At 39.3% G+C, this 72089-nt stretch overlaps 1 protein-coding gene across 1 annotated transcript; it reads left to right on the top strand.

Annotated features, from left to right (window-relative positions):
• The first annotated feature begins 3939 nt into the window (after positions 1 to 3939).
• Positions 3940 to 34307, top strand: ZPLD1 (zona pellucida like domain containing 1). The gene is made up of 12 exons (XM_033517842.1): positions 3940 to 4108; positions 4233 to 4346; positions 13501 to 13614; positions 18878 to 19098; positions 21415 to 21596; positions 22232 to 22304; positions 25317 to 25414; positions 26028 to 26108; positions 26959 to 27130; positions 28420 to 28528; positions 31542 to 31571; positions 33452 to 34307. Exons 3-12 carry the CDS (start codon positions 13509 to 13511, stop codon positions 33625 to 33627), a joined length of 1248 nt encoding a protein of 415 aa, XP_033373733.1. The 5' UTR covers positions 3940 to 4108; positions 4233 to 4346; positions 13501 to 13508; the 3' UTR covers positions 33628 to 34307.
• The last annotated feature ends 37782 nt before the right edge of the window (positions 34308 to 72089 follow it).

The following is a 72089-nucleotide window of genomic DNA, read 5'->3' on the forward strand; positions in this document are numbered from 1 at the left end:
ATTTGTCTGTCCCAGTTTTGTGGTCTGTACCCAAATGAAACTGATGCCTGGGTTATGTACAGTCTGTTCAGGTCACACTTTTGCCTTTGGTAAAACTTTGCCTAAACTGGATTTGGGTTCTGTGATGTTTGAGCGCAAGTATAATTTCATTATCTTTTTTTCTCAGTTGTGCTCTCTGTTCTGCTAACAATTTGCATTAGAGAGATTTAAATTAAAGTTGTATTGGCAAGATAGAAAGTGAACTAGATGGTTTCGAGGCTGAATACTATTCAGTTAAAACTGGTGTGCATTTTCTCTGGATGTAATGTAAAAAGCTATGACAATTTTTAAGCCGTGTGTTTGTGTGAGTATATTTGATTACAACTAAGGAGGAATCTCTCATACAGTATTGATTTTTTAGTTTGTTTTTTTTTTTCCCCTTGTGGTTGCAGCACACATTGATTAGGTACAGTAAGAATTATATAAATTGTTAATCCAGTTTATCAGGGGTTCGAATTAAATCTGATCTTTTCTAAAAGAAACTTGGGTAGTAATGTGAATTGCTTATATCAAGGGGCTCAGTGTGGACCTACTACTGAGAAATGCCCAGAAAAGCAAGTGTGTGTGTGTGAGGGGGGGTTTAAGTGCAGATGATTACAGCTAAGAGAAGCACAAAGCAACTGGAGAGGGAGTGGGGGGCTGTTTGGAGGCTTCCAAAATTTCACTGTCAGAACTGAATGTGAGCGATGATGATGTCTAGGGAGGGAATCCATGAGAACACTCAAATATAAGCCTATATACGCAGACATATGTCCTAAAAATATGCCAAACTTTGACAGGTTATTTTGTCAGAAAGATTTGCTTGTTTGTGTTTTGACAGCTGAGGTTGTTCTTTTAACCATCCCTTTTTTTTCCAGCCATATTTTAAACATTTGATGTTGACATATATTCTACAGAAAGCACATGACTAGAAAAATTACATATCTAATTGTGTATTAAACTTTCTCTTTTCCTAAACAATGGAGATGTACTTTGGCTGAATTCTTCCATCAGAAGGTCATTTAAGTGGCAGAACTCATTTCATGGACACTCCAGAAATCACTGTGCACCTTCAGAGCTCATTTCCAAAAAACCCAGAATCCATCCTCACAGAGAAAAGCATTTCACTTTTAAACTGAGAATGGGAATTTCGTATGACTTATGACATTGAAGAATATTTCATTTTGAAATAACCTCTGTACTTCCAGCTAGCAATCTAGCTGAGGTTTGTAGCATTTCATATTAACAGCAAAGTTCTGATGTTGTCTGTGTTTGGTAGAAGCAAGTTTAAAATAATTCCAGAGCTATCTATAAGAAGATAATAGTGATAAACCCCAGGATTATTATTTTTTTTTCTGGCTAATAATAAAAGATTATATTATCTATCTTATTTTTATTACGATAATTGCAAATCTGGAAAAATATGTAGTTACATTGTGAGCAAAATAGCACTAGAATTTGGCTTGTGTGTGGACTGGTTAAAAATCTTTAGATGTAACCTTTTATGTAAAATTTGTTCTTTATTGTGTTTTTCTATTCTCTTTCAGTTTGTCTCCTCACAGGTATTTAGATATGAGTAGCAAGGTGTGGGGACTTTCTAAGTTCTGGACAAGAGGGAAATAGAAATGTTTTTGCTTGTGTTATAACTTTCTATATGAAAGGAGAAAGTTCCTTATAAGCTAGTTGATAAAATTAATTAAAAGTAATCAAACTGTGTCCAAATAGCCTTGAAAATGATGGTTTAGAAGAATCAGCTTGTCTGATTTCAAATTGCACATAAAATATGAGTGAGATGGGCAAAAAGATTTGTGGAATGGAGACAGACTTAGTTTTGAAATGAGCAAGATGTCTCTTACTCATAATGAGGTACATTTGGAAAGCTTATTGTGATGTATTCATAGAACTGCGGTCTTATATTTGTTCTGTCCATAATAACTGTTTGAAGTCATACAGAAAATTTTCAAAACCACTTAATATTATATAGAGTGAAAATAGTTATCCTTATGAATACACTCTTAGATTAGAGAATCAAATATTTTGGGGCACATTCTGTCAAGGGTTAATGGTGAAATATTCAGGTTATTTTTTTTTCTCCTGTCAAAGAATTTAGGGATTTCTTTTTATTTTAAATGTAAAGAATAGAGAAATAACACATTATATAACAGGGAAATTACAGTATTCTCTATAGAGAACTTGAAAAAGCTCTCTTGAAAAAGAAACTTGGATTTTTGAGGGTGTGTGGTATATCCTTCAGGTCACTTATAGGTACAGTGATATAGCAGTGGAGGGCTTGTTTTTACTAAGAACAGGGATTTGTTGATTGATAGCTTATTATAAATAAGATCAGTTAATTAATGATGAAACATGTTGGGCTGTTTTTCGCCCTGCCTGTGGGGTTTTCATAGATTGAGGGGAAAACTTCTGCCCTTCCAGGTGGCAAAAGATGCTTGGGGTTAACACCTAGGTAATCACTTTTTGCCTGAGAAGGATAAAGGTGAGAGGTGCTGTGAGCCATGACTTTCACAGGGGTGCATGCTGTGCCCTGCTGGGATGAGGGTGATGCAGCCACTGTGGCTTTTAAAACCCACTTGTGCTCACACACGTGGGCAGGTAGAAGTGTGCTCACCTCAGCCAAGCTGCTCCTACAGCTTTGGGGAGAGCTGTGTCTCCCAGGAGAGCACAGCCTTCACAGCTCTCCCATGGATAGCTGCTGGTGACCAGCTCCTTGAGTAAGCCTCATGTATTAAGGACCTGCTGTGCAGTCTTGTGCTTTGTCTCTTTTATTTGCTGAAAAACAGTCTGCAGCAAGGGAAAGGTGGGATGACACCTGTCAGGATTTCATTGTGTACGTACTCCTGCAGAGGGAGGAAACACAGATGTTGCAGAAGCGTTGACTGCTGTCAGTGGAAATAGAAATTGAGGTATGATTTATGATGATTTGATGCTTTCAATAATCTCATTTGAAGACCAAAAGGCAAGGGATTACTTTTGGTATTGGACATGTCTTAAATAATAGAACAACATAAATAGAGTTTCTCATTTTGGAAACCTACTCAAAGTTAGACTGTTCTTTAAATGCACTTGTTTGTGAAACTGATGTTACATAGAGAAATTTTAGTTTGGATTTGCGTGATGCTTCAGTGTTAAGAAGAAAATCTGCTTTTGTCTGTCACAGCCCTGGCACTGGAGGATGGTGAGGAGGAGGCGAGTCAGAGCATCATGTCAGCACTGATTCTGCCATGTCTGCTCTGCAGGGCCTGCCTGGGCTGCATCAATGTATGCAGTGTGCTCTGCAGCATTTGGATGTTTTAGAGGAGCTGGCCAAAATGAAGGCATGGCAGAGGCAGGGCTTTTCTCTTCTTAAAACTGCCCCACATTCCAACAAATCCAGGCACCTCAAAGCTGTCTCTATGATGCAAAAACCGACAAACTACTGTTTTCCCTGGCCAAAGGTGTAATAAAAGCTTCCAGGCATAGATGGTTACTATATAAAATGGAGAGAGGGGGCAGAAGAAGGAAAAAGTCTAATGCCAGAAACAGGAGTTAAACAACCCCCTCCAAATCCCAGAAAGAGAGGAGTAGATATTATGAAGTAGGCTTAGTTTCTAGCAGCTTGATCTTTGCCTTTGTGTGCACTTGGCTTTGTGTGCATTGATGTCCTGTTGGTAATTATCATTCTGTTGACACCTGTATTCACGATGACACCACTATATCACATTTTCATCACAGCGTGAAATGTCACTCTTTTTTGCTTTTGTTTTGTTTAGTACCATGAGTTTAGCCCAGAGCTGAAAAAAAAAAAAAAAAGACAGACACTTCTCACAACACACAACGGTACATTGATAACCTTGCAGTTTAGTTACTGATCCTATCTCAATGATTCCATCTCTCTTCCTCCTCCCACCCCTCTTTTTTAGCAGACAAGGTTTTCTCTCAACAAGCTGATGACAGAAGAATTTCTCCAGGTTGATTGTTTGCCCCACATGGTCCTCTGGATTTCTTCATACAAGTGGAGAGAAGCAGATCAAAAGCCTGCAAGAAAAAAAACAGGCAGAGGATTGAAAAAAGCCACCATAAAGAACCTACTCAGGTTTCATTCTGATGATGAACAGGCTTGTAAAGTATTCTGAGACCTGTCAAATTTTCCCATCTGAAATCCAGCCCTATTTTAAAAAGAATTTTCATAATGAATGTCTCTTTTCCTCCATCCACAGGCTCAGAGTATTTTCTGAAAAAGTTCTGCAGGGCAGAGGGGTTGAACAGTTGATCACATGCAGGAGCACGGGATAGATGGAGTACAGCTGACTCAACAACTACAGGGGATTTCGGTAAGTGCCCACCATGTCAGCCAACTAGAACTTACTAAAATATTGGTTAATATCACAGCATTCATTACTTTTGAAAGAAAATTCTTACTTTATCACCTGTCAGACAAATTTAACCTCACCAGGAAATCTCAGTGGTAGTTTGTTGGGGCAGAAGTATGCAGGGAGTGGCTGATGCAGACATGAAGGCGTTGGCATCCAACTATGAGTGACTTTTGCAACTTAGTTTTTACCCGAGGGTACCCAGGCCAGACTTGCACTGTTAATGCTAGAGGAGGAAGGTTGTAAGCCCTATGCAATGTGGAGGCTATCGATGTATGTCAAACCCACTCGTGTTGCTTTCAGGAGGGAAACAATCAATTGCTTGAAGGAGACGATGTTATCCAGCTTGTGGTGTCAGTCAGCCGGTTCCCACAATCATTGCATTGACGGAGGAAAATTTTGATAAGCAGGACTTCTTATCTGGCTCCACTGCAATTGAATGACAGGAGTTGGTTGACTGGAAATTGCATTGTTTCCAGTCACAAAGCTGGCTGGACATGGTAATTGCACCACCTTTGTTTATTTTTAAAGTAATAATAACAGCGATATATTTATTCTTCAATGAACATCACGGGGATTTGAAATCAAGTCCTCAGTTAAGCTGATGAACTGATACTGTCCAAATTGACACAGTTAGCATAATTGCCTTGTGTACTGTGGGGGAAAACCTTAGGAGCTGCAGAAGATAGGAATGCTGGCCCTGCTTGCACATTCTTGACCAAGGAATGGTTTTACCGGAGCATGCTGGTTTGTTTTCTTTCAGCTAGATCTTTAGCAGCACCCCTCGGGCTTGTTTTACAGGTTTGCTCAAAAAGTACTTCAGATCTTGTTTTAAGTCCCAAATGGCTACAACTTGGACTCAAAACACGATGAAAGAAATAGCCATAAGTGAATCTCTTCTATTTCACAATAGAAAGAGCTTTTCTTTTTAAATATAAATCTAGGAAGAGAATCTCTTTGATTTCACAGTTTATGAAATCTATGGTATTACATGCTTTCTTTGAGCAAGATAGCAGCAGCATTATTTACTCCAAATTTGTTTAACTTCCAAGGATTAGATAAGGTTTTACTCTATAGCAGTGCTACACTGCAGTCTTACTGCTTAATTGTTGTTTCTAAAAGTGAGGAAATTGAAGTAATCATGATGGCATAAACTCTTGGTGCTTTTTGTCAGGGAAGTCTTATTTTACTGGTAACTTTTCAAGCTGCAAACAGATGGCTGCAGTATAATTCTCTTGCTAGTGACATCAAGCATTATTTTACTGAAGATTTATATCTATATTGCTCTCTTCAAAAGCATAAAAAGAATAATTAAGTAGAGTGATACTCATTTGGATCTTTATCTGCCCATGTGCCAGGCTCTGGGGTCAGGCAATAGGATTAAGAGCATCTCATCAGTAGATCAGTGTGTTGGAGTTCAGATCATGGTTAGAGGCGACTGAAGTCCAGTAGAATGTGATGAGACTTCAGGGGCTGTATCAGATGATTTGACAGTCTCTGTAAATTTACCAGCTGATGGAACCCCCATAATGATCAGTGGTCTGAGAAGGAAATCTGTAGATTGAATGTGCATGTGTGGAGAATGTATTTAAGCTTAGGAACTAGTCTCTTAGTTCCAGGTTTTAGGGACAGCCTTTGTGCACTACCTGTGCAGGGGAGGCGATTACTTTTGTGTTTCAGTCCAAGATGACCCTGGACTTGCTTTAGTCTCAGTGATTGCCAAATTGCAGTGTCTCCACTGAAAGTGAAACACAATGTAGACCAGCTGCAATAGAGCTAAATTGTCCCATTTTTCCCCTCACTATTGGATTAATTAGACAGTATCTTAAACACTGTAGTTGTGTGCATTACAGATACTTCTATATGTGCTTGCCAATCTGTAAGTGAATGTGGCACAGCTGGTGTTTATCTGATGGCTCTTGTTTTGTAATCAGATTGTTTATAGGATTTTGTAGCTGAAGTAAGATAAGGAAAATGCAACATGATTTTTATTTTAGTTTTATGATGTGAGTCAGAAGTGCAGTGACCTCAATAGGGAATATATCAATGTTTTCAGTTGGATTATGTTCTTGGCATTTCAGCTGAATACACTGAAGATGCACTAAAGAGTTTATAAACCACAAAATTAAAGAAAAGCAGACCACAACAAGCTTCGTGGATTTTAATGATTAAAAGGAGGTGTTGATTTGTCAAGAACATCCAAATTTGAGCTAAAATGATCTTTTCAGACTAATCACTGCAATAGTCTCCAAATCTTATACCAAATTTCCTTTTTTTCTCAGATATCTTGCTGATGTCAAAGTTTTTCTGATGCAATAGACAATAGGAAGAGTGTGGAGGTAGAGGATAATCTGTTCAAAATTGTTTCATTCAGGTCCAAGGCCTTGACTATAAATTGACTTAAGACCAGTTTTCCTCTCAAATCTGCTTTGACTGGCGACATTCTGTGCTTTGTATCTGCACAAATGTCATGTGGGAAACACTGGTTAGTTCATGCAGGTTGGAAGAATAGAATAGAAATGAGTCTTTACTGTGAGGCTCAGATGTCATTTTGTGCATTTCTATATGTGGAACTTAAAGCTGATTTGTGTTTTTACAGTTTATTGAAGTATCTGTGTACCATGGATTTGAAAACATAATTTCAAACAGAGACTTACAGTTTTAAACTTACCTCTCAGATACATAATTATGTACTTTTATTTTATGATATGATTAGCATGATTTGAAAAATGCTAGCATTTTGTTAAGTTGTTAAAATAAATGTCTGGAAGAGAGATATAAATATACTGTTAAGGCTGCTTTTGTGGGACTGCAAAGAAGGTATTCTGGCAATATTTAAACTAAAATTCAACTTCTCCATCTCTAAGCAGAGCTATGGTGAAAATAATATGTAACAGCGTAGGGCGAAGATATCACATTTGAAGAATATTATTTCACTAGTGGATGTAGGAAACACTAGAATAAATCTGTTATTTAGCACAGAATAGCAGGTAAAGAGTCTACTCCATGACCTCAACATTTGCAAGTGAATAAATTTAAATAGATTTAGTAATTCAAGATCTTAGGCTTGTTCAACAAACAGTTGTTTGGATTTATTACTTTTATACCTATATTTTCACAATAGTCTGTCTCCTTGGAAGAAGATATTATGCTGCTTTGTATAAATCTGGAAATATTTCATAAAGGCATAGTATTCACTTGATCACTTTTTCTTTTCTTACATTGTAAATATGCATTTAACTTAGTTTCTTTTCAGATTAGATTAAAAAAAAACCCTCAGTGCATCCAAGGATTGGTTGTAAAAATAAAGACATAGACGTATACTAAGGTACAATGTTTAAAAGTTTATTAGGAACGTTTTGAAGTATTGGAAGGTAGGATTTTTTGTTGTTTTTTCTTAACAGCTTATTGGCAATATGGTACACCAATTAAATTTCCGTAGTCATTAGGCAGAAAAACCGTCTCAGCTGGATTTTTGCCTATCTGAGGCTCTGAGATGAAGCTCCAGATGGACCTGTACTAGTGCCTCTCTCTAAACACACCTGGTTTTTTGGATTCAAGAGCTCAGCATGGCTGTAAGGCTTCTATTATTTACCTAACATACACATTTATTTCTCAATACAGTAATAAGAGTCCCCAAAAATACTGAGCTGTGAATTCTGGAAGCAGATGTAGGTTTTCACTCTTTTGGTGTTCAGCAGGGTTTAATATTATTATTTCATTTCATAAGCACAATATGTATTGCTTCCATATAAATATTTTATGATCTTGAATAGAAGTTAAGTTGCTCATTGTAGTGCACTGGTACAATTTGAGGTCTTTCAGATTAAAGTCTAATGATTTTGATGTGGCTTCCTTTTGTGGAAACTTAACATCTCTTTCTCAGACCCTTTGGCTTTTTTGTTCTGTGAAAGAGAATACTGTAAAAAGACTTGAAAAGAACTCAAAATTCTTTTAACTTATGCTAGAATTTTTTAAACTTTTGAAGCAAAGCAAAAGCTTTGTTTTTCAAAAACTGCAAAAATTACTTCTTCAGTCTCATTTTCCTTGTAAAGTGTGGGCACCTACTTGATTTGCAAAACCTCCTGGCATTTGAGACTTCAGCTATGATTTAGTATTGGTAAGGGAAAGCTCCTGTTTGGTTCTGTTAGAACTTTGATTAAGGAGGTATTCCAAGCTTTGACCCAATATTTAATTACAAGTGTAATATATTATGGATCTAATTCAGGATTTTTTTTTATAAATCTCAAGAATTGAGGGGAAAAATATGACTGGAAAATACATGCAGGTCATTCTGGGGCCACATAATTGATGCTGAAGGCAAGTCTCTGTCCAACTAATGTGTGTTTTTAAATTGTGGTCTTTCTCATTCAGTCCAGAACTGCTGTGTTCTGAATAGCTACTAGAGAGATTAATTTACTTATTTAAAACAAAAATATTTTCACAGTTTGCATGTGTGAAAAATCAGCTGGTTTTGTGCATTTTGAGGTGAACTGATTTATGATGTTCTTAGTTGTATTATTTCCTCATATATGTAAAATCATTACATTTGCTGTGGGTCCTTAAATACTGTAATTTTGGGAACATACAGGCTGTTCATAGGTTTAGTAAGAAACTGTTGAACTTCGAGGTACATGTGTGTGACTCTGTGTTTGCATTTGTCATGTACATATATGTGTGTGAGTGTCTGTATATATTTATTTTTTCCATTTTGCAGGTTTTGCTAAGTGTCAGAAATGTGATGGCATTACAGGGTCTGAAATCACAGAACACTCTAAAGAAAGATATAAGTGTTTCAAAGTCTTAGAATCAAAGATTATCCACAAACAGAGAAATTTTTAGTTGAAATGTGACTTAAAGTTATTTGCATCTCAGTTTCCCTTTTTTCTACAAAAAATCTTCTAAAAAAAGGTAATTATCACCTTTAGATAGGCTTATCTTTAAAACAGTTGCTGTAAAGATCCAAGTCCTGTTTTATCCCCATCGTAAAACCCAAGGGTATAAAGTGGAATGTGATAGTGAAAACGATCTGGAAAATTTATTTCAATAGGATGTAGGAGTGAAAAGAGAAAGTTCCACTGAAGAACTTGAGGTAGAGAGGTGTTCTGGTTTTGTTCACTGGGCTATTTTTAAGTGGTGGCAAATGATCTTGTGTGTGTTTAGAAGCAGAGTGGCTCTGGAGGACCCAAGAGTGGCACAGTAAATGAACTTCATAACGATTCACTTCTTGGGTGCACATGCAGAAGCAGGTGTGGCAGAAAGATGAATGTAAGCCAGAAGGACAAGGAACTATTTTGTCATGACATTACTGAGAGGGACTTATTGAACTATGTAATTATAATCTGAAAATATTCTATGAGCAGAAGTAATGTTCCTATTTCATTACTTGTAGATACTTAATGTACCTTGCTAGACAACATTTAGGCAATTACTAGGTGTATTAGGCATATATGAAAACACTTATAAATGTGCCACCACCTTACTATGTTCTCATCACATCTCTAATTTTCTTTCAGAAATTTTTGTTGTTACTATCAAATATTCTTTTTGAAAGATGTATCCAGTCAGAGGGTCTAAAGATCACCATAATATTCTCCTGGCTGAATTGCCACACCCTGTGAATTTAAAATAGAGAATAAGCAGTGGATTATAGGAAGTTCTTATAAAATACAGGAAGAATATTTGAAATAATAATGTACACAAAGTCACAACTGGCTCACAAATGCATTTAAAAAAAATGTAGGGCTGAATCAGTGAACGCTGTTGACAATGGAAAATTTTTGAAGAGCTTTTTAGAGACAATGGGAAAGAAGAGAAATGAATATCAGGTCATGAAAGAGGAAAGAAGTGGGAATTTAAATCAAACTACAGCTTCTCAGTGGAATTAAATTCCTAAATTGACTGCAAAAGCTTGTCATGTTCAAATCATAAACATCTTTACTTAGGAATCCTCTGCAGGCTTTCTGACACGGTGAAGTTTATCAAAGCAGGGACGAGGGCTTTGTAAAGTGATAACTATTCAAGTGAGGACTGGATGTTGCAACTCTGACCCCTCTGTAGTGTTCAGTGGTGTGCAGCACAGAACTGTAGGGCCTGGTACATCAGTCTTGGTGCATCAGTGAAACGTGGGACGGGCTTGTTCTTTAGGGGTTTAATCAGAGAGGGTCAGATTTCCACTGCAGTATGTGTTGGCATGTTTTTAATCCTGGAAGTCTTCTTAACAGCCAAATATGTTTGTTGTAGATCACAGAAGTCCTTTTTGTTTGAAAACAAGAGCTGCGTTCCTCAAAAAAGACATTCTAAGAATCTACTTTATATATACTTATACATACTAATATATACATTTATAATACTAAATGATGAAAAAAAGGCAGATATCTTCCTCATGAATTTCACTCCTGGATTATAAATCATCTCATTCCTGACACTTATTTTACAGTTTTGTACTTGGATTTTTATTTTCATATTCATATGACAGCAATAATAATCATGTTCCCATTACTATTTTGATAAAACTTTTTTGCTTCTATAATTGCATTAAATGATCTGCCATATCAGTATGGTAGAAACCTTTAGGTTAGGATGCCTTACACATTTTGGGGGGCTGAAGTTGAGAAATTTCTCCTGAGAAATAGCTTGCTGGGGCCTTTAAGACTAGGCTGGAAAAGCAGGAATGGCTGCCTTAATTGTGTCTGGGATGGGCAGATCAGTGATGTCGGCCTCTCAGGGTGCTTTCTAGCCCTGCAGTTCTTTTGAGAAATTAAAAATAATGCATGTTCCTAGCTTATTTAACCAAAAGCAGCAGGAGTCAGCTCAATTGGTGATGTGGATCTGCATGTTGATCCATATGCAGATGAGTCAATAGCCAAAAAGCAAGTAGGACATTATTGGTTGTGTTAAAATCTGAATTGTTCTGAATACAGTTAGAGAAATAACGCTATAAATACTTAATGTCTTAATTCAGATTTGTTCCTTAGCAATCATCTGTCCTTCCTTTAAATTGCAGCAGTATGAGTTGTATTTAATAATTAAAATTTTAGAATTTATTGTGAAGTTCTGCTTTTCATCTAAAATAATAGTTACAGCTTTATCAGTGGCATCTTTCATTAAACTCTTTCCAAACTGCATTTTTTTTTTTTTTGCTAGCAGAAAACCACTATATATGTTAGAAAATTAAACTCAGATTTAGACCTTGGTAAATTGCCCTTGATATATCCCATTTCAAAGGACATCAGAAACCAGCCCATATACAAGAGAACAGTAATACCCCCTCTATCAATGTAACTGCTGTACAAGCAGAGGTAAGGCTCCAGGACACTGGAGAAATGCCAATTTTCTGAAGGAAAAGATGTTTCTTTCAAAATAACATATGAATTCCCATAGTAAACAAAGAAGCAAAACACTGCTGTGCTTCTCCATCTGAGAGTGATGGACAGGGTGAAGAGATCATGAAAATACAGAGGTTTCATAGCAACCCAGTTGGAAATTTTATTTTCTTTCTTATGTTTTCACAATTCTTCACCTACATTAGGTGCAAGTCCTGTCAACCTCTGCAGGAATCTAATGGAAAAAGCATAAAGGGTTAAAGAGTGCTTTTGTTTAGAATTTAGTATCCACCTGAAACACAAAGGAGGTTGCATTGTTGCTGTAACTCACACATGGAGAAAGTTGTGAAGAACTAGGTGAGAGAGCTGCTTTTGGATGTGATAATAGCAAAAGTTACACCTAACTTCCCAAATGTACATGCTGAGCTGGAAGCTGGTGTTTCCAATTCTGCATTTCATTCCATGTACTTCTAAGCAGAATTACACAGGAATCATTGGCTATACACTTACCTTTGACATTTTAGAAGAATTTGGGTCAGTGATTTGTTGGAGTTGATCTATTCATTGACAAAGAATGTGGAGAATGTGTCCTCTAAAGGGTTTTATTTCCACACAGAGCATTAAATGTGCATGGTTTGAAAATTAGCGAAAGCTTTTTCATTATTGAGGAGAAGTAGCTCAGACTGCTATTGCTGTGTAGCCTTGAAAGACTCAGTAAAGAATGAGGATTTGTCTCAAAAGTTCTCTCCATGTGCTGTGGCAGCTCTCCTCAGCAATGCAGGACAGTCCCTTGCCATGCCAGGTATGGCTGCATTTAGGTGTTCTGTATCTCTGGGGTTTGCACATGTTCCTTACCCACTTGGAGAGAGCTGATCTGTAATCTTAGAGGAAGTAATTTCCTAAATCTTAGAATTGCTGAGCTCCTGTCTAGGCAAATGGAGGGCATTGCCACATTTGGGGTCTACATCAGCAGCTGTATTCTCTAGAATAACAAAATCTTACATGTATAAAAAAACCAAACAAAATAAACCAAATAAAAATTAGTGCACTTGGGTTCACTGACAAAAATCTCAATATTTTGGGATGCTTTTGACGGACATGTATAAGAAGTTGGGGATTTTTTTTTTGGTTGTGGTAAACACCAAAGCTATTACACTTTGGAGCTTTCCTTGCAAAAGGAATAATTACTGAGAACACTAGAAATTCATGTGTTCTGATTGCCAGATACAATTCAAGTAGATGCAAGCGTCTGTACCAGCTCTTTGTGTAAGCTCAATTTAATTGCATTTGTGCTGCAAAGAACAAATGTTTAGCAAATAGATATAAACTGATTTTTATTCTAGGATATTGAGCCTGACAATTGCTGAACTAACCATGTATCTCTATGGTTTTCCATGACTTGGAATAATAATTTTATTTTAGCCAAGACATCTTTCTCAAGGAATTTTTACATTGAAATGTCAAAAACCAGTTTGAATTTAAACATTCAAGCAATTCTAATCTATCAATATATTTTAGAACTTTTTTTTTTACCTTTTGTATTATCCTTGAATACCTTTTACTTTGCCACAAATTATGATTCAAAGTTGTGGAAGTCAATAGAAATTACACATTACTCAGGAGCAGAGAAATGGGCCCTGCTTTCTGTGACCTCTTTCCCCACAAGCTTGTGAGCTTTATCCCCAGTTCCTTTGCTGGAGACCATCACCTCCTGAGTGATAGAATGTTTGCAGTTAGCATCTTTAGAGCAATGAACAGATGTGTGTAATAACCACTTAATGTTTTGCTAGGTTTTGCAATGGAACAGGTATGGTTGCTGCTCCTGCTGACGATTAAAGTGCTTCCAGTGATTTCTCAGTTCAATGGATACAACTGTGATGCTAACCTCCATAGCAGGTTTCCTGGTAAGTATTTAATAGACTTTTTTTCTAATGGCTTCTTTATTGTCTTGGTTCAAAGCAGTGCTTATTTTTAAATACAGAGCTTTAAATCTGTCTAAAGCCTGGGGATAGGACTCCACATTAAGTGAGTGTTAACTGTTTTTGTGACAATGAACTTGCCTAATGCTGCACTTTACTTTTTTCTTAATTGCACAATGGGTCAAATTCAGCCTGGTAGCAAGGCAAGCAATTCCCCTCACACTAGTGGGGCTTGACCCACTTTTGCCAGAGCTCTAAAACATTCACCAGAGCTCATATTGTTGTAAATGTTCTCTATAGATTTAATACTCTCACACTTCTAACTGGGTTTTCTTTTATTTCTGGGTTTCATAGTTTTCTTTTCTTGCATAAGAGAATATAATTATATCCTTTTATTAAAATAATGAAATATGTATCTATTTTAAGCAAAATTAACTTGATGACAAAATTTTAGTGCCTCACTTCAACATTAAGCCCTTGGTTAGGTACAGGTGAAGCAATGGGATATTTCTATGGATGATGTATTTTCCTTCCTCTAAGAAGATGGGAATGAAGTCATTTTGGGGACATTGGATGTTCAGAGCTGTTAATACAAAGAGAAATAGAAATGAAATGTCGATCTTAGTGGCATGGTATCAGGGTTTACTCAGGCAAAGGATCCTTTTAGTTTCTATTACATTTCTTATCCTTCCTGCTTCAGTTGTATCTTGGGCAGAATAACAATAATAAAAAGAAGGCTCTGAATACTGTCTCTCTCACATCTTGTTTTTCTGAGATAGCGATCGAATTGAGTAGTTCAGTAATGAACACTCAGTGTAGTATTACACTGTAATACCTTTCCTGTTGTTGCTTTCTGAATAATAAAAATTTTGATTTTTTTTTTTTTCTTTCAGGAAGGGTCAGCTCTTTTGTTAAATTTAAGTCAGCAGAAGGCAGAAAGTCTGTTTATTGATTCTTGTGTTACTATCATACTGTTAGGTGCTTTGTTGACATAAGGACCATCAGTGGGTTTGATTTCTTTCCACTTAATCAATATGAGCATGAAGAACAGAGAAATGAGACATTCAAAGGAGACCAAATATATTGTCTCCATTCCTGAGGAAATCACATATAATATATGTGTGTGTGTGTGATATATATCACATATATATATATCCCTTCTATTTAATAAATATATATATATTCCCCTTAGTATTAATTTTTACAGGCTTGCCTCTGAAGTGTGAGTGAATTTTGCCCCCTTCGACAGAGCTACCTTTTGAGTTTCTTATGTAATTCTGGCTTTTTTTGGTCCCTGTTTTAGGTTCATTGAGAGGTTTGCAACAGATAGAGGGAAGTTTATGTTCTTCTCTCTGTGTTTTAAAATTTTTCTCTGGTCATTTTTTGCACCTGCTCTGTGCCAAAGTTTATTTGAAATGTGATACCTGCGAATTGAATTCATGTCTTACTGAGGGTGTTTAGGGGCCTCTTGCAGTTCTGCCTCATAAAAATGAGTCATATCAGATTCTGTGTCTGCCAAATCTCATTGACTGGGGAGAAAATCCGTTTAGGTTACAAGTAAATAGATTTTTTTTAAAAGTAAATTCTAATCACCCCTCAATGTCCATAGAAGCTGAGAGCAGAGTCCTGCTTTTCCTTGCTTGTCATCTAAGGCAGCAAAGATTCAAGGGCTAGAATTTAATCAACAGTCTTACTGTTTTGATTTTGAGAGCTAGGAAAACAGAATAATTCTGTTTGTCAGTTGTACCTCTGAGATGGAGGTAAAAGCCAGGATCCCCTTTTGCCCCAGATTTGACAGGTGCTATTTTCAATATGCAGAAGGGTCTGGTACATAATGGGCTGGGGCTAGTGGGGCTGAGAGGCTGCTGAAGATGGGTGAGAGATCCTCTGTAGGGAGAAGGGGGTCACTCTTCCTGTGCTGGCTTCCCCAGCACTTGGCTCAGGCTGTGGTTTTGGGGATGCTGCCTCAGGGCCTTCGGTGCTCAAATATAAAGGGAGAGGTGAGAGAGAGGTCAAAAAGGAGAACATTTTAAAACCAGTGTCTTCCAGGCTGAGACTCACAGAACCTGGCTATGGATATGGCTATGGATAGATTTTCTTCCTGTTCCTTATTTGTTCCACACAAGGGGTCTTTATTGCTGTCAGCTGGAACTCCAACCATGGTGTGCAGATACTGGAGAATCCATTGGGTGTTGAAGTTGTCTCCTCTTTTTCTTTAAATGTTGATAAGAAACAGAAGCTGTCTTCAACAAGGAGAACAAGGGAAGCCTTCCTAGAGGAACCATGGAACTCATCCATTTTTCATTTTTTGTGCTTTTATCATCCATCACTTAGGTGACTTCTTGCATAGGAATGGTGCTGCATAAATAGGATGACAATCAGACAGAACTTTTATTTCTGCACTTTGCAGGTTAATTTTAGAGTGCAGGTATGCAGTAGTCATCAGGAATAAAGGAAAAATAGCCCCATTTTTGGTAGACAGAAAATGCAGTGATTTTTTTGTACCAGAAGCCAGATGTGTTCTAGAGATTACATAATTAGGTTAGATCTTGCCATTATTCAGAAGGCTTACATAGGGGAAAAAAACTTAATCTCTGCTTTGCAGTAAAGCATAGCTTTTAGAAGGCTACTGATACATAGAGCCACAGCAGCCTGTCTCCAGTTGGGACATGCAGTTTTGGTTCAGGGAGTTCTTGTCTTAAGAACATGTTGAGAACTTAGTAGGGACTGAGGAAATGTTGCAGCTTTTCCACATACACTATACATTTTAATTCAATATCAGAGCAGTGATTTGATCAAAGATGAGGTCCATGAGGAGAAACTGGTTTTGAACTACACAGGTCTTTTCATTCCTCTTCTGATGGAATGACATTTATTGATGGTATTTTGTGGAAAACTTTTGTCCTGTCCCCTGAAGACTTTCTTGCTGCCTGCCCTGGGATGAGTTGTCAACATGTGGAGGGAAGTGGGAGTGGAGCTCCCAGCATTTTCCCACATGAGTCTCCCCATAATTCAAGATGGTCTGTTACTGTAGGATCTGTGTACTTCTTGAGCTTTACTCTCTTGCTTGAGAGCCATCTTTGAGCACTGCTGGCTTGTATGTAGCTTGTGTGATTTGAGTCAGAAAGAAACCAAGTGGTCTGCCTGCATGGAAACTCTGTGACAGAGAGGCCATTATAGTTAAGGCTTCATCAGCTGGGTACCTTCAAATCATCGCTCCTCTGACTCAGAAAACCAGAAGCTTTTAATGCAGGAATGCAAATACATTTTTGTTGTTGTTGTTTGTTTCTTTAACTTATATAGGAATAATATTTACCTTCCCAAATTGTCAAGAAATGAGCTAGATATTTAACATCTAAGAGGGCATGAGATCTGTTTGCAACTGGCCTCAGATAAATTGCTGAACAAAAACTGTTCTATTTCCAGAATGGACTCATTTGGAAGCAATATTTCCTCATGAAGTAGTGGACGGAGAAGGTTGTCTGGAAAGGTTGTTTATCCTGCTGTATCACACAAAAGTTGGTTTTGTACAGTATGGTCTCATTTCCCATGGTGCCAAATGATAATTTTGCAAGCAGTAATGGTAACTTAATTGGTAAAGTTATTGTTCTGCTTTTTGAAAAGGCTTGAAGTGAGTTATGAAATTAACTGAGCTACTTTGTTACATCCTGCAATTCGTTACAATCTGTTTGTGCGTCAGTCCAAGAAAGTGTAAATACACCCTTTGCCATTCCCATTTTTTTACTGTCCCCTCTACCTTAGTATACTCATTAAATGGATCAAATAAATAGTCCTTCTGCTTTGGAGTTTTTGGAAAACCAAAGCATGCTGCTTCCTGATCTTTGTGTGTTACATTAGTGGGATTATGATTATGTACAAACCAGGAGAACTTAATGCCAAATCACTTCAACTCCTGTCTTGCCTCCAGTACCTTTCTGCCCAAATTTACACCCAGTGAGTAACATTTATCATGGCATTAGCTCAATACTGAGTTTGGCCTGTTATTTTCTGCACTTGATTGTTTTGGCTTGAAAGCCACCATTAAAGCTGTCTAAATTAAACTGCTTGTGCTCCTGTACCATGGGGGAAGAGCTAGTTCATTGTAATGGAAATTTCATTTCCTCTCTGCTGTGACTATGCAGTGAAACAATTCATTTTAGCAGGCTTAATGGTACATTATTGACTGAAGTTGTTCTATGGTTTTTAATAGCCCTTAATCTTTAAGCAGATGTAATAAATTAGTTCTATAAAGGAGTAATGTCTGTGTTTAAAACAATGTAGTATATATTTTTGTAAAGCACTAGGGGGAAACCCCAGAACAACCCCCCAAACATCTACAGGCAAAGAAGACCTAAAAGAAGAGCAATGTTAGAGCTTTAAAGCAAAACAATCTGTTGCTTATGCCTGTATCTGAACCTGATGCTTTTCCATTCAGTACATAAAAATCCTCAGAACTTTAGAATAAGAGGTCAAGTTGTCTGAAGACGATTCTTTTGCTGTTCAAAAATTGATCAGTTTTAACAGCTGCTGCTTTCTAGGTCTTTTGTGTTGTCATAATGCACAGAATGAAAGATTGCAAGATGCTTTGTAGTATTGATCATTGTCTTTCAAGAGCCAACTGATTTTTCATTAAAGCTCAAGTTGATAGTTCTTAAGAAAAACAACATAAAACCCCAAAACCCAGGAAAACTAACTTTAGAGAGATCATAATAAATTACTTGGATATGCTGTTGATTGTAGTTCAAAGTCTGCACAGCCTGAGACTGTGATCTCATACAAAGTGGACTCCAGACAACTCAGAAAAATGTAGCCAGTTTCCATGCCAGAGTGGGCTGGGAGGCAGAGCTTGGCCTTCTCAATTTCTCAAAATTGCTGGAAATTTCTGTTCCAAAGGGGGCTGCTTAATCAGACACCAAATATTTAACCACTTGCTGTTTTCTACTCTGTTGCAGTGTTTCATTATATAAAATGAAACTACTAAAAGATTTGCTGCAGGATTAATGTATTTCTTGCTTGATTACACTGTGTTGCCATAATAATTTTTGTTTTTTTCTATAGTGAAGTGATAGAGTCAAATCTGTTCTTCAGACTAATGCAATTCCTACCTTTAAATTCTAATATTTTGCTGCAACTGAAATCTAAAAAATTATTTGTTTGGAAGTCACAACTCTAGACTAACTGCTACAATAGTTGTATGATGGTTACTTCAAATTGTTTTACAGTGTCTTTCCCTGTATTTTTCTTGCAGCTGAGCGAGATATCAATGTTTTCTGTGGAGTACAGACAATTACTATGAAGATAAATTTTTGCACAGTTCTTTTTTCTGGCTATTCTGAGACAGATCTGGCACTGAATGGGAAACATGGGGATGCCCACTGCAGGGGCTTCATCAATAACAACACCTTTCCAGCAGTGGTCATTTTCATCATCAATCTGAGTACTTTGGAATCTTGTGGAAACACTTTAGTGGTAAGACCAAGTCAAAGTGAAATTATAGCATTGGTTGTGTATACATAGGATCAAGTGAATGCTCTTGACAGTATTCTATCTTTTATAGAAAATATTTACTTTGTCTTACCCAATTAGAAACATATTGCATCAAAAAAAATGAGCAAAAGCTGGTAACTTATAATCTTGATTACTATTGAGAAAATACGGTGGGACACACATTTTTCCTCTGATTAGAAAGCATAATTTTAATTTAAGTATTTTTTTCAGTGGAAGAATGAAATTTTTCCAAGATGTTTCTAAAATTCTTGCTGACCATGGCTTAGATTTTGCAGAAGTGGAGAGTCTCACAGTTTATGTGTATCATATTGAGTAATATCAAAGAACCTATGAATAACTTAAAAAAAAAAAAGTTTAAAAATGTATTATTTTCAAAGGTTTCATTCTCTCTAGAATTCCTATTTGTACTTGATGTCTGTCAGTTTTTATAACAAGCCCCTGTTTTGTTGCTAATAATTTTGCTGAAATGTTTGATATGCTCTGTGACCTCTTTGCCTTAGGCTGAGTTTTCTTTTTAAATTTCAACAAAAAACCAGTTCAGCCAGTTCAAGACTCCCTTTTCCAACTGTAGCATCTCCATGACTTGCAGTAGAGGAACTTTCCAGGAAGCACCTTCTTCCTATTCCTGTGTAGTTGGTAAACTTCTAAACCCCCTGAACCTGCTCTTTGATCGTGATCGTAAGAGCTTGATGTTTAAGAAACAAAACAAAACCACCCCCCAGTCTGGTAAGTCCAAATAATTGGAGCTCCCCATAGAGTCCCCCACCAGGCTGCACTGAATACAAAGACAAAGTAGCAGCTGCTAAAAATAGAACCAAAAATATTCCCCCCATCCTCTGTTTATTCATGCTGTACCCCGAATGAAGACAAAAAAGGAGCAGGGAGCATTTCTTATCGTGTTCCCCACACTGGAGTTTGACAATCCCCTGCATTTCTTGGCAGTGTTTCAAAGCATATACTTTCAAGCTAATTTTCAATAAAAGTAAAGGAAAGACAACAATTCAGGCAGAACTTGTGTAAAACCCAGGTCTTTCTGTAATGCAGCAGGCTCAGCTTTTTGCATTATGGTGGTGGGGTGGTGACGACGTTAACAAAGCTGTAGTTGACTGAACTACTTTAGCCTGTACTGTTTAGGCAAAACTCAGATCCTGGGAAATTCTATTTTCAACATTTTTGTGCCATTTAAGAAGTTACTAGGTATGCTATGGGCAAAATGCACGCCTGTTTCTGTCTTTTAGGAGTGTTTTTTGGTAGACAAAGAAGTCAAAATTCCTGCTGTGTGTCTGCTGCTAATTACTGCAAAATGTTACAACTCATGTGCACCTTAGGACAATTATTCCATAATGAAATGTTTTTTTTAAGAAATCATGTGTTTTAAAGCTACTGAGAACATCTATTTTGCTAATACAGTTCTACAAAAAATGCTGCAGTAGAAGTCCGGTGCCATGTTAATTTGCCCTGTTGTGTATGTGCCTGCTGGAAAAGGAATTTGTGCTGCTTCTCAGCTGTTTTCAAACCACCCCCTTACTCAGATCAGTAGCTATGGATGGAGAGGGGCTGGGATGATACCAGGAGGGAAGCATCCCTCAGTTTTCCTGAGGGCTGTGTGCTCTTGCAGGCTCTGAACACTCTGTGAGCTGAGCAATACAGAATAGAACATGCCCACAGAGGTTGCATTGGCATTAAGTTAGTATTGCTTTTCAGCCCTTTAATTTCTGACAGTTTAGAGTTTATAATTAAGATTTAGAAATGTATAATATAAACAAAGGCCCACATTCAAGGTTCAACCATTTGGCTTGTGTCTGTTTATAAAGTAGCTTATTTTTGATGTGTCGAAACCAAAGCTCAAGAGTGAGAGAATATTGTTTCTGTGAACGAAATTGCTCGTGTATTGACCTTTTTATTGGATAAGGAATCTCATTGTAAGGTAATATTTTTTAACTGTAACAGAAAAGCTGCTTTAGTTTTTCCCAGTAAGCTGCATGAATTCATTGGGAATGTAGAAAAAAAAAGTACCTACCGAAAAATATGTTTCCAAGACTCATAATTCTTTTCAAGTGTTGTTCTAAGAACAGAGGTATAGCTTGTGATTTTTATGCTCATGATTCCAGGGAGGTGAAAAACAACACAGGGAAGATGTTATTAAACTAAATTAACCTTTGAAGGTTTTAGTGAAGATATTTCAGAGTAAATTATGGGCTAAACTGTCAATGTCCTTAAGTTGTTTTGTCCCACAGTTAACTTTAGCTAATAGTAATTTTCTGTCTTCCTCAATAGGTATCCTCATCTCGAGGTATCAATGCTTATGGAAATACCTCAGTGGTGCAGATAGGAAATGTTTCAGGGTACATTGATACACCTGACCCACCAACAATCATCAGCTACTTGCCTGGGCTTCTGTACAAATTTAGCTGTAGCTACCCACTGGAGTACTTGGTTAACAATACCCAGCTCGCTTCGTAAGTGTGCTTTTCCATTGCTGTGTGTTTCATCCCCATGTTTGTCTAAGTGTGTAAATGCACATGCTGTAACAGCATTCTCCATGTAGCAATTTTTTGGCTGTTTAAGAGTAAAGGGAAAGGAAAAAAAGCACCAAAAGTGTTGCAAGGAAAAAGAAATACTTGTAGCATCATAATATGAAATAATATATTTTATGAAGAGACCATTAGACAATGCAAAACTTCCCTTAAAATTCAGATGTCCTTCTGAAAAATTATAGCATTAAAAAACAAAAAAAAAAAAAAACCTTCACAAAATAGTTTGTGAGCTTGTAAATACAGAATGCAAGAGAAAATATTTCCATGAGTAAATGTTGTACATTATGTAAAGTGAGTTCTTTTTTGTCACTTTGCCTCTCTGCTAATTATTCTTCTGATTTGTGTTTCCAGCAGCATCCATTATTTTCTGCATAGTTAAGATTGTCAGTATTTCCACTATAAATTCCTGTTTCTGAAGTTTATAACCCAAATGCATAAATTAACTCCTTGTGATATGACTCATTGAGTTTTTTAATGATAAAGCCCAGTGAAGTATGCAAAAACACAAATAAGGTATCTTTCTTCATGATGGTTTTTGGTTTCTGGTTCTGTTGTAGGTCATCAGCTGCTATTTCTGTAAGAGAAAACAATGGTACATTTATCAGCACTTTGAATTTGTTGCTTTATAATGTGAGTATAAACCACAGTATGACCTGGACTAAATTAATCTCTGTGCTATGTGGATACAAACTGTTTTAGCAGACCAAAGTATAGATCCCTCTTCATAATTTGCTGTTTCCTTCCCACTCCTCCCATGAGCCAAGCCTTTCTTCCAGGCATCTTTCATCTCTGAATTCCTTTTTCCTTTTTGTTTGCACATACCTGCTGTCTTGTATTTATATAGCTGGTCTTTGAGGAGAGACACAGTCTTTTTGTCCTGTATACAGTTCCTCAATTTCCAGCTTTGACTTTCAGTTGGTAGTGCCATGTGACTAATCAATTGTAGCCATAACAATCATACTGTAGAGTGCATATTTTGTTTGCATTTATTGTTTCTGTGTGTGTGTATAGATGCTTTGTGCTTTGACAGAGAGTACTCTGTAGTATTCTGCAAAATTATTCCAGATCTATTCCCATAGCAATGAACTGTAGCACTTTGGCTGGGCTATTTTTATGCTCAAGCCTCATCAGAGTGTTTTGATCATCTGTGATTGTCATGAAGGCTGTATCAGTTCCAGATCTATAGCCTGGTGCATATGTTGCTTTATATGTGGACTTCACAGATGTTAAGGGTTAATAATTATAACAGTTTTCATCCAATGAAAACTGTTCGTCCTTATGTTTTAAGTGATTTGAATATGCATTATTTTAAAAGATTTTACCGTGTAAAATGGGTTGGTGACACTAAAACATGAAAAATGCAAGGACCTTTACTTAACATTAATCCCTGAAATTATATTTTTGTGTTGATTAAAATTTTCACTCATACATTTTAAATACCTGATTTAAATATCAATTTTTCAATCTATCAAGCATCATTTTTGTAAATTATGAATCCGATTTTTTTTGCATTATTATTCATGCCATCGTGTTGCTGAGTTATAATTCATGCAACTGATTTAAAAGTCAATGCTTTATGCTTTGAACATAATGAGCTATAAATATTGCAACAGGACATTTTTCAATGGCATGCTCTAAAAAAATCATGTTTGTTTGAAAGAGCAGAGCTCCAAATAACAACCTATAATCTGTTAAAATGATTATTATAGTTCTCTCATTTTTAAATAACCCTGTAATCAGAAAGATGGGGCAGAATGAGGATAGGCAAATTTCTTAGTCAGGCCAAGCATTGACCACTGCCTGTTGACTGCCAATTCAGCAGTCAGGAATAAATGCTATTGATGCTCCTATTGAGCACATTTTTTCCTCAGATATCCCACTCCAAACTGTGCTTTCATCCTGCCCACCCCTGTAAACTTGCAAGTTGACCATGAACAGTGGTGTCTTTTCAGCCTGATAGCAGTGACATTACTCGCCCTAGTGAGTAGCACCATCATGAATAATACTGCTAAGGCTGGCAGATTCCAGTGGTGGACATGCCCTGCTTCACTTCCCAGGGCTGGATAAATACATGGACAGCTTGTGCACTGCCTGCATTTTCCCCTGCTGGGAGTGTCTCTTGTCAGTGGGCCCTCTTGATCTCTGTTAGCAGTCCTGGTTTTGGGAGGAAATGTCCAGCCTTTCTGTTAGTGAGGGGATGTGTACAGATGTGCTTCTTGACTGCAAGTGGCTGTCCTCTCCTAATTCAGCTGTAGTGTTATTTCTTAACACTGACTCTTCATCTTCTTAACTTACCTGTGTCTTCTGTCATAAAATGTTGCTTAGATTTACTTTGTGATGTTTGTACATGCCATTGTTAAGAAAGATAAGAAAAGCTGTTATGATAGACTCAGGTTATAATAGCAAAATGTTTAATGGGCTTTCACAGAGCCCAAGTAGCTATGTGCTTTTATGCCTTTTTGCAAACATCTGTCCAAATGAACAAAAACTACTCTTAAAGAATAAAAGAGCAACTATGGAGTGTAATAATGAGGGTTTTGCACTTCTTAAAAAGTTGCAAAATGTGGCAGAGCTAAGTATTATAGAAATGTATAATTAATTTGAAAGAAGGCAAACCTACCTGAAGGCCTCTGATACTGCATAGATTAGATATTGGGCAGTGCAATTTGGCATTGTTACCTTTAAAAAAAAAATCACTTGGTCTCTGGTGCACACCTTCTTGTTGCTATCACCTGCTGCCTGCCATGGTCTCGCTTGGCACAATGAACCTGGTTGAAATCCTATTTACCAGGTGTTTTTTTCATGTGTATTGAGTGTTTTGACCTTTCACAGGAGGCCTCAACATGGTGAGTCACTGTGCTATCTGCATTAGCAATGTTTTTGACACAGGAGACTTTACCAAACAGTGCATTTTGATATTCTCAATTAATATCTCTCACACAGGGCTGTTTCATGGCTTTGTTGCTGAAGTGAGCTTAATGGTTTAGATTTTGAACAAAAAAGCCCCAGTAAAACAGCTCTATTTAAGTAGTATTTTATGGGAAATTCCCAACTTTTATGTTGAATATAGCTTTCTTGAAACAGCTCTTTTGAAATACTAGAATTTAAATGAAAATGTTTGCTACTTGTAGTTTTCAACAAGGCAGCTTCCATAGAAACTACACTTTGTATAACAGAATGTCTTTGTTCTCCAAGACAATAGCTTAAAATATATAACATCTCATGGCATTGCTACCTCCACTAATTCAAATAACCTTAGCAACCTTTCCTGGGAAGGAGTGCAGTGTGACAACCCAGTGAAGCTCCTCTGTTAGAAAACCAGAGTAGCTCCTATGCTTGCCTGTAAGCTCTGGGAGACTTACTGAAGTGTCAGTGAATGGTATGATTTCTTTAATCACTGATCCAACCACCTTATTAAATCATATATTCTCCCAAATCGTTGCATGGGGCAAAGCCAGTCTTTAAAGACAACCTTGTAGGCAATTTCTCTGGCCCTGCTTTTTGCTTCTTCCCTTACACAGGACAAAGTAAGCAATTGTTCTACACAGAAGGGTCAGAAAAATTGCTGAGAGCTCAGTCTGGATGCAGATGGGTTGTTAGAGTGGAATTTCTGTTACAACTGAGGAAATGTTTGTTTTACAGGATTCAACCTACAGCCAGCAACTCCTTATTCCAAGTACAGGTTTACCTTTGAAAACCAAAATATATGCAGCTGTAAGAGCAACCAACCTTGATGGCAGGTACCATAAAGGGTGTTATTTCTTGTCTTGATTGCTTTTCAGCTCTTGTTACTTATCTGATTTAGAAGCATCTGTCTTACAGCTTTTTGTATTTCAAAATAATAGTTGGTGTTCAATAATCACTGCTCTCAGCTGGAGGGTGTCAGGCCCTTGGCAGTGAATGCATATCTTGCTGCAGTTCTCATTATGGAAGTTTTCCTGAATTATACTTTAAATCCTATATTGTTTTTATTTAGGAAAAGGTCTCTTTTGGACCAAGTGAGAAAATCCAGGGCTTTTAAAAGTGGGCTGGTTTTGATTTCTAGTCCTGTGGAGCCATGACTTCTGAGAGGAGGTGTGCAATGTGTGTTGGTGTGGTGGTTGATTTAAATGAAACCAAATGATTTGATTTATAAAACTCTGCTGCAATGTTGTACCGTTTAATTTTCTAAGTTGTTGAAGAAACAGGACAAGCTGTATGTGACCTGTTCAACACAGTAACTCACTTTCACTGGTACAGCCTGCATTACCTGTCTGTATGCTTTTTTGTACTGTCCTTTCATCTCACCTCGCTCACACCCCCCTATGCCTGCACTGCCAGTTTCACTCATCTGTGCCTTTACTCCCTGTGCAGGTGGAATGTTTTGATGGACTACTGTTACACCACACCATCTGGCAATCCTAGTGATGATCTTCGATATGATCTTTTCTTCAGGTAGGTGCTGAGCAAACCCAGTATTTTTTTTGGTCCTCCTTAAAAAAAAAAATATTACAAATCTCTTCAATAGTGGTGTCTTAAACTGCCTGGGAAGTTTAAGCATTATTAGTAGGCAGGACCAAGGACTGGACTTATAGATAACATGTCAGAACTTCTTTGTGTGTGAACATAAATATAAAAGGTGCCAAGTCATAAGAATTATGGAGGTAGAAAACCACATATACAAAGTTTATCTTTATTTATGTATATCCAAAATAGTTCTACTAGAATTAACATAAATGCTGCAAGTGAATGACTAACCTGGCCTCTATTTTATCAAAGGTGAATGTGGTGAATGACAGTGATTTAAAACATCAGAGACTTCAGTTCAGGAAGGTAGTTAAGCAAATGATTAAATATAAATAGATGCTCCTACTTCTACTCCCAGTAATAACATTTATTTGAATTGGAACTTTGAAAAACATGTTGGCAGTATCTCAGATTAAATTTTATCCGTGACACCTATTGGAGAGGTACTGTCTTCATTTGGAGTTACCTGTCTATACTGGTTAACATACCTGATTGCTTTTTGCTTCAGGTCTCAAGTTTCTTTGAGCACTGGATTTAAAGGGTACCTTGGTTACAGCTGTGGTGCTGCAAAATAAAACAGTGTTTTTGTAATAATGTGTTTCAGCACTGGAAGCTGCAGCCTGACAGGCAGATTGTGTCTGCAGATACTTGCACCCTGTTCTTTTCCAAGGAACTAAAGTGTTAAACTTGCTGCTTAAGCTATCTTTTTCTCAGCTAAGAGCTTCAAAATCCTAACAGAGCTGTTCATCCCAGTTTCACTCTTCTCTACAAAAACTAGCTGTGACAAGGATCCGCAGACAACCATAATTGAAAACGGCAAGAGTCAAATGGGCCGGTTTTCCTTTGAGGTGTTTCGCTTTGTGAAGCACAAGAACCAGAAGATGTCCACGGTCTTCCTTCACTGTGTGACGAAGCTGTGCAGAGCAGATGACTGTCCCTTTCTTGTGCCAGTAAGTTGAAATTATCTGGATATAAAATAGATGCACTGGAGTTCTGCATACAAGTGTTACGGAAGTTTGGATGGCACAGAATGAAAAGCAACTTGTGCAGACTGATGCTTTTTGTGTCTGAAGGAATGTGAAACAACTAGTGAAGAATATGGAAATGAATAATGTCATCTGGAGATAAAATAATACTAGACCTGCAAACCACAGGTTATTGACTATATGAGGAATGACCTCTTTGCTTTTTGGTCCTTAATTTTTAATAGTAGCAACTCTGAGATGGCTTTCGGGTTGATATTCTTAGTATAGGAGTAAGGTATCCATCATCACAGTGGAGGAAGAGAAATATTTTAGAATATAATTTATGGAAAAGTTAAAGCTATAGGAAGTGTTGTTATACTGACAAGGAAAATTTATGTAAGTTTCTCATAGGGAAAAAAATACCATGCCCCTTAGAGTTCATCATCTGAAAACTGCTCTTTTATTGAAGTTCATGAGTTTATGTCTATTTAACTAACTTTAGGAGTATCAGGAACAACAAATATATTTTGGAAATGGAAACATTTAAATAAACATATAAACACAAAGTTCTGTGATGACTTCAGAGCACAGCATTGTTTCCTACTGAATGACTTCCCATTTGGAATTTTAAAGTGTGGTCAGTTCAGTATACTCCTGGAATTTTGTTACTTTATATTTTTATATTACACATTTATGTAATTCAGTTTGCATTCAATTTGTGTTCTGAGGTTTCTGAAGTTCTTTCACAAGAAGCTGAAACTAAGGAAATGCTCTTGTTTGAAGCATGCTTGAGTACCCTAGATTAAGGTAGATGGTGGGTTACAAATGTTAAATGTGGATTCCAGATGGGAATGCTGAGGGTTGTTTTAGTGTGCCACTGCTATTTAGAACTCCATGGAAAATGTGCAAACTCTCACTCAAGAAGCTTGCTAGAACAGGGATTGTCAAGCAAAACAGATTTGTTGGGGAAAACTGTCTGTAAACATAGCTTTGGGAAATTAACTACTGAAAGTTTAATATACTATGAGATGGATCATGTACACAACAGCAATGTAGTTTTGTAAACAAAGTGAGGCAAAATAAAATGGGAAGCCAGGAATTTATAAGATACACTTCTAGGCAATATTGCAGATGTTTTTATTTCTTAGTAATTTAATGCATACTAAGAAATAAAATCAAAGTTTTAGTATTGCTTACCAAAGAGTTCATATTATATCAGGAAGCACAAAAAGGGCACAATTCTTAATCTGTGATTGTTTTGACTGACCACTCAGATCTGCAGTAACAGAGAAAGAAGAGACACTGGTGGAAGGACAACTTGGCGCCCTCAGAGCACATCTGGCAATGCTGTAATCTCTGCTGGCCCCATCATTACCAGGAGTGGTAGGAATAAACAATCTTTCTCTATGGACTGCAGGAATTTCAGAAACCTGGGGAAATTTTTTGCAGTTGAATGTAAATTTGCAGTGATGTAAGGGATAAATTCTCTGTGAGTTTGCTGAGTATTATTTTTACTACTGCTGATTATTTTTTACTACATTTTTTACTACTTTGTTTGGTAGAAATTTTGAGCTAGTATTTTTGTTTTGCTCTCACATGCTTCCTCCTCTAGTAAAATCACTGTGGGATGCTGTTATACATATAAAGCCATTATAAAAGTCCAGACTCAGTAGGTTGACTTCTTTTTTTGTCAGATTTCACAGGAGATAATAGAATTTAAGGTACTGTGCTCAATGTTGCAATTTAATTTGGATGGATAATGAATATTCACTGTCACTTTCTATTTACCATTTCTTCCAGCTTCCCTCTGGGTTTTTTATCTACATATGGCTTAAAATTAATGCACACTATTCTTAGATTCAGCTATAAGAAAGAAATGGGACAAAACCATTGTAAATTTTAAACAGTGGGCCAAAATCCACTGCTTTAAATTGAGGGTGAAATGCCATGATTTTCATTTTTATTGCCAATTGTTTTAGGGAAAAAAAAACCCAAAAGGCAGCTCTAAATGTAACCTGCAGTGTCTGAAAAAAAAAAAAAAGTGGATGTGATTGTTGTTTAAGTTTTACAAATTACATATTTATAAGTAGTTGAAGTTAAGCAACTGATTTCAGCTGTCTTAGGTTTAGGATGCTGAGAGTAGGACTGAACCTGGTCTAGTTTAAAACTTGAGAATAAAATCTTTCTTTAAATGCCACCTGGTTGTACCTGCATACAAAGAGAGCAACTGACCCTGCAGAGTGGGGAACCACCTAACAAGAGACCATTCCTAGAACAAATAGCCTCCGTTATGAGCAGCATTTCTGCAATAAAAATGAGCCATTTTTTTGCATTATACCTGGTCCCATTTGAGCTGCTGCCATCTGATTAGCCAAGAAAAAGTGAGAAGAACTAACTTCAAAGTTGCATACATGAGTACATGTGGGAAACGAATGACGGATTTGCTCAGCCAAGCAAGTGTGCTGGGGTAATGCTGCCTCAAGCAAGGAATGGAAACTTGATACAAGTTTCTTATACAAGCAGCCCCTGCTAGGTAATATAGCTCATGATTCAAGTCCTGTGAATGCTGTTCTTACAATTAAAAAAACAACAAAAAAAGAATGATACTTATCAATTACCTTTAAACACTGCATAGCTTCGAGCAAAGAGATCTGATGGATGTTTAACAGCCCCAAAGAAAGGATAAACAATTTTATAATTTCATGACAACTTTTGAAGTTGTTTAAATGAAATCATGAATAAGGCTGAAAAAAGGTAACCAATTTTTTAGGTGTGTTCTAAAAGTGTGTGGATAAACCTTTTTTGGTTTCTCCATCTTCATAGTTTCATAGTGCTTTCAGAGCATTCTACTCGTGCTGACAGAAGGATGTTTTAATGGGAAGTACTTGAAAAAAAATGGGATTACATTCTAAACTCTGTCACAAATTTAATGAGTGGCAATAAGCAAGTCCCTCAATCTGACTTGTATTTTCCTTTTTCTTCTGGATCAGAAAGAAGGAATTAGTCTTGCTGTCAATTCCCATTGTGAAAATAAGCTCATGTGAACCAGGAGGTTTATGAATACTTTCATTAACAAACTAAAAGGGGGAATATCATGAGAGAACTTGACCAAAACTATTTGGATGATGGATAAATTTGGATAATTTTGGTTAACTTAAAAAAATTTAGTTAAATTTTGGAAAAGGAATGCACTCAATCAGTCCAAACCACTGGCTTGCATTGATGTGATGCTGCATGGAGGTGCTTTACACTCTTTTCAAGGCCAGCTCTGGTCTAGCTTTAGCACAGATACATTTGTCCAGAGCTCATCAAACCTGCTGCACCTTTCTCACCACAGTCCCTATGGCAGTAGGAGGACTGTGCAGATGTGCAGCCCTTCACTTCCCTCATTTAGGGTCGAGATGTACCTGTCCTGGGCTGGCCTGTGCTCACCAGTACCTGCAGAGGCTCCTCAAGATAGCCAGGTCCCCCATGAGCTGTCACCAGCTGTTCTGGCAGTGGAGCTGCTGATGCAGCTGCCTTGGTAGGAACTGAATAGTGCTGCTGCAAAATAGGGATGGTCCTTCTCCTGTGTGTTTCTGAACTCATGTTTCTAACATTTGGCTCTTTTCAGAGAAAGGTTATTTTTTTCTGTTACTCTAAAATAAGTCATTAAGGGAGACATACACATGAGAAAATGTTTTAGTCTCTCTACGGAAACAAAGAGGGTACCTACTTGTGAAGTTAAAATTATGTAGCTTTTGATAGATGTCTCACTTTAGCTTGGGAGACAGCTGCTCAAAACAAATGTATACGTGAACTGTGCTTATGGATTGCACAAAAGAACCCCAAAACAGTGTCAAGAAATGTAATTCTGAAATTGACACTGATAAGTAAAAACTGAAGGCAAAATACAAATGTTACCCTGACTATAAAACCACTATGTAACTGCCAAGAAGAAAATGAGCATGGTGAAAAGAGTTTTTTTGTAATAATTTATAGTCACTGACTATAGTTTTTTCCTATAGAGTTATTTTATAATATGATTAAGTGAATGGACTTACACATAACTTTGTGCTTATGCTTGTGCTCTCACTGAGGGAGAAAATGGAACTGGCCATCTTTTCAGTTAAGAGATTCCTGATTTAAGGTGGTGGGTTTGTTCTTCCACAAGACATTAAAAATATCAATTACTATTTTAATATCTCCTGATATTAAAAATGAAGCAATGACATGCAATTAATGTTATTGTCCATATTTTAACAGAGATGTTAAAAGCTGCTAGTCAATGTTGCAAGTAGAGCTGATGTATTTTTAAAATAAAGCTACAAATATTAGCTTTTGTGTTGCACGAGGGGAGGAGGTTGGCAGATGTATTTTAAAAGTATAACACATGCCATTTTTATTTTTTATATAGATGAGACACCAACCAACAACTCAGAGCTTGGTAAGTTAATCAGAATTCCAAGAAACATAATAGAGGGTTTATGAGAAAAGCAGAGCTGAGGATGAACCATTTTATTTAATATTTATGCACTGGGATTTTTTATTTTTCTTTTTTTCTTTTTGTGTTTTTTTTTGTTGTTTAAATGAGTCAATACCAACATGTGTTGAAAAGAAAGCAATCGGTGAGTATGGAATTCTCAGTTTAATTTGTGCACCCAGTACCATCTGCACTGAAACTTTTAATTCCTGTGATAAAATCAAAATGAAGATCTGATGCTATAGCATATGAGGGTGAAGGGTACATTATAGCCACCAGATGCAAAACCAGACTTAAGCAGCAAAATTTTCCCATGCCACACAGGAGTAGAGCAGGAAAATTGTTATTATGGTATGGTCTAGCATGGTTCACATCTCAAAACCAGAAGGTCAGAACTTCAGCTCCTGTTCTCCTAGCATTTAACCACACAAAGAGCCTGTGGAGAAACTTGAACTTGTGCCCTGCTAGGGCAGTGAAGGAAACAGGCTGCTGGGGAGATCAGCTCTTAAGTTTTAGGGTGCTTTTCCTTTGAGCCCTTGGAACAGTTATTTCAGCCTGTTCTCTGCTGGTAGCTAGGAGTGGCTGATAGCTAAGAAAGGATGATCAGGTGGCACATTGGGCCATTCCACCTTGTATTTTGTCATAACTGGACTGAGTGGAACAAGGAATCCATCCTGCCCTCTGAACTCTAACGCTATTTGTTCCTTTCTTTACTCAATTTAGAACATATGAAAGCAGCTACTGTTCTTGTCTGTCATGGAGAGTTCTGCCTGTAATTAATTGCTCCCTGGTGTGCTCCTACCCATGGATAAAATTAAATAAATAAAAAAGCAAATTCTTTATTTGCTGCACACAGTTTGCTGTGTTAATGACTGCTACCTTTCCTTCCCATCCACCAAAAGCAGCAGCTTCTCCATCCCAGAGCAGCAGCCTTTCCTTTGCCTGTTGCTGTCCCTGTGGAGAGCACAGAGGTAGAGAGAGGCAGGGTTACTGATGTAGGGGTCAGAAAGCAGCACAGTGTTGGGAAGGGCAGGGTGACCAGATCAACACTGCTGATTTTCCTTCAGCTTGGGTGAGGAGGGTGGGATTAATGGTGTTGAGGGCAGGTGGCTGCTTCTGGGATGAGCAGTCTGTTTTCTCACATGGAAACTGTGTTGTCATTTCACCTCACTCACCACCACTGGTACATTCTTGTTGGTGCTCAAATGATTTTTTTTCCCCTCCTGCTAGAAAATACTGCACCAGCTGTGGATGTATGTGGCCCATTATCTCAGAACTGGTCTATGAACAGCTTTCTGAACTTTAATAATTAGTCACCTTTTCTACCTGAGAATTGATAAACATATTAAGAAGCCCTTTCTGAAGGTGTACAACAAACTTGTAGAATGTCCACTATCCTGTGCCAGACATGTCTGCTGATTTACATAAACTTTGAACTGAAATGTAGATAGTGATAGTGGGGAAGAAATCCTTTCATTAGCTTGATTAGGCCACAAATCCTTACACATCTACCTTGACAGTCCTTGGATAAGTCCTTGAATAATGATAGTCTTGCCTTGTGTAACACAGGTCAAGGTTGGTCACTAGCAGATGAGGGATAATGCCTTAGAAGGCATACATCTTTATCCCCCAGCATGATTGAAATTGAAAGATTAAATTACTGTTTTCAAAATGTACTTAGATAACCTTTATCCAAGTAGACAGCTGCTCATTCTGAGGTACAGTTTTAGTTCCTTCTTTGCAATGATTCAGTATGTTGGGTGTTGGAAGGGGAAGGGAGAAGTGTTTGGCGCTCGTGAGAGATAAAACCAGATCTTACCTGAGAATTTTTCTTCTCCTTGCAGCTCACCCAAATGGACCTCCTTTCCAGATGAACACGGTCACCAGTGCGCTGATTTCAGGCATTGTGGTCCTAGGAATTTCAAGCATTTTCTTTTTTGTATGTTCTCTAACCCTTCTGCACAGAAACTGGCCCAACAGCTCAGTCCTGAGTGGCATCCGGAACCCAGTTTTCAACTGAAAGTGATGATTTCTTTGCACTTTGTGTTTGGGGTTGCCTTTCTCATCTGTGAAATATGATTCCATTAAAAAGTAATATTAAGGCAACACTCCAGTGGTATCCAGCTTCTGTTCCAGCTATTCTATATTTGTAGGTTTGCTAGATGATATTGTGTAGGTAAGCAGCAGTGATGTTGGTAACAAGCCTAGAAAATGTTGAGAATCTCAATTGTGTTTGCTATCAGACTGCATGACATTTGCCCATGAATGTGCTGACAATAGAGCTCAAGTCTTCATCCTCTCAGTAAGGTCTAAAAGCTGAAGAGGCTGCAGATGAGAACCTTTCCAAACATGCCACTGTAATTCAAAGGCTGACATATTCAGAAAAATTCATAACTTCATAAACACCTAGTAAAATAAAGATCACTTCTCTTTTGTTATTTCATTTTTCACAAAAACAAGTGTGTCTCAGGAGGAATTTGCTTTCAGCTGTCTTGGCTAAAAATAACCTAAGAAAGCCTTGGAACAAGTAAGTTTTACTTATTTGTAATTTGGAAGTATTTTCTTAAATATGTCTTCCATTGGCTTGTGGAGATACCATGTGTCAAGTATTGCCCAAACTTTCCTCACAGAAAATTATTTTTGGAGCACAATTTGGCAACTGAGTAAAACTCTCACTAATATACCAATTGTTAAGAACAAGTTTTGCCCCGTGAGTTTTTCAGTTCTCAGACAAAACTTCCATTTCCACATGAGGAGTCATCAATCATTGCTTATTTTTTTAGCAGATTTTTTGTGTGAGTTAGACTTGTTCACTGCATGGATGAGGGGAAGAGGGCAACTAGAAGGATAACAGGCTACAAGCAGTACTGTTCTGTTGCCTCTAGTTAATCTGATGAGCATCAACTTACCTGAAGTGAGTGTGAGTGACAGGTGCCCCCAAACAGGAGCACAAGGCAGTGGCTTTGCTGTGTAGAGTAGACAAAAATGCTGGTACTAGAGAGGCCACCATAGACACAACATATTAAGCTGGACTGGATAGACAGTTGGGATTTTGGTCACACATACAGCAGTTAAATTTCATTTTTCATGTACTGTACATATTGGCCTAGAAACACCTCATTGATATTTATCATCATCCTGTGTTAACCGTGTCTGTGTCTTCACTGATGTGACAGAACTGGCTAATGATCAGGGCTTTTTGGCTCTCAAGGCTAAAGACAAATACAGTCTTGTTCTCAGTTTTCTCTGATCCTGCAAATGCTGTATAAAGGCCTGTTGTTTGCAAATTCCACTGTGCTGTAGGGCAGTATCCCTAACAACCAATACTGTGCCTGTTTTCCTCCAGTCTTAATACCTCAGAAACATTTTTGCACTTCAGGGGTTAGGTCTGATGACATGTAAAACACGATTGTTTAATAAAATTATTTTAAATGTTTCAGAGTGGATGCTTTGTCTGAACTGTTTTCCTCCCCCTGTCCAATTCTGAGTTTTGTATGTGCTTCCAGGGACCTCATTCTACAAAGAGGAAAACTGGACTTGTTTTTTTAAGTTGGTTTGGTAAGAGCTTTCAATATACAGGATAAATTAATGTAATTACAGATTTAGTGACCTTTAAAGGAGTGTGGTAAACTCTGGAGGTTTATATTCAAGCCTGGGGATAAATAAATTCAGATAATCTATTTTAATTTACTAATAAAGACAACCACAAAAAATCCCATTAATGTAATTACTACTTAGTAAGGAGCATCTTTAGCTGAAAGTTTCCAGTGATAGAGGTAGCCATTATCATCCTCAGAAAGTTGTTTCAGCAGTTAATTGCTATCTTCAGTACTTCCTAACATACTTTCTAACATGAATATGCCCATTTTAACTTACCAACCATTAGAAAATATCAGGCTTATGTCTGCTACAGAGAGGGAAAGACCCCTTTTCTAACACAAATCCCATGCAGTTTGGTTAAGACCACAGGAAAAGAAGGCCAATGCTGTTGGAAGTAAAAAAAAAGTTGCTGATATAATATCATTCTTGTCCTGTTTGATTTCTCTGTGTTTCTGGAAGACAGTTTGTTGCTTTTCTATAGGAAATGTAATTAACAAACTCTTGTTGACCACATTTTTTAAGGCTTGGGTTGTATATTACAAGAAATGGAGTTGCTACTCGGTAATGTAATATGCAGAATGTTATTCTTCTATTTTTTAAAACTTCTGGAGTGTTTTTTTTTTGTTTTTTTTTTAAGAACCAGGTAAGATACCTGTATGACTCTTCCTCATGTGGAAATTGCTAGGTATTAAAGGGTGATTCCCCTAAAATTAGTGACAGTCCCAACAGCCATCTGTGGGAGTCATTACTGAGTTCACTATGGATTGTGAATGTATTTATCTCCATCATTCATTAAAAGAGGTAAATATGAGTTCCTCCTTGGTAAAGAAACATGGAGAGGCACAGGTGGAAAATGATGCCTAAACCGAGGCGTATCCATTTACAGTTCTGACATGGGATTGATTTATGAATTGTAGGGGAGCTGAAAACTTGAGTCAGGCTGGCAATATATTTCTGGGAAGGTGAAGACTGACTGAATTTGTAAAAACATCCCCATCCTGGCTTGTTTGAAAGAAATAATATGGGTATTAAGGAACATGTGGATTCCATAATTTGTGACCTCACAAGTTTCAAGTAACAGGTTAGGCAGAAGTTGAATGATGTGCATGAAGGTTACCCTGCTTTTTGAAGGACAGGATTTCATGTGAGAGGGAATGGGGAATGGATTAAAAATATGAATTACATGTAGTGGGCACTCAAAAGATCAAGTTTTAAATGGAGCACTGGGCCTAAGAAGACACTTTGTGTGAAGGAGCTCTGGCTCAATACAAAATGGGCATCTCACAGGCGTCAAGTGAAGCAGAATTTCTAAAAGAATAGTGGCTCTAATAATGCAAGCCCTTCTTTTAGGGGTGCCTGTTATGTGTGTTTTAATGTTTGTTTTTTTTTTTTGCACAGAGGTCAGGTTTCTGCAGGTCAGCACAGTGTGTTGAAATATTCTCAGGTCCCTGTCTCAGATTGTGGAGCAGACCAAAAAGAAACTGAAATTTTAAGCTCAGTTCTAAATCCAGTAGAATTGAAGAAACCTATGAAAGGGTGAAAGAGTGAAGACACTCCCAGACTTCCCCCTTGGAAGAGATACATAGTATTTCCAACTGGAGCTGTGTATACCAGTGCTTGGGAGAAATTCTGTTGATATTTGAGAAACAGGCCTTAGATGAGGAACCTGGAGGTAAATCACATTTCCTACTTTATTCAGCAGACAATATTTCTTACTCTTGATATTTCTTAGGCTCCACGAATATGCCAGAAGAAGCAGACTTGCCCTTATTACTCATGTCCTTATCTGGAGGAGACATAGGCAGGAGTATTGTGATAAACTAGGAAATGTTCTAAGTGTTGTAAATTGGTCCTTCCTCAGGTTACTCCCAGCTTTTATTTCAATGCCACTTGGACCTTCCACTGTGCCTTTCAGGAAGAAAAAGGTAGGATGGATGTGGAAGATACATCAGAGAATAGCTCTGCACAGACTGGACTGGTTTCGGTACTGTCATGGCTCTTTGCCATAATGTCTGGTTTGAAATGTTTTATTAATTTTTCTGTTATTAGTAAATTAACTCTTTCCTGGTCTTTAAAAGAGTATGTGTGTACAATTAGGAAGCACACCCTTGGGAACAGAGAAATAGAAAGTATAGGGTGGAAAAGTTGTTTAAGTGACTTATTTTGTGAAAAAGGTAAATTAATCACTTTTGGTAAACAGAGGAACGTGCTGGCCAGCCATATTTCAAATGTTGCTATTGCATTTTGGACTTCAGGGTGCAGTGTGAAAAGTACTTTGTGCTAAAGCAGGATCTGCTCCTGTCTTTGTAACCAAAAAATACCATTCAGCCATAGCTGAAATGTTTGCTGCCATCCCCTGCTGAAAGGGGAAATCTTCAGTCTTTTGAACTGATAAGATGGTGGTGGTTATAAACATGGACTATCCTCACCTGAATAGGCATTGAATGCCCTGTTTACATCCTGAACTGCTTGTGTATAGACTCTAGGTCTCTTAAGTGTGTTTATAAAACTTGCTTGTTTTGCATAAATAACACATAAAAATAGCTTTGCTTCAGCATGTTTTCAACCCCTTTTTCTGGACTGGAGATTGAATCAGGAGAGGCCCTGTGTTCCTGCCAGCACTCTGCTTCATTTCTCATCAAGGCAGAGGCTGAATGATATCCATTACAGACACTCTTCAGAGTGGGTAAAGAAGGATCTGCTCTTGTGACTATTTTCTCCTCAGTGCTGTAATCCCTTGTCTCTTGATTTAAGCTGAGCTTGAATCAAGCTCTATTCAGACAATTTTATTACTTTTTATCAGGTAGCAATATCTCTCTGCTCAGCAGCTGTTTTGAGGGACAGGTCTCATTTTAGTGTGTTTTTTAAAACTGATTTTTTGATTCTCTTTTTTTTTTTCACTTTATGAAAAGGAATTAGAGAAATGGTCTTGTCAGTACAATCACAAGCTACTTTATGCAGCAGATATTCCTGATTTGTGTTTTCCCCTCTCCAGATTCTAATAGATAAAAATAATGATCCTGTTAATTCAAATGCTAATTGCAAATGGCTGTTAGGGAAAAAAATTCAGTGTAGGGTCTATACTGGCTGGCTCAGAGGCTCATGCACACACAGCAGGTGTGTATTCTGCACAGGCTTGCATCCATTCTGGAGCCAGTGCCATGTCAGGAGGTAGGGAGACTGGGCACTATCTCACTTCAGAGTCAAACCCTGCTTCTGGATGTAGGGGCTGCACAGCTGAGTCAATGCCACAGGATGGAGTGATGCCCTGGGGCTTCCTCACCCCAAAACCCTGAGCACTGGGTTGCATATTGTCACAGCACTGCAATTAGTATGGCCAGAACTGTGAGATGGGTGGTCAGGACAGGTGCTCCCAGTCAACCTCCTTAGCGTGTCCTGGTGGCTCCCAGGCTGCAGGTCCGACCCTGGAGGAGCTCTGCACGTGTGCTGTAACCTGGCAGAGTGCAGTGCTGCTGCTGTGTGCTGCTGCTCCCAGAGACTGCAGAGCAGCTTGTTCTGCTACACCTGAGCTCCACACAGACTTGCCCTGCTGGGAACACCGACTAAATACAGAAACAGAAGTGTGTGAGTTAGTGGGAAATCACTGAGTAAGCCCCTTTCTGGATAATTATGCTTGTTTCCACAAATGAAGGCAGGGCAGGGAGATGGGGAGGTGTCAGGACTGTGGCCTCAGGTGTGGGCATTACAGCCCCTGCAGAATGGGCTGTCGAGGTGTGTCAGCCCACAAGGAAGAGAAGCAGCTCTATTCCATGTGTTAAGTGGCAGGAATTTTTAATGTTTGTGTTGTCTGTAGGGCAACCAAACATCTGTGGCTGGCCTGGTACACTCTAGAGCAGTTAGTGCATAATGTAGGCTCCATGGTATAAACTAGGAAGGACTGTGTCATCCTGGGGAAATCTGCTTTGATACCAAGCTTACATCAAGACCATAGGTGTTCAGATTGAAAACTTAAGCACTCACCTACTCTTTTCTTGTGCAGATCACTTCTACAGCAGCAATGTGTGTTTTGCTTCAGTGGCACTTGGGTGCTCTCAGTTCTGTCAGCTTTTTTATCAGTGCTTGCAGAACACTGTACAGGTACAGTGCTCAGATAGGAACCTCTTCCTGGGAGCTGCTATTAAGTTAACTTCACTTAATAAAAGTGTTTCTGATCTATCAGGCCCAAGCTGTGAGTGACTTGTACCTTGACTCCTAATGTGAAACTTGGAAATGCTTTGAGTATGGTCCTGTTTCAGTTGCTACCCTAATTTTAATCCTTAGAATGGAAATTGCCAATATCTTATGATGTTGCATTGTTTTACTATTTTTCAAATCTTCAAATTATTTAAGCCTATTAAGTTCTTCATTCCCTCAGCGGGTGCTCTAGCCTCTGACTACCTTGTTGGTTCTCCACCAGACTTCTTCCAATTTATTGATGCTTTCCTTCTAATGTGGGGAGTTAGAAAATGACATAGGACATCTAGTTTGTGCAAATAGTGGTGAGTAGTGAGGGGAAATGACTTCCCTCAATCTCCTGGCCACGCTGCTGTTCAGACAGCCCAGGACACTGCTGACCTGCCTTGCTGCCAGGACTCACTGCTGGCTCCTGTGCAGCTTTCCATCCACCATGGTCCCCCTCTGCTTTTCAGCAGGGCTGTTCCCAACCCATCAGTCCCCAGCCTGCATCACTGCAGGGGTTACTCCCATGCAGATACAGGACATTGCAGTTGTGGGACATACAGGATGCTGCAGCTGTACTTGTGGAATTTCATGACGTCCCTGTCAACCCATTCCTCCAGCTTAATGAGGTCCCTCTGAATGGCAGCACCGCCCTCAAGAGTATTGGGTGGCGATCCCAATTTGTGGCATCTGAAAATTTTACTATAGTCTTCTCTGTCACCTTCCCCAGATCACTGATCTAAACAATCTAATCAATTGTACTAAAGAGGACAATCTCAAATAGACTTCCACAGTACTCCATTTGTTGCTGGTATCCAGGTGGAGAGTGACTACTCTCCACAACAATTTAAACTAAATTGTTCCTCCGTCTAAAACAAAAGAAGAAAAAAGAACTAAATTGTTCTTTCCACTGAAATAGATTGTCACTCTCAGCTCCAGGTTCATGTTCTGCTGATCTTGTATGACAGGGACATTGATGATGCTACACAGCAGAGGTTGTTATACTGTTTATTTTTAGTCAGGAAATTACATCAGAAATCCAGTCCTGAAGAGGACTAGTGGTACAAAGTAAAGCACTAAGGAACTATGCTTGGGCATGGTGTGTTTTCTTGGAAAGGTGCTTATTTTCCTTGGAACCTTGTTTTGCTTGCTAGGTACATGGTGAACAGTGAACCAGGGTAATTTTAAGCAGTGTCAAGCAATGTTTGAAAAGGAGTTTGCTGCTGAGTTGAGCCCTATCTTCTTTACTTAAGAAGTTAAGTTTCCAGTGAATAAGGCAGGGAAATGGTTTAAAATAAAAGACAATGGCTGCATGATGAAACCAGCTGATTGCCCAATTGGACAGTGCTTCTGGGTCAGTCTTTTGTGGGACATGGCTGGAAGGACAGCTTAAGTTGAAGTCATGCTCATTACTTTAATTCTTAACCTTCTCCCCACATCCAGTGTACCTGAGCCAGAGCATTAGTCCTTGGCATCATTCCTGGTGCAGTTTTCCACCACCATGTGTGTTCTGACCCTGCCTGGTGCTTTAGGGCTTTTTGAGGCTGTAGCCTCTGTACTCTCCCAAGATCACAGTTCCTGCTGCTCCCTGACTGGGTGGGTGCCTGCCTTCTCTCACACCTGGCCCCAGCCTGTCTTGCCTGCAATTCTGCTTCTGTGCACCCAGCCCAGCTTAGCCCGAAGCTGAGACAATGTGAGAACCACGTAAGGATTTACCCCCACTGTGTTTCTGGTTCTGAGTATTAGTGCCCTTCCTTCAGGTGATTAAGCCAAACACTTCTTAGATGACTGTTGCCTTTTCAATTTCCATTTACTTGGGATAGGGCACAGCAATTTCCATTTACTTGGGATAGGGCACAGGAGACCTCTGGTTACAGAAATGAAAGCATACAGTAGCTAACAGTCTGGAAAATGAATTCTTGTTTTGGTAAATGTCAAACTTACTGTTCCTCTGGGTAAGTCTTAAAGAAATAAATTTTGATGCTTGATATATTGAGCATGGTCTGCTGCTGTTGTCATACTGGAAAGAAGATCTACTAGTATTAAGAGGAAGGAAAACATGTTAAGCAAAAGCAATACATTTTACTAATACTTTTTCACTTGCCTCATTATTAAAATTAAATTGAAATCTATGTGCTTCAGTAGCATTTTTGGTCTACTCTATTTTGGACTGGAGTTGTAAAAAAAATGTCACTGATAGATTCTGATTTACATAGATTTACATACAGCATGAAGGTCTTCTAGAGTTAATAAAATAAAGCAGTGAGACACTTGTGTTCTCAGAGGGCATCCCTCTCTTCAGCTCTTTGTCCTTACAATTCACACAGATTTGCCCTCATGATACAGAGGCTATTTGCCATTCTCATTGCCTTTTTTTTTGCTTCCATGTTTTGCCATGGAAGGGGGCTGGAGAGAGACCTGCATCCTGCTTCTTGTTTCTCTTTCTATGATTAACTGGGTTAGTTCTGTTTCCAGGTGTGTTGGAACCACCAATAATCCCTTTTAAGGTAGGTAAGGAGATAGTTGTCGTTGGCTGCCTGCAGGTAGAGAAGCTGAATTTTGCTGCTGTTTTGCTGTCTGGGAACAGCTTCCCTCTGTGAGGAATATACCCTGTTATGATTACCAGGCTGTGAATATACAATAGAATAGCTAATGGTGTCTGTATCTGATTCAATCTGATACAAACAGTCTGGCCTCTCACAGAGCTGCCTCACAAAGAGTTCCCATTTGAATTGCTGAAAGAAACACTGAAATGGCTACACTAGGAAGAGCGTAAGAGCATTGCCAGCAGGTCGAGGGAGGTGATCCTGCCCCTCTACTTGGCTCTAGTGAGGCACATCTGGAGTGCTGTGTCCAGTTCTGGCTGCCTCAGGGCAAGGGAGACATGGAGTTCTTGGAGCAGGTCCAGTGGAGAGCAATGAAAATAAATAATGGACTGGAACATCTCTTGTACGAGGAAGATCTGAGGCAGCTGGGCCTGTCCAGCTTGAGAAGAGATTGCTGATGGGGATCTTGCCAGTACCTACAAGTATCTATGGAAGGGTGTCAGGAGGATGGATCCAGGCTCTTCATGGTGATGCCAAAAATGGGACCAGAGGCAATGGGCAGAAACTGAAGCACAGAAATTCCACCTGAATATGGGGAGGAATTTCTTTACTGTGCAGTGGCTGAGCATTGGAACAGACTGGCCAGAGAGGCTGTGGAGTCACTGGAAATGTTCCAGACCCAGGTGGACACAACCCTGTGCCACGTGCTCTGGGATGACTCTGCTTGAGCAGGGAGGTTGGAACAGATGATCCACTGTGATCTCTTCCAGCCTTACCCAGTCTGTGATTCTGTGACATGGGTGTATTTTATAGAGAGTTGTAAATTTTGTGGTGTAAGCTGCATGCTTCCTTTTCCTAATTTTTTTCCTTCTGTATATGGTTTCCTTTCCTTTGAAATTTTGGTTTCCTATCTCAGAAGCTCTCTGAAAACTTTCTTTCCCTAATAATCATCTTTCAGTACCTTCTCTTCTTCAGCACTGTTACAATAATCCTTCACCCTCTGACTTCTGCTGTAACACACATATGTCTTTCCTAGTTATAGTGCATGTGTTTCTCTGTTTTTTTTAAAGCTGCTAGGGACAGTAGAAAAAGTATCCAAAGAGTAAAATAATAAACAGCAATCTGATTTTTTTTTTCTCAATTTATTTTTGGAAGATAACCCTTGATTAAGTATTTGCTGAGGTATAGCCAAGAAAATTAGGATTAGCAAAGTAACCTTTGGGTAGGCTTTTATTTGAAAAAAAAAAAAAAAATCTGTGTACCTTTCCATCTTGGATGAAATTTCTCCTCTGTCTTCCTAGGCTATAGAGAATGCTCTACCTGCTTTTAATTGTAACTAGATGGCTTGGCTGGTCAGGCTTTCTTCCAGTGAAATATAAATGCAGGATAGTAATGTACAAAGAACACACAAACTGTGAAAGTTATGAGGAGAGCTTATAAAACAAGTTATTTGTTACCATTTTATTCATTCAGTCATCTGAAGAGTTATGCCACTGTAAAATTGAGGAAATGGATGGACATTGCTACATTCATGCAACAAACCTCTTGACATCATGTGTCCTGTTTGACCATCCTGATCTCCTATGACAAAATGGCCTGCTGATGAGGGAAAGGCTGCAGGTGTTTGTCTGTCTAGACTCCAGTAAGGCATCTGACACTCTCTCCCACAGAGCTCTCCTGGAGGAACTGGCTGTTCATGGCTTGATGGGAATGCTCTTTGTCAGGTTAAAAAAATGGCTGGATGTTGAGGCTCAGAGAGTGATGGTGAATGAAACTAAATCCAGTTGGCAGCTGAGATTTTGAGGGGGCAAGAAGCTGTTTGGACATGGTGGTATTGTGCAGGTTTGGTTGATATCCAAACAAGAAGTATGGGAACATCTAATTAAGTTAGATGGGACTTGTTAATTTCCTTGACAGTGGGATCTGGCATCTGGTAGTGTTTTGAGTCCCATTCTGTTGAGACAAGCCTGTACAGGCCTCAGCTGAAGGATTATTCATTGATATTGCAGCATCTGTCTTGAGCAAGTGACATACAGGAGGAAAGCTGAGGTACAAAGTTGTGGTTTGTGAACTGGGTTATGGTACTTGGGCAAACTTCATCTGTTCTCAGGGCTGAATAAGACAGCTGATGTGGGGCAGCTACCAGAAGATAAATACCAAAAGATAAGTAAAACACAAATCCATGCCCAACTTGGGGTGCAACTTCCTCCTGGAACACTGGGGGGACAGCTGCTGGCTTTCTGGAGTGCAGAGTGCCCATCTCCTGCTATGCTGGAACAACTCTTACATATGTTGTAGAGCATCTTTGTCACAGCACATCCCAATGTTTAACACTGTGGGATGGATAATGATGAAAAAGTGGGAAGGAGGCAGAATTAAGATAAAGAAACAAGAATGAAAAGAAGTTCTGCAGGTGAAAACTGAAAATGTGTCAAGCCTGAACCACTTCCTTGGATCCAGCCCAGTTGTGTTAGGGATGTATTGCAGCACCTTCTCTGTATGGACACATCAGCTAGATGGAGTATAGCTCTGGACAGCCATGCTTTGAAGGTCTTTTTAGCGATCAGGGATTAAGGAGTCACACTGGTGACTTAGCAAATAGTGTGATAGATGCAGAGATATGATCAGGTTTTGTTTCTGTACGAGCACATTTCCAAATCAGTCAAGGCAGCATGAGGGACTGATGAGCAGCTGTTCTCAGTTTATGGTAATGTTATTAAATTTACTGAGGAGCCAATGGGAATCATTCAGGTCAGTACACTTAATGCTGTGGTGTCTGTGATGTTCATGTAAGATCAGAAATGCCTAGAGAAGCACTCCTGATAGCACCAGCTATATCAGGGGCCTGCTTGGAGTGGAGTTGGGAAAAATACTTTTTTTGCAGTTGTCACACTTTGCCAGTAGAGAGAAGGCACATAGTGATTATAAAGATCAACATTTGAAAATGCAAATATATGGTATTTACCAGGAATTTATATACCTATATAGAATGAACTAAAATTCTTGACCTTATCTCTTGCCCTCTTTTGAAAGATAAGAAGCTTCTCTCCTGTGGCTTCTGATGACAGCTCAATACCTCTTTCCTATTGCTACTGGTTCATCCCACGAATGGTGGCAGAAACCTATCTATCTTGATATTTTATATCAGGTCTGTCAATCATTACAGTGCTGCACGAGGCCATTTCACATCACCCAGATGAGTTCAGAGAAAATGACTTTGTGCTGATCAGTAATATGTTTTGCTTTTATAATGCTCTATGTTGTACTGCAATATGAGGAGACTGTTTTCCCTCATTATCTGGTACCATTATTTGCTTTTTCCATGGACAGGCCGTACAGATTACCTTTGCATGTGTAATAAACTCCTTGGAAGCAAGAAGGAATAAGTTGGGTTTTCCAAGAGTATTGACAGAGCAATTAAAAAGCTGAAAATAGATGTTTGTTCTCTTACATTAAAAACTTTTTTCTCTGTAGAAATGTGTGCTGATTTGAACAAAAAGAGACAAACTTAAGAAGCAGTTTGCAGTTTTGAAGAGTACAGCACTGTTTTCAATATAAATCCTTTTATATCTGTAGCAGGACAGTCTTCATGTTAAGGCCCATCTTTACAAAATTAGCCCTGGAGTAAGCTTCTTTCAAGGTGGGGATTCCCTGGCTCTGGGGAAAGGCAGGAAAGCCCCTGCTGGAGCTGGAGTTGTTGAGAATAATTGTCAAATACCAGTAAGTGACAAGAAAATTTAAAAAAACCCCAACTTTTGCTTCTGTGACCTCCTAGTCAGAATCCTCAGAGCTTGGCTCCCCTCTGCTTGCAGGCAGGGAGGGACAGTAAATGAGTAAATGAGAGGGTACAGCACAGAGAAGGTCTGTGTGGCACTGAGGATGTTCCAGGACAGTGAGGCCAAAGCAGTGCTCTGCACTCTCATCTGCATGGATGGATTTAAAGGCTGTAATTTCAGACTTCAATACCCCTGTTGGCCAAGGCAAAGTCCTGTGCTTGTTCCACAGTGAAGCAGGTGCATCTTCCCAGCATCCCTCTTCTGGATCTCAGGCCTGGCCACAGATTTTCAGACAAGACATGCTACCTGAGCGTAAGCAGGATGCAGCACCACCATCAGCTTGGTTGTTTCAAGGCTGTTGCTGTGCCATAGGTTAAAACCAAAACTGCTGGAAGCCTTGTAGATCAGGAGTTTTTTGACCATTCTGTTTCAAATTTAATTCCTGTAAATACCTTTTGCTTCTGCTTTTCTCTGATTTATTTTCTTGGAGCTCAGGATGTGTGAAGGTATCAAAAGAGTTAAAGAAAGTTCATACATTTTAAAATGGCAGCACTTCTGTATCCATTAAAAAGTTCAGTTAACTGTTTATAGATCAGATTTAAGCAGTCTTGCTTGCCACTGGCCTGATTTTTCAAACTATTTACTAAGCACCCAAGATCCCTCAGCTTTAGAGGAAACAGGGAATATAGTTTATTGCTGAGCAGTGATAATATGGAAAGGACAGAAGAGCATTTGTTGTTATCCCCTCTCATATTAATTGATTTCAGGGCCAACTAGATTGCCTTTGCTCTCTTTAATCTGCAAGTCTGTAGTGTGTTGTAGAGCACCTCCAGAGTGAGCAGAAACTTAAAGCAGAACAGTGATGAAGTTTTAGCTGATAAAGAAAAGTGTTACTGCCCTAACACAGAGCATCAACTGGCAGAAAGTTGAGTACCCTGTACCAGGTATGGTTGTAACAAAGAAATTCTCTGGACTCATCACTGCACTACACTGAGTAAGTAACTGCTAAACCCTGAGATCCTCAGAACATAAGCAGAGAGCCTCAGGGACCTTGGATAATAATCTCTGCTTTGGTTTGGTTTCTGATGTTACTCTGCCCTAGCTAGAAAGGCAGTGGATGACACACAGGAGTCTATTGCATTTCACATTTTTCTCATATTCTTGGTGTCCTGTGTGAGAAGGGCACGAGGGAAACCGGGTGCAGAGACCTGTTAATATCACCACAAAGCAGGGAGCAACCTCCCTCTCTGCACTAGAGAAGAGAATAGTATTGTTTTATTTGTGAGATGGTGGGGGGTGAAGTAAAGGAGAACAAACACCCTAAACATGATGGCAATCTATGCCTAGGAATAAATGTAGAGGGTATTGTACAAGGAAAAGGAAAAAACATCTTAGGGATAGGTTACTCAAGCCAACAAAACTCCCTCCACATTAAATGATCTATGAGAAACTCCGAAGTGTAATTTGAAGATAGATGTCTTGCCAGTTACACTCCTTCAACTTCTTACAATTTCTGTCAGCAGATACTGAGCAAAAGTCAGCAAAGTCAGTACCATCTCATGAGTTGCCATTGCTGTTGTAGAAAATTGCTTCTTTCTGTTTTTTTTTTTTTGTTGTTTTTTTTTTCACCCTTTGCTGGAGATTTGCCTTTTATTAGCCAAGACCTAGCAGTGACTGATTCTAGGAAGGAAAGAGTGACATTTGAATAGCTGAAGCTGCAGTGACCTACTTCTTGTAACAGCTTGATAAGAAGCTCCACAATGGGTCGTGCTTCCGAACAGCTGTATCTTGCAAAAACATTTGCTTCATGGGAATTTTAATCTCATCTCTGCTCCTTTGTATCTAACTAAACATGTGAAAATATGAAGATTTTCCAATGAGTGAGTTTGCAAAGCTGAGTTTGTAATGAGTTAAATGGTGCAGAAATTGAGCCCTGACTGATATTTCAAAATGTGAGAAATGCTGTAAAGTCAGAGTAAGTTAACTCCTCCTTGGAATAGGGTGTAGGGGTGGTGGCAGTGTGTGTGTCTGTGGCTTGGCATACTGGTTTTGCTCACATTGCTTGCTTACCTCCATCTTCTGCCTCTGATTTGGAGAAGATCCTTAGCTGCTCACACTGCTCTCTGCATTTCCACCCCATCCTCTCACCTTTCTCTCCACTATCCAATTATCTTCTTTATTTCTCTCATAATCATTATTCCTTCCCTGCTTCTTCAAACCCAGAGTAAAGATGAATCTATAAACCTCTATTGATAGTTTCAGATCAGTTTCTTGATTTTTAGATAAAAACTGGTTTCTAGGACTTGCTCCTCTTAAACATGACAAAATAGAGAAATAATGTATTAAATAGTTAATGGGGAAATTAAAAAAGGAAAAGATAAGTATATAATATCTGACTCTCCCAACTTAATTATTTTCTTTTATTTGGTCAAATGATGCTTAATAGATCTTCCTAGAGTTAACTTTTTAGTTGGTTAATATTGAGGCTGTTTACATCAATAACTTACTGCTATGTAAAGTAACAAATTTGCAAAAGGTTCAGGACAATGATCTCCTGGCTGTTTTTCAAATCAATAGGAATAAATGAGGCATTTCCATTGAAATTACATTTCACTCAGGAATAATTTTGTGAAAACAGGCTGCCACAATTAGAAGTAACTTAGATTAGTGATGACCCGTTCCACAAAATCTTTCCCCAAAAAGGAATGGACAAAAGTGTCTCTCCCCAGTAAAAATACATCCTCATAAAAGATCCTTCTGTTTGTTCATTTGAATAGAGAAAAAAATCAATTTCATGTTAAAGCTTTTCTGTTTACAAAAAAAAAAGTCCCCCCTCAACACAATCAAGTTAACTAATGGCAAAGCTATTTTTCTGCCAAGAGGCTGCATCATTAAACTGGGAATTAGACAAATGAGATCCTAATGCGTTTTAATAAAAACAATATATTTCTCCCTTCACTCTAAACCCCTGTAGTCTTGCATATTTTTTGTAGTTATGCCACTGGCTATGTGGAGCTCAGTTACAATTGCTCACCTTATAACTCCTTCTGACACTTATACCTAGAGCAGATTGCATTACAAGGATGTAGATGTATTCTGATTGCATGGAATATTTTTTAGTTAGTCTAGAGATATTTTCAGGAGAAATAAAGGTAGTTTTAAATGGCTTTTCAACCACTGAAAATGTGAATCTCTTATGCATTTTATGCATATTATGCATATCTCGCTACTCTGCATTGTTCCATTAAAATGTGCATTTTGGAAAGAAATGGCAATATGTAGGAATAGAATTTATCTATGCAACAATTCTGTTCCTTGGGCATACTGAGACATACTTACATCCTTTTGTAAGTAAAACAAAATCTTGCAGTTAACATTCCAGAAAACTCCCCCATGAATGTGGAGCCAGGTTCTTGTCCCATCCCTGCACTGTTGGTTTAAGCCATTTTGCTGAATTCAGCCTTCAGGATCCTTCCTGGCAATGCAGTAGCCCAGGACTGCTTGCTTGCCTTTGGGCCCTGAGCTGGGTTTGATGCCTACCAGTGGGAGGCTGTGAAAGACAGGGAAACTGGTGAAAGGGGAGTTCTCTCATCTTGCAAGTCATGTTTAATTTGTGAATCATGTTTAGCTGTGTACATAAATCTTATAAAATTTTTAGTTTTCCCATCTGCATAAGCAGTGCTAAGCCATGCTTCCTAACTCTACAAACCCATGCTCATCATCTCTTTCACCTGTTTGAAATTTCCTCCCATTTGTCTCCTGTTGCTTAAGTAAAGCAGTTATTTGATATCTCTGCTGGATTTTTGACTTCCCTGTTTCATGTTTTTTTATTTTTCTTCCCTAATAGACATGGCTCCTGTAAACTCCTTGGGATTTTTTTCCTTCTCTAACTTTACTCGTGTTTCACGCAGGAAATCAGAAAGTTTCAAGTAGCAAACAAGTTCACATGTGGCAGAGTAGTTACAGAATCATCAAGACTGGAAGAAACCTTCACAATCACCGAGTCTAAAGTGGGTCTTCAACACTGTTCGAGAAATGATAGAGATTTATTTTAATTCCTCTGTGTGGAGTTCTTTTTCTAGTGGGAGAAAGGATTTAAAAATCTGCTCCTGAGTGTGAAGGGAGCAAACAAAGTACAGAGGAAGCTTTGGCACTGCTATTTCCCCATTTCTAGTTCATGGTTTTGACCTTCAGAGTATTTTAAACACAGTAGATCAAACACACTGCAGTTCCTAGTGCTGTACCTTTCCCTACTGTGCCCACTGCAGGCAGCCCTCCAGTGGAATCCATCAGCTCCTGGCTGTCAGGGCATTTCTCCAGGCTATGGCAGGGTGTATAGGTGTGGCCTGGTGTTCCTCTCCTCAGCAGCCTTGCTCTTTTCTGGTAGTTGCCCTGAGGGAAAACATTGAGACAGTGCCTTCCAAAACTGCTGCTCCTCTCCAGCCAGGAGCACTCAGCTAAAGAAGCCTTGGCTGTGTGTGGAGGCTGGTGCTCCTCATTACAAGCATGGCCAGAGTTTGGGCCATAAAGGTAAGCAAAGTGTGCCACTGGAGAGCATGTTGAGTGTATGGATGGCTCCTGGTATCTGGCTTGGTCATGAAAAGAAGGATAATGAATGTGGTGCTGCTCTTTAAAATGCTTGTCTGACCTTCCAAATTTTTAATTTTTTGTTTTACTCTGTATGGTGAGAAGAGCAGGCTGAGCAGAACTGGAAGGATAAAACAAAACCCCAACATAGTCCTAGTGGTCCTTCTGGTGGTGGTCATAGATTTATCTAGATTACTGCTAGGGAAGGGAATGTATGGAGTTCAGCAAAGAGAATTATTTTCCTTTATGCATTCACAGGCAAACCCCAAGTATCAAATGTATGTTCAAAGCACAGCCTGCCAGTTGATGAAGACTGAGCAGAGCCAGCACAGTGCCCAGGCATCCTGCACACCTGCAGGCAAAGAGCAAGTGCCAACTTTAAACCTTCACCCTGACTGTACCCCACTCACAGGGGTGGTGACATTCAAAAGCAACCTCAGACTTCAGGTGATGTTGCCAGGGGGCTGTTCACTCTCTTCTTACTCATCCAGACAAAAAATTCATTACATGATTACCAAAAAATAGTTGAGGCTTCGTGTGTACCGATGTCCTGCCAGGTGCTGTTGGGCAGGCAGACTTACTATTCTGCTGTGTTTTCTAGTTTCTGTGATTGTTTGGAATCTTTGTTACCTTACTCTCCAAAGCTGCTGAGTTGTATAAAATGTAACAACATGCTCTGCACAGTGAATTGTAGAAATCTTGTCTCTTCTTATACTGAGTCAGAGGTGAAGCTCATGACTTGCTTTGTCTGTCATGCTTCATCTGTCACAATGGAACAAAAAAATGTTTCATGGTCTTGATTAAAACCAAATAAAAGCATGGAAATTGCTCACTAATTACCATCAATGTCAAGTAATTTTCTCCTATGCAGTAGCTCTATTTGTTTATTATGCATGTTTATTGCAGTCTTCTGGCCAGTGCTTATGATCAATACCCATTAAGGAAGAGGATGTAGAAAATTCAAGGTCTGACCTGCAAAGCCCTGTCACAAGTTCCGCAGTGAAGTTCAGACTGAGAAGTATAACGTAGTAGTATGGTGAGTTTTGTCATCCTGTCCTAGGTTCTCAGACACAAAGCTCTCTTGAGTGTCTGAAGGCCTTTTATTTTGTGAAATAGTGTAAGTCTATAGAATTGGTATGGTTCTTTGGATAGTGTTGTAATTCCTATTTTACTCGCTGTCCTCTGGTGCAGCTCTGAACATGAGTCTCCCTGTTCATTCCTGGTCTTTACCTATGGACAGTCTTGCCAGCTCTGTGTTGCTGTATGTCCACTGATTCTCTTTTCTGTGAAAAAAGTTTCATTTTCTGGAGTTGCATGGTTAGGTGAGACTCTCAGCCTTTGTTTAGAAAAGTTCCTGATCTCTTTTAGTGGTGGAGAGGATTTTGAAAATGTGATCTCTAAGATCTCAAAGGCTGAAATCATGAATGTCAGAGGTATTGCATTTTAATTTTATGCCCTCTGATATATGATGTGGCTTTTCATGGCTTGAAGAAGGAGTTATAGCCTTAAAGCACCTGATGCTGTTCCCTTATGATGGAAAGGCAATAACTGTGCTGCTTTAGCAAAAAGCCTTGGCACTTAGGCACCTGAATCTGCATTTTTGGTGCAAAATGGGTGTGTGCCGCAATTGTGGAACCAAAGAAGTTTGTGTCAGTGTGAAAAGGCTTTCCTCTGCATTCTGGTTGCTTTGCACTAGCTGCACTGGCTCTGGGAAATGGTGCCTTCACATAGGAGAACCCCAGGACTGGGACAAGGAGCCTTCTGTTCTACCTAAGACCTCAGGCTGTAATAGCTATAGTGAGGTATATCCATTTAATTCTTAATTATAAAATTATTATAATTCTTAATTATATAATTATATCCATTTAATTGTTAGTTTGGTGAATCTTGATTCTTTCTCATTTCAGTAACCCAGCAATTTCCCTCCCTGTTGTCTCCCGGGGAGACTGTCCAGGAAAATGTTCCAGAGCAGATGAAATTCTGACCTTTAGTCATCAAACTGGTGAGCAGCTTTTGTGACATCTGACCGGTGTGAGCAGAAGTGATTCTGGGTCCTGCATGAGTCCTTGGGAGAAGGCTTGGTTTAGTAAGAGGGCTTTGTGGGGTTTTTCTGATTGGTCACGTGTGTAATGGGGTCAGCAGTAGTTCCCAGTAGTTTGATACGTGTTTCAAACCCTCTTCCATGGGATGGATCTTCTGGGACCAGAGTCCAGTTTCTTTAAGAAGATTTTATGTAGTTCAAGTAGTTCACAGCCTGAGCTGCTTTTAGTCTATGACATTCAGAAAAGTTTTACTGGCATCCCCTCAGACTTAGGACCCTGAGTCCTTACTCAAAGTAAATTCCTACTTACTCTGTTGAGAGCTGCCTAAAATTTCCCCTTGAGGCAGTAGAAAGGGAGATTGTCCAGAAACCATTTTGGCAGAGGGATATAGCAAATAAGTTCTGTTTAAGGACTTCTCACTGGGACACAATTGCACAACAAAGCATCTAAACAGTTTCCTGAGCACAATGTTATATTACAGTCTTGGAGACCAGGCAAAGCCACCCCTGGGCACTGTGCAGCTCCTGAAGAAAGTGTGCACTCCAGTTCCTTTGAAATTCCAATTTCCATCTCTATAAATCCCTTGGAAATATTTGTAACAAAAAGCCTGTGTCAGAGCAATTTATTACTACTGCTGACATGATAATACAAGTATATCACTTGTATTATATATAATACAATATTTATATACAATAAATATAATACAAGTATAATACAAGAAATCAGACATTGCTTAGAAATTTGAATTTCTGTTATAAAAATGTTTCAGTCATGGCTGTACATTACACAGTACCTGCATTTTCTCTTTTAAAGTAGTACGTCATTTTCAGCTCTACTGCTGGCTTTCAGCTCTTTCCCCCCTCCTTAATAATTGGCAAATGATGGGATGTGATTACATGGCCATTTACAGTACTTATTAGCATTTCATTTATAACATTATCATATAAAACTGACTTAATTGCCCTCTGGGTGTAAACATTTAAATTTTGTACATGGCAGCTCCATTCACTTCTCTGCCACTGAGGAATACAGTATATTACTTCTCAGAAAAGAAAACACAAATTTGTCACGGATGGCTACATCCACTGTATATGAAGAAGAAAGCGCTTAAAAGATGCTATGGCTCCTTGGGAGTACACACAAGGATAACAACATAATTTGCATTCAGGCATTTGCATATATGGTACAGTAACTTGGCATGGCTCCTTTGGTTTTTATCTCAAAGGAGGGAAGGATTGTCATTTTTCCAGTTAGTATCCTAAAAATCACAGCCTAATGCTGGAAAAAGCCCCTGCAAAAGCATTCATAGCTTTGTTACTGTAGAATTGTTCTGAACAGACTATTTATTGGTGCTTTGTCAAATCTGCATTTAAATATACCAATTTATAGCTTGGCATTATTTTCTGTTGGAGGGTGTTCCAGAAGCCATGCAGAGGTCTGCCTGGGGACTTTTTTTTTTGGTGCTTGGTCTGAAATTTCATTACATTTCTCCTTCTGTTCTTACCTGGTCTATTGCCTGTGTGCTTATTCAGCCAAGCTGGACATATTTTTAGCCATGAGTCTCCTTGCAAGGGATTTCTGAACCACTTCAGGGAGCTGTTGCTTTCCACCTCATGGTGCTTTTTAAATGCCCACTGCCAATCTCTTCCATAACACTCTGCCCTTGCCTCCAAATGTTATTGGCCATTTTCTTGTGAACTCTCTTTGGAGAACAGCTCTCTCAAACCAGCCATCAATGTGCCAGATGCTGGGGGCTGCAGCCTGATCCAGAAAGCGCTGAAGCCATAGGAAAGCCTCCGTTGATTTTGGATCAGTACCATGATGAGGAACCAGGGAATAAGATAATGGCCCATAACTTAAAACTCTGAAATGTGAGTCTGCATCACAGTGCAAAGATTGAGTATTTGAAGGGTAAAGGCCTTCCACAGCCATAACCAAGAGGCAACAGCAATTAGCTAATAAAATAAAAAAAATAAAAAATGGCCTGAGTAATTTTTGTGGCTGAAGGAGGCTGAAGGCGTTTTGGCAGGCTGGGCAGAGCTGAACTTGGCAGTGGTGGGCTGAGAGCAGTGCAGCTGGCAGTGTTCCCTCTGGGATCTGGGGTGAGAGGAGAGCTGTGAGGGCTGTGGGGGAGGATGGGGAGCCATGGGGCTCCCTGAGGACTGGGAGGGTTTGGTCACGGACTGACACAGCGTGACAACAGTTTGTCTCTATTGGAGTTTGGTGGGAGCAAAGGGAAAAGAGGTCTGCAGTGCTGGCTGGATCCCAGCAGCTTTGGGAGGATTGTGGCTGTGATGAGGGTGTCACTGGGGGTTGTCTCTGCTCCTGAAGCCAGCCACTCTCCACTCCTGCTCTGAGTATGGGGAGGAAACAGCTGTGTTTCTGGAAAGGCAGGTGTTGGGGCTAGGCCAGTGCTGGTAGCACTCCTGAAAAACAAAGTGTTTTGCTTCTGTGGTGTTGGGGGCAAGAGTCACCTCTGTGAATCTCTCTTTCAGCAAAAGGCTGTGCAGATGAGAGATGGGAAGAGACTGCCTGCAGGACAGCAGTCATGAGTGTCCTGCCTTCCTCCTCCCCACTATGCTGCTATTTGAAGCAGTGCTAACGTGTCTGCTCATGGGTCTGGCACACAGAGGAGGGGGGCTGACATCTTTCCCAGAACTTTCTGGTCTCACCTCTTCCTTCTCATGTCTGTGCATCTGCTTCTGTCATCCACATAGCCACATGCCTTTTCTCTTTGTGCCTCGCTTGCCTCCAACATTTTCCTTTCTGGGCATGATCCTACTGGCTTTCTCCACAGCCAGAAAACCATCCTTGTGCTGTCCTGTCCCAAACCATCCTTGTGCTGTCCTGTCCCAAAGCTGCTGCCCTACATCCTTTTGCTCTTATCTCTCAAGTGGCCAGCCCAGTTCTGGAGCAGTTGATTCAACCACTAAAGCCAGGATGGGGAAGATTAGGAGCAAGGTGATTTAAACCTGAATAAGGAGATTCTTGGAACCCACTGTAGTCACAGAAGTTGGGGGCAGAATCTGAAGCTGGTCAGTGCTGTGCTTTCCCACAGACCCCTGGGCTGGACTGAGGGCAGCAGGAGTGCCCCTGCAGTGCCTTTCAGGTGACAGTCTGATGAGATCTTCCTCATCCCACCACCCAGCACTGGGGCCTGGGAACAGAGCCTGAGGTGCATGGGAGTGGTCTCTGATTCAGGAGATGCTGCTGGGATGTCCCACTCTTCTCCCTAAGATGTTGTTTACTGTTAACTGGAGCACAGAGAGCCTTTCTGCCTGAGGTGAGACAACACACAAATGCTGTCAGTGTTGTTTTTTCTCATCTTCTGCAGTGTTTTCAGTCTCATCTGGGCTTCCTGAAGAAACCAGATAAGTTTTTTCTCTTTTATCAAAGACCAGCAATGCATATTTCCATGGCAGACTGAGCTGATATCCTTTGCATCAGCAAGATTATTATTTTAGATTTTTTTCTCCTTCCAGATTTTGCCCAAAACAGCTTGATTCATTTCAGTGTCTCTCTTACTGACCTTGCAGGTCAGCTTTTTTGAATGTCCATGAGAATATAGGACCTTTAGGAATAAACCAAAAATGTCGTCATACCTGAATACACACAGAGAGGATGTGAAACACATTGTATTAAATCGTTTTCCTTACAGGAATGGGGAAATCAATTATTTGAGATAAGGAAGGAAAATAAATATGAAAAAGAATAAATGTGAAATGAAAGAGGAAGGAGAAAAGAAAAAGAGACCACCCAGTCATTCAAAAAAAATGATAAATGACAATTGCAGTGGCCAAGTCGCCATGACTAATTCCTAAGGATGCACTGCCACCTGCCAGCCTTTGAGCAAAACGCAAGGAAAGGAAAAGCCGATTTCTAATTGTACTGTTCTTTGGCTGCCCAAAATACTACGTGGCCGATATATCTATTTTAAAAAGGAAACTGCAATCAAGGATTTACACACGGATTTATACCCCTGCACTACACATTATGCAGTTTCAGAACACATTTGCAAGGTGAAGCACCCTGAGCCCAGCCTGGCCGTGGCTGTCAATCAAGGACACGAAGCCAAGGCCTCTCAGAGCCCCTCTTGCCCTGTCCTCAGCTGAAGGTATGAAACATTGTGAGGGAAAGGCACAAGTAGCAGAGGTGCTGAGGAGTCGATTTATGCTCCTAGAAGAGATTAAATCTGCTGCCTATTACAGGATTGTTAAATGGGAGCAAAAGGGGTGCGTTGCTGAAACTTGAAGGTGACAAATAATGGAAGGAAAAGAAATATTGATTTAAGGTGGGTGCCCAGGAGTAATGGGATGAAATTTCAAAGGGAAACATGAGTGTTGTGTATTAGGAAATGTTTCCACATACTGAGATCTATCAAGCTGTGAATAATATCTCAGGGGAAGCTTCTTCACCCCAGGCACTTTAAACTAGAACAGAATAAATGGTATGAAATTATTATAGAGTGAAGTCTTATAGTGGTAAGGGGATGAAATAGACAATCTAATAGGTTTTTATTTCCTCTCTGAGCTGACTCTCCATTGTCTTTCATTATGCAGCACAAGCTGTTCAAGCTTGCATATCCAGGAGAATGCTTCTGCTGATACACACACAGATGTCCATCGTACAACACCTGATAAAGGGTGCATGGACTACAGCTTCGCCTTCAACCTGCTGCAAGGCAATGTAAATTGCATTTCTGACCTCTCATCTTCTTAGTCCTGGCTCAGATGTAGCTTTTCTTTAGTGCTGGGTAGGGTCCATTACCGTGAAGGACCTCATATGTGCTTTGTTCATTATATTTCTTAGATAAATACACTTGTGTAATTGGGAGCAGCACATCACCTTAAGACCTCATTGAGTCAAAACCAATTTAGAAAGGACAATCCAGTTACTTCCTCCTAAAGTGACATTGTCTTCTCTTGGTTGTGCTGAATGTAAAAATTCAGAAATGCCTCTGGAAATTAAACAAACTTTCTATCTCTCTTTTAAATTTTGAATGTTCTCTGGGCTGGGATTGAGATAAAAGTTACTGTCTTGTGTTCATGACTGAATGAACACTTTTATATCATTCTCAGGAGAGACCTTGTGAGAAATGGCAAACACTTAAAGAGATGGTTGCTTGTCAGAGTTTATCTTTTTGCATATAAAGGAAAAAAATAGTGAAAATGATGGAAACATGCTGAGATCAGAATCAAACCATGATTTTATCATCTGGTTAACTGAGTTTACTCCAAAAATATTGGCTACCAAGTGTCTTTTTTGTTTGTTTGGTTTTTTTTGTTTGTTTTTGTTCTTGTGTGTATTTATTCTGAAATACATTTTTGAAAGAACCTCTCTAAATTTCATCATAAAGATACCATACCAGTTTACTGTGGCCTTACTAGCTGCCATCCTAAACCTAACACTGTGAGTTTAACTTTCCTCCTCCCTTGTGAAACTGTCTTCTTTTTTTTTCTTTCCTTTCTTCTTTTTCTTTACTCAGGAAATAATTTTGAAACAAGTTCAACTTACAGATGTTAAAAGAAGTCTTGGTTTAAGGATACAATTACCATATGGTTGAAGCTAGGCATATACTGAGCCCTATTTACCTTAAATTAATATTAAGAATATGTGCTTGTTTCGAAGAAGCAGTGCTTGTCTGTCACTGAGCTTTGGGAACTGAGTTTATGGATTTATTCTTGAGAAATGGGAAGTTTAATCTGTACAAAATGTAAGAAGACAAATAGTTGCTACTACCTACAGAGTGATGGCCAAAGCTACCTCACTCTGAAGACCAAAAACTGCCTGACTGCATGTGGTAGCACCTGACCTGCTGCTTTATCTCTGGTGAGAGCAGCAAAATATTCAGAACCTCAGCTCTTGGTCCTCTGGCTGAAGCAGAGGTTGTCATGTGATGGTGCTTTCCACCAGAAGGTCTCTCAAGTCAGGTTTTTCTCAAACACAGCTTGGAGATCTCATGTGCATTGTGTGGTCCCAGCTACAGACAGATTAAAAGCCAGCTGTGAAAGTCAGAAGAGCACCAGACCCCAGAGTTCAGTGTGTGGAAGCCCACGCTTCTCCTTGCAGTCCAGACATGATCAGTGATCAAACCAGAGGAGAGCCTTAGGGTGCAACAATGCAAGTACAGACCTCTGACTGGGTCACCAAGCACAGTATCATGGCAGAACACACAAATATTTTAGCTGGGCCTGAGCAGTAATTCCTTGTTTTAGAAGCTGATTTGATACTGGGGCAGCTGGGAAATGAGGTGGTCCTTGCTGCAAAACCAGTTTCCATCAGCCCCCTTTCAGTACTGGGGAACTGGATGAGGGCTGCTTTGGCAGGGAAAGGAGATTTTAGTGCCTTGTGGACAGGGGACAAAGGTGCTGGGAAGTGTGTGGGGAGGAGGAGTTGGGTGCAAAGTAAAGCAGCTCCAGGGGTTAGATGGCATACTAGAAGAAAGAACAAATCATATGGGCTGTATTGTGTTCATTGTTTTGCCTCTGGATGGAGTATGCTGTGGGTGGGGACACTGGGATAATTGAATGCTTTATTATAGAGTATTTGTTAGGACTTCTGACTTGTTTGTGCTAGTGACAACTTATGCAGGAGGTTGTTTGATTTGTATTCTCTGCAGGAGAGGAATAAAAATGAATACCCACCTCATTAATCCCTTTTAAAATTATGTGTGGATGGGCTAAACAAACTTCTGTGGTTCTATTTCCTAATAAGCAAGGAAATCATTACAAAAAGTTTATTAGCTTTACTTTGGTTAATCACCTCTATTGTTTCTCTTCTATTGTGTAGTCTGCAAGAATAAATTAAACTAAATGAGCCTTTATGAAAGTCCTTTTTAACAACATTTTTGTTTAGAGTTTCCCTGCCAGCTCTGTAATACTCTGCATTTCCAGGTTTCCAGATGGACCTTCCAACATCTGTTGTGCTTGCCTAAATGCAGAGTAGAAAGGAAACCCTAGTTCTCTTAGATCTACCCTCTGGGACTAATTATACTCATTTGACTAGACTAGCAGTTAGATCTGAATTATAGTCATGAATAAGTTAGATCTTAATTAAAATCGTGTTTGGGTGCAAAAGGCAATGTCATACATGCAAAGAAGCTGCTTTGTAATATGCAGAAATTAGTGTTAATAATAATTTGTGTATGAGATTTGGATTCCAATTTATTCTTCATATTGCTCTCTCTGGAACTTTAGCCATTTAATAGTGCATCCTGCTCCTGTTTCCATGTTTGAGTACTCTCAAAGTAATAGAAGGTAAAATATTGCTAAGCCAAAAGATAAAATGACCCACTCAATTCACATCAATATTTAAGGAGTTTTGTAATTGCCAAGGCCTTATCAGGTGTTTGACAATGTCTCTTTTCTATTTGGAATATGTTGAAAAATTAACGATATTATGGTGTACTGTAACGTCTTTCTTCTGAAGACTTGCAGACTTTCCCAGGAGGACAGCTTAATCTCATTTTTTCCCTGTTCTGGTCTGTTCTCATCTCTCCCATAAAATTGCCAATAACACATAAATTAAACTGTAGGGAGGTAGGTTTAGATTAGATATCAGAAAAAATTTCTTTATTGCAAGTGTGATGAGGCACTGAAAGAACTTGCACAGAGTAGCTGTGGATGCCCAATCCCTGGAAGTGTTCCAGGCCAGTTTGGATGGGGCCTTGAGAAAGGAAGAGAAGGGGTCCCTGTCATGGCAAGGGTTTGAAGCTAGGTGAGCTTTGAGATCTCTTCCAGCACAAACTGTTCCATGGTATGTACATACATAGATAATAATACACCACACTTCAGAACACTGCTGCATTTGGGCAGCCATCAACCCTTACTTTGCTTTGGATGCTGGCTAAAGCTTCTTAGCTCCACATGGGAGATAAAGACAACTCAAAAGCATGGAGAACTTGTGTAAGGCCAGTTAACTGCACTGAGCTCAAAGATCAACATGGGGATGCCACCTAGACCAAGGGATGCCTCTGTGGACGACCAAAACATTCCAGTAAAACAGTGGCTGTGGTTGGTAAGTGACTGTGCCTGTGATGTATTCCTGTGGCTGAATGGAGATCTAGGTCTTGTAAAGAACTGTCACCTCCTCAGTGTGAGCAGATAGCCCGAGCCAGCATGAAAGCTTGGCAGACTTCTTTCCTATGACTTATTTTCTGCCAAATGCTGCATCTGAATATGTTAGGTGACAAAGGATCTTCTATATTTTTGTGACAATTATGTCATTTTTTTTTATTTGTGAAGAAAACTTTGAGAAAGTCCAAGTACTTTCTTTTGATATTCTCTAAGGAACATGTTGTTTCTTGAAAGAAGATGCTATCTTTTAATCCCAAGCAACTTTTTTTTTTTGACACTTTGTTATATTTATTTAGAAAAAGAAGGAGGAGTTGAAGAGATAGAAAACTGAAAATAGAATAAGCCTTTTTGACAGCATCCTGAGAGATATTTTTGCCTTGTGATAATTCTTTTCCCCATTAGATGCACTATCTATATATCTGTATATATCTATATATATCTCTATATATATATCTGTGCATATATATATATGTATATATATATGTTGAGAACAATTCAGGCAAGCATAATACTCTTGTATTTGTTTCACTGCTCTGGTCAGTGACTGGCCTTCCACTGAATAGCACTGAAGAGCCTGGGTTTGGCCTTTATAGCGTCCAGTGGGTGTGGATCTCTGGAGACCACCTTGGAAGATGGATCTGGTGCACAGAGTTTCACTTGCATGTAGGTCAGATCATTGTGCACATTTGATTCTGTAGCCATGTCCATGCCAGCATTGTGCTTGTGGACACTGCAGTTCTCTCTCTGTACTGCTCACTCTGCTTGTATTGGTCATTTGAAACCACTCAATAGCCAAAATACTCCAGACAAGGATGTCCAAGGCAATCTGGTTTAGGAGGAGTTGTTTGCACTACAGGTTTGTAATGATACAAATATAGGAACAAATCTGGATGGGTTTGAATTGCAGCAAGGGAAATTTAGGATAAACATTGAGACAAGCTATCCAGTAGTTCAGCACTGGAATAGTCTATTCATAAACCTTCTCACATTCTGCATCCTAAAGATTTTAGGAACAAATAAACAAAGAATGGTTTTGATTAGCTTGGTCTGTACTTGGCTGGAAGATAGATTGGAGGGTTTCCTGAGGTGTTGATGCTTAGTTAAATTGTTCAAGGAGATTACCCACAAGATACCAAGATATTCTTTACTGAGGTTTGCATTTAAGATGTAAAATATCTTAAGAAAATAGTAGAAATGTTAGGACTTGATCAAATGGATTGCAATGAAAAAAGCATATGAAGCAAAGAAATATTTAAAGGTATAATTTAGACCTTTCTTTCTACCATTTATTGTTATTACAGAAATTAAGATAGCTTGGTAAAATGGAGGATGGTACTAAGAATTTACATGATTTTTTATTTTTAGCTGCCTTTTTTTTTTTAACTTATGGAGCTCACCCTTTTGGACACTATTACTGAGGTTTTGAATCTGAGTAAAGAGGATTCCACTCAAGTGAATGTCTATAGTAGCTGGGATGAGGTAAAATATTAAAGATTTGAGCCCTTCTGATCCAAGACATTAAATAGTCTTAAGCACCTTGATTTTGGAAGAAACATTTTCTATGGGAACATAACTGCGTGACTGTCTCTGAGGATTTGAAGCACCTGCTATTGCTACCTGTCAGAGACAAGATAGGAGCATAACAGACTTATTGTGTGATTCAGCCCAGCAATTAATTTCCTTTGTAGGAATCCAGTAAAGCACAGAGCAGAGCAAAGCCCTGCCACTTCTTCTTTGTTTTAGTCACTGCTTCTTTTCTTCTAGGAGAAAAGTAATTATTGCAACTGGAGAATGTGATTTACAAATATAGGTAACATTCCTGTGAGTGAGTCTGAGAACAATTCAAATGTATAAAAATCTCCATAATTTAGAAGTTAATTGCAGGGTATGGATGCTCTAAGGTGCAAAAGAAGTCCTGAGTGTTTTGCATGGATGCACTGTACCACAAGGGTTGTGCAGCTGATCCTCTTCCTTGCCCTTGCATGTGATAATGTTTACATGAATTACTCAAATATGTTTCCAATTCTCTTTTTTTTTTTTTTTCATTTATTTGTGGACTACCAACAGTCAGCATCAGTAATATATTTACTTTAATTTAGCCTGTTTCAAGGTGCTTTATTCTTGTTGGCAAAGGCAGAATCATTGTAACTCCCATTCATGTGAATAAACCCAAAACAAAACTCAGGGGCTGGTATAATTAGAACACATTTATGCTTGTTTTCCAGCCTTGGTCTGCTGAACGGCAATTACTTTGAAAGATAGTTCCTGTGCCTTTTCAAAATTTCTTTTTCTTTTCCAGTGTTCCTTTTACTCAGCCATGAGCTTGCAGTGGAAAGATGGATGAAGTGGAGAGCTACATTCTTTGCGTATTTCTCAGCACAATGAAAAAGAACACAGTGTACCATATGCAATAATCTGCAAGTATATGAAGATAGCTGCAAAGAGTAACGGCCTTGGATGGAAAACATTGTTGATGAAAGAAGACTAGAAATAATAGGCATGTATTTCCCCAAGGGGATTTGAGATTGGATGTTAGATAACCAGACATGTAGTACAAACTAATGCTTCTTTAAGAAAACGTGGGCTTTTATCACGGACAGTCATTAAAACAGGTTAGATGGACTGGTTGGGAAATGCTTAGGAGTACTTCACCCTGCTCTGTGAGGAGCGATGGACAAGGTTGCCACTCCATGTCTCCTTTAGTCTTCATTAGTTGATGTACACCTTTGTTGTGTTGTGTTTCAGCCATACAGGCACAATACTCTTCAAAATGTAGTTACACAGCTCCAGCAGTGATAGAAGCATTCTGAGTATGTGCCCCCAAGATAGAGCTGCTCCTGTGGAAATGCCAGTCCCTACCAAGCATTGCCAAAGAGCAGAAGGGATGATTCTTAACCAATTACAACAGCATTGACAACAGGGATCATACACAAACAAGGCTACCACATCCTCTCTTCTCCATTGATGAAGGTATAAAGGTTTTGCACCAGGACAGAGCTTTCATCTGAGGATCTCACAGTATTTTATGAATTGGAAATATAAAGTGAGGTTATCTTAATTGCACAGTTAGACGAGCAGGATGCCACCTTCCTTAATTGCATGCTGATAAAGGACTAGGAACATGAGAAAGGTGGTTTTGCTTAACTCTTCAGGGGATACTTGGAGGTAAAATTGTTCTGTTGTTCCACAGGCCATATACAGGGTGTGTGTGTGTGTGTAAGCATGAGTTTATTCCACCAACAGAAATTCTTTACAGAGTGGTTGTGATGTGATTTTGCTCTTGTGAGATATCATCTTTGTAGAAGAACATTTGCACCCAACAGAGCTGTTCTCGTCTGCGTGCACCACAAGCAGTGCCATTGAACTGAATGTCTGAGTTGGAGCAGGCCAGTTTATGCCCTTGAGAAGGACTTTAACACAGAGGTAACAGTACCTGGAGCTATTTAGGTGAACAGTCCTCCATAAAGCACCACCATTACTGAACTGGTGCATTTTCTCTCCTTTGGCACAAAAACAAAGGAGTGATGAAGCTGGGAATGGAGAGACAGGCCCTCTCTTCTGCAGCATGCTTTCTACCAACACAGGTGCAGTGTGCACAACAGACACCTGTGCACCTCCTCCCTGCTGCAAATATTCATATAAATAATTTCCTAGCCTTTTTGCTGTACATTTAGGATCTTAATCAGGAGAGAAGTTATCATTTTATCTGGTAGTGAGAAAACACGTAACAGACACGTCATGACAGAGTGTGTGTCACTGATGAACTTATATCTGCTCCAGTTCCTTTTCAATATCTGTCTAAGCCAAAGTGCATGAAAGATATCAGAGTACAGCATGGAGGCTACATAAACCTGCTTTTGGACCCTAATAATGCCCCCCAAAACTTCCTTTCAGCAAGTAATTTCTCTTCCTGCCTTCATTTTTTAAATCCACTCTGCAGGTGAGATAAGAGGATCCTTTTTGCCCTTAAATTATGGCAGTTACAAGTAATCTTTGCTGTCTCTGTATGTATGGGGCTTTTTGTTGTTTTTTTGTCTTTATTATTATTTTTTCCCCAAGGAAAACAACTATTTCATGCTCATGGGACAAAAAAATCAGAGATTAACTGCACCAGAACAAAAATATGAGTTAACCTGAGGCAAGGCACAGCTGAACAGCAGCAGTACAAACTTCCCCTCAGCTCTGGTGCCAAATGTCTCCAGTGATAAACCTTTGCAGGCCATTAATTGGAAATGAAGTGTCCTTTATCAAGTTTCCTTTTTTAATAAAATCAGTAAATATAACTGAACATCTGATAGGAAATAATTTCCCTCCAGCTGTCTGCAGATAAAGGAAGGATCTGAGGGGCAGCAGGTACTTGCTCTCAGAAGAAACAATTCTGAGACTGTTTGGGGCAGCAGCTGCACTTGTGATCAGACAGGTCAGTGACATTAATATGGTTTCAATGCATATTTAAAGACTCTCTGACCTACATACAAGTATCTCCAGGACACGTACATTTTTATTCTAGCTGGCATCTTTTATGTGACTTGAGTGACCCACACCTTTCTCTGCAGACAGAGGTGTTGCCTTTCCTGTTTCTTGACTGTGGAGAGGATTTGGAAGCTGCTTGGATGAGTTATTTTTTTGGTGGATTTTAACTGGGAAACACCAGTTCAATTGACTAGAAGCTAGGCAAAAACTTAAGCTATTTTCCTCAAATACAAGAATCTTTATTTTAAAAGAGAATGCCTTAGGGGAGAGATGCCATTCAGAGGAGGGCAATAATAGCAGCAGTGTGTGCTCTTGTTTCACCAGGGTAGGCAGAGACACTTGGGGACACAGGAGAGAGCTTGAATCACATTTGCCTGCTTTACATTAGAGGCCAAAGGACAGTCTGGAAGAAACATCCTTGTTGCAGCTGTGCTGCTTTGTACACATGCCAGATAAATATGCTGTTTTTTATGTAATTAGCAGTAATTAGGTTCTTCACTTGGACAACTTTGTCAGAGCCTGGGCTCTGCACTGAGCAGAGAGAAGCTGCTGAGACATCTTCAGCAAGTGTCAAGTACTAAGCTATGTGGGCAGGACCTGTTTTCTCAGGTGATCTGTGCCACTCAAACCTTTGTCTTATTAAACATGCAGGAAAACTATTGTGATTTGTTAAAAATTTGTAAAGGGGAGACATTTTTAAACCTAAGAGGCTTTTTTTCCTTCCTGAGAACAATGGTATTTTGACTGTGGTGTGAGAATTTGGGTTGTCTTGAGCTTGTAAGATGTTGGGGAGGAAAAGGGAGCTTGCCAGCCTCTAGGACTAATCTGCAGTGTGGAAAGTGACCACCCCCCTCCAGGTGTTTGGGGATGTATGTGCTTCAGATGAAATGGGAACTTCTCAAAGTGTCTCTGAGCTATGTCACTGTCCATGTGTTCCCAGGGTCGCTGTCCCTTGCTGGAGCAGGGACAGCGTGGCTCTGCTAGGGGATTGCTAGAGATTTCAAATTTGAACAGGGACTTTTGAGGCTGGCACGTTGTCCCAAAAGGCAACATCTGCATGTTGAGAATAAGTCTGAAAAAATGCAGCATGGACACTTGGTTGCCTTTCTGGATTTGTAGGTAGGAGTATTTTTGGCTTGGCCTGGCAGTTGTCTTGCTAATATTGAAAGCAAGAGGTGGCCAAACAGAATAGTAAGATTGATCTCTGCTTTATGAGAGAGCTAGGAGGGAGCAGAGGTGGTCACAGACACACTTATTTCCTCTGGGGACAAGCACCTGATGGGAGAACTTGAAAAATAATAAAGGGAAGATGAGAGAGATCTTCAAGGGTATACAGAAAAAGATTAAGGGAAGACAAGCAGTTTCTTACTTTTTGTTGTTTGATTCCAGAGGGAGTATTACTTATTGTTTATTTATAGGACTGTTGATAAAGACATGGTTGAAAATGACAGGACTCTGGTTTCATCCCCTAGAAGGACGGATTAAATCATTACTGTCATTCACATTTCAAGCAAAGCAGGAATTATTCTTCTGATGCCCACTCAAGGGAAGCTGGCAGTCAGAAGGACAGGGGATTGTGTTCCCCTGTTACTCTGAAATGTGTAATGAGATTGCACTGCAAAATAGCCATGGAAATGTTAATTCTAAAGTACTTGATGCACTGTGGAAAGAGCAAGTGGGAAATGATAAATGAGCAACATCGATCAAATATCAGCATGTTCTGTGATTGCCAAGGGCTTAGGCAGATCTCTTTACTCCTCAGCAAAGTTCTCCCTAAGAATCACATGAGAGACTTCTCTGTTAGGCAAAAATATTTCTGGAGAAATCTGTGAAGTGTTCATTAAGTACGGTAAGAGCAGGAACTTTGTAAGCGACTGAGTGTCACTTTGATGGATAGACTACAGTAGCTTATACTCAATAAATCCTCACCATCTGTGTGTGCATTGTCACTCAAAAGGAATTATTATTCCTAACTAAATAGCCCCTGAAAGTCTAAAAGGTCTGCATGTTATGCACTGTCATGTCCTGAGTTACTGGGCTGTGTAACACAAGTCAGGGTGGAGATCAGAGCACCAGCACGCTCTGGGACCCTCACAGGCACGGGTCAGAGGGAAGCACCTTCCCTGCATGTGGAGTCCAGAGACAGCTGGATGGCTGTGAGTCATATCTTACCTCCAGGGCTTCTTAAGATCTACACACTTTCTTCTTGACCCATGTACAGTCATTTCAGTATGTGTGAAGGGAAGAAGGAAGAAAATAGAGAGGAATTACTTTTTTTTTGGTAAAAGTGGACTGAAAATGTTATGGGATTAAAGCAGAGCCCAGCTCAAATTTATAAAATCCCCTTGACTTTCACCATTCTAAAGCTTGGGCACAATTTCAAGACTTTGAAGAACTGCTGAGGAGTTCTTTAGCAGGTGAGAAAACGTAGGAGTATAAAAAGACAAAAGTGTAAGTGGAACTGAACCTCTTTAGATGGGTGACATCTGAAAACAAAGCTAACTTTATTCAGTTTTTGGCCAGGATATTTGGAGTTATACAGGATCTCATTTAAACTTCATCATTAGATTCCATATCTCATCTGTGCCCACAGGACATGACTAGGATAGAAATAGGCTTACTCATTTTCTAATTGCATACATTGGGCCATAGGTGGAAAGCAAGCATGACGGATGTGGGTGCAGTATTCCAGGGCCAGAACAGGGCATTTGTTGATCATGTCATTGTATAATGTCACATCACATAAAAGCATACAGTATTGAAAAATATAGCCACATAATTTCCTGGAATCAGTACTAATTAAAAAGAAAATTGGAGTGGGAAGCAGCTGAAGAATATCCAACTATTTCTATTATCATAATTTTTTACAGTAAAGGACAGATGAGTAAATGTTGTGTTTGAATTAGAGAACATTAATTGCTTCAAGGCTGTTGAGAAAATGAAATTTGCCCTTTTTCTTTTTTAAACAAAGATGTGTTTATTCATCTTCCTGCTATTTAGTACACAATAGCCTTAATAAATACAATACAACAATAAGGCTGCTGGATCTGGTCCAAATAAACCCTAAAATGACCAGGTGGTATAATGAGAATATCAGAGTTTGACATTTTAGTTCACTGAATTGTCCTCCTTGCTCCTTTTTCCAGTGTCTACAGACAGTGCACTTAAAAATGCCCACATTTAGAATGTCATCAGCATAAGGTGGGGAAGGAGAACTCTTGGCTATGAGGAGGCTGGGTTCCTGTCTCCAGTGTGGTACAAGAGGTCTGTGGAGGGGTGCAGTGGAAGTCCTGGGTTACAAGCAATGTGTAGACACTGTGAAATGTGCCTACTCTAAAATTAGTGCTTTTCTGACATCATCCCCTGCTTCAGTTGATGCTGAAACTGTGTGGAAAAGTATTATTCACTCCTTAATATTTCCTACCCTTGCTGAGGTGAGCAGTGATGGAGAATATGCACCACAATGGCTGTTTAACCTGGATCTTTGTCTGTGGCTCTGCAGAACTAGATGTGTTGTCTTCCTTAATCTGCTTCACTTTATTTTTAGGTTGTGACTGTGAAAAAGCTAGCGGTTTGCTGGAGTCAATTTTCACAAAAAGCCAGTGACAGAGTAAGAATTTCTGCCAATCTTCTTAACTTGCACTGAAAGCCTACAGTTTCTCAGGTTGCAAGAGTACAACACAGAGAAAAAAATGCCAAAAACGGCAGCCACCAAAGCATGCTCAGAACAGAAATATTCTTCTAGATTTAGAAGGCATGACTTAGGCATAGTCCTGTACCTTGTCAATCTAACCCCCTCCTTTCCCCCCTTAGTCTCTTGTCCCAGTCATTGGCTTAGTGAAAAGTACTTTTCTTTTGGTGGGTCTCTTGGCATAGTTCTTCCCCTGGTAGTGGTGCTAGCTGTTCCTTATTCCTGAGGAGGTGTAGAACTGACTGATCATCACAGCTGGGCTTCATGAAGAAGGTTCTTCCTTCTGAATTTGACCTGCAGACAGAAGACATTGGAAGAGGAACGTGGCCCTGCACTTTTTGTGGCTTTATCCTAAAAGAGTGAGGAAAGAACTAGATTTCTTTACTGAAAATTAATTTTATTCATAGCCCTCTTCAGAAGTACAGGATTGTTCTGGCCCTATGACCATGGAAAATTTGTTCCAGGAAAGCAAGTTTCTCAAAGGTTGGAGAGCACTTTCTTGCCTTACTAGGAGTCTCTGTAAGGTGTGGACTGTAAGGAAAGGACGGTGCTGCTGCGCCCCTAACATACCCTGTGTTTAGTTTCTTCTTACAGGATTGGCAAGGATTCCATGCTGAGGGTCAGAAAATGGGAGCCCGTGTATGAGAAGTAACAGCTCCTCAGCAGGATGTGACAGAGAGGGGTTGGGTTTTGCCTTCTTTTACAGAATCATGATTGAATTCCATGTGGGCTGACAAGCACTGCTGGTGCTGGGAATTGGCCTTGGCTAGCGATGAGGCTGGAACGACTCCAGTGCCACAGGGATTTCGACCTCTAGTAGCATCACACAGCACAGGGCTCCGTGCTGTGAGGGTTCCTGCACAGTGCACGTGCTGGTCTTGGAAAAGGTCACTTGGGAACTCAGGACTTGCTTCTCAAGTTGCTATGGCTTCTGCAAGAATTTGCCTGCAGTGTGCACAGGCTTCATGCTCAAAACATAAAAAATTGGCTGTCATTTTACTTGATTCCAATTGTTTTTGGTGCTCTGGAAATGAGATGCTTAGAAATAAATAAGCTGGCCGTTAACAGTGTTTTTTATTTGGTTTTAATGGCTTGTACTAATTAACTGGGTCCTGTCTAGTTTCACTTGAGTGGGAGTGACATGAGCACAAAGATTACAGGTTGGCATTTACATTAGTCTGTTTCATTAGACAGGAAAAGATTCCATTTAGCAAGATACACCTCCAAGGAAAACAATGCCAGAGGGAACAAAACTATTTCTGTGCTTGAAGAGAACAGGGCTTCAATACAGTAGTCTAATTAAGATGGTTATCTGCTGGTAAACAAACATTGCTGACTCCTGTACAGTGGACGGGGGAATTTAAAGAGAAAAATTATCGATTGAGTCTGGAAAAAGAGTTAGAGCTCAACAATGCACCGGATAAATACATATGCTTTCTCTGTCTCATTCTTTCACATTGAATAGATCTGATGGTGTTGGGGAAACTTTTTTTTCTAATTTGTGGTTTTTCTCCTTTTTTTTTTTTTTTTGTTTTGTTTTGGTTTTTTTGTTTCCCATCAGACTTTTCTGTGTAAGGCTTTGCAGGGATGGATTGGCAATCTGGGTCAAGCAGTTCAGCTCCTTTGTTTAATTCCTTATTCTTAGACTCTTTCTGCTCTGAAAACACACTGTTGGTGCCACTTTGGTTGAAATTCCTCTGCAAATCCCTGCTGTATGAGTTAAGACTTGTGCAGATGGTGGCAGTGCTGATGAAAATGACACTAAAGAGTTGTTTTCTAAGGCTAAGTGAGAGCATTTTAAACAGGAAACAGGCAGCTATTACAATTTTGGTGGCTTTTATCACTGCTCTGTAAAAAGGTATAAAAGCCCTTTGGCTGTCTCTTCCACTTTTGTAATTTGAAAAAATAAGAAATAAAATGTCCCCAGAAACCGGCGGTATAGCAGTCGCTTCTCCTCAAAATCTTTTCGAAATCATAGCTTTATGAAGGGGCAGATGCTTTAGTTTTGGTGTGAAGCCCTATTTGTCCCAGAGGCACTCAGGAGTGTGAGGGCTGGAGAGGCTTCACTGCAGGCTGCCCAGGTCTGAAAGAGAAGTGGGCAGGCAGCCCTGAAGATGGGCTGGACAAGGATATTGCAGAGAGCACCTACGAGAACCAGCCTGGTACTGTGCACTGGGAAACTGTCCCTGGTGGCTTCATTTTGTTTTAGTAAGTTCATTGCCTGCTCTGTTGTAAATGAACAAAACACTGATGCTGTCTTTTTCTCATTTTTGGAATAAACTGAAGATATCTGCATTATTCATATAGAGGTATCCAAGCTACATCCAAACAAGGAGAAGTAGACTACAAAAAAAGAGAGCAGTAGGGCAAAAAGCAATAATTATACCTTTGTTTAGTCAAGTCTTCCTCTACACATAATTTTGTTATTGACTTGTAAGTTGTGGAATACATCATCTGGGAAGCTGTGGGAAACACCTCTGGTCTGTGAACACTGGTAAGGCAGGGAATTGGGTTAGGCTCAAGTCATGAACTGGGCAACAAGAACCACCCTCTCTTTCTACTGCTCTGGTTTCTGTAAGTTCTCATCATGATAACCCAGACCTGAAGTTAATTCAATGAGAAGTGTCAGATAAAGCTGAAGGGCGTTTCTCAGAAAGTTTTGACAGCGTGGTGCAAGCATCCAGCCAAGGCATGGGAATGCTGTGTTGTTCAATTGATGACTCACAGGCCATAAATAATAGTTAGTCGAAGAGCTGGAAGAAGTGACTAGCCCACAGACAGAATCCATATGCTGAAATATGTTTGCATTAATTTTTTGCTGAAGGGCCTTGAATAATGAGGAGATTAGTAAAAATCAAAGTCCTTTGTGGATAATTTATGAACAGGAACAAAACAAGGTAAGTTATGAACTGCAAAGGGTTGTCCTAGTTGTAATCATTGGCTTGAGGAATTCAATCAATGCCTAATAATGTAACTCTTTAAAAAAAAAGTAATTTAAATGAATACTGTTAATCTGGCAGAGTGGACAAGTTCAAAGAGACCAGATGGTTAAACAAATGCTACGAAATAGCTGGACAAAGGGATCTAGTTGATGAATGAAGAGTGCTCTTTGATTGTGCCTTTTTGTGTATTTGGTATCTCTGTTGTGCAGAGGCTTTCGGACAATATCCAGTGGTCATAAAGGATTGCCATGAGGACAGGAACTGTCCATAATTGTGACTAGACTGGCAGATCAGACTATGAGGGAGAAATACAGACAGAAACTTCATCACATCTTGCAGAGAGCCTGAAGTGTCAAAAGTTTAAAAACAGCTGTTTAAAAACCTGTCTGAGAATTGGCAGTGGGGAGGGAATAGAGAACTGCCAGCTAAAAAGGGCTTAAAAGACGTGATTTTGAGCACAGTTGTTAAATGTGTTTTTCCCCAAAGCAGCCATCCTGGTGGATTGGAGAAAGGCAACTTGCAAAACTGTGTCCCTTGGTATGTACAAGAAGGGAGGAATAACTGCTCTGAT

The sequence above is a fragment of the Parus major genome, chromosome 1 (assembly GCF_001522545.3).
Source record: "Parus major isolate Abel chromosome 1, Parus_major1.1, whole genome shotgun sequence".
NCBI classification, from domain to species: Eukaryota; Metazoa; Chordata; class Aves; order Passeriformes; family Paridae; genus Parus; species Parus major.

What these genes read in the sequence shown, in the direction of transcription:
- ZPLD1 (XM_033517842.1), top strand. Translation starts at nt 13,509, where the DNA reads ATGGAACAGGTATGGTTGCTGCTCCTGCTGACGATTAAAGTGCTTCCA. An exon ending in CCTCCATAGCAGGTTTCCTG is followed by an intron (nt 13,615 to 18,877) that starts GTAAGTATTTAA and finishes TTTTTCTTGCAG; the next exon opens with CTGAGCGAGATATCAATGTT. An exon ending in CCCCATCATTACCAGGAGTG is followed by an intron (nt 28,529 to 31,541) that starts GTAGGAATAAAC and finishes TTTTTTATATAG; the next exon opens with ATGAGACACCAACCAACAAC.